Here is a 72,089-nt window from a genome sequence, read left to right on the forward strand (position 1 = left end):
AGCTATCACAAATGTCGTCGGCTAATCCTAAGGATTTCTGATTTTTATCAATTTGTTTCCTTATTTAGGGTAAACTATTTAAAGCTTTGTTTTAGTGTTTTATAGATATGATTATTATTATTATCATTCCTCACAGGGTCAACACTTGGAGTTTTGGACAACATATTTTGATATTTTCTCTCTTTACTTCTTGGCTTTAACATCACAGTAATTTTGAGAGATTATTATCACTATTTTGGGATTTTTCCTTTGTGATCTAATCTGCGATTTACTAGTTATTATTCATCTCTGTAAGTTTTTCTTTAAAATAATGAATACAATTATGTTTTGATTCGTTACATCATGTGTGGCTAAACTCCATTAACCTAAGTTATGAGATCTAGGGTTAGGTCTTGATGAGGTGCTAAGTATTCAAGATTCAAAAGGTGGTAAGATTTCTTTATAATTCTAATGTTTTCATTAACGTCTGTTGGTTGCAAAAAGTAGACACAGCTGCTTTGATTTTCTTGATAAAGAAATCAAATAAAGTAGGAAGTGAATTATCAACAGGGACACAGAAATACTTCATTTAATAATCAACGTTATAACAAGGTTGGTTAACCTGAGGTAAAATCTAGAAAGTAAATAGAAATTCCCTAAGTTCGAGAGGATTAGGGAATTAAACACTTAAGTAGGTCGAGAGACATTTAAACATAACATATATAAAGATATCTTGTTATCCTACCCACCGTGAGAATCTTGAATCCCTTTTAGCATCTGTCATGTACCGGAAGCCCTAGTGACCATAGTTCTGGTTATTTCATAAACTCTTGATTTACTAACACCGAAAGTGAAGTGAAAAACAACAACTTGTTAAAACTAAACCCCCCATTTCAGGAAACATTAAACAATCAGTGGATTAAATCATAAACAACTTTAGTTGACACTATATTCCCTTTGGGATTTGACCCCAACCTAGTTGGGTTTTATATTGACAATGATTTTTATTAGTATTTTGGAATTTTTCTTTTGTGATCTAATCTGCGATTCACTAGTTATTTTTCATCTTTGTAAGTTTATCTTTCAAATCATGAATTCAATTATGTGTTTTCTTCGTTACATCATGTGTGGCTAAACTCCATTAACCTAAGTTATAGGATCTTGGGTTAGGTCTTGATGAGGTTCTAAGTATTCAAGATTCAAAAGGTGGTAAGATTTCTTCATAATTCTAAAGTTTTAATTAACGAATGTTGGTTAGAAATAGTAGACACATATGCTTTGATTTGCTTGAGAAAGCAATCAAATATAGTAGGAAGTGAATTATCAACAGGGACTTGAAAATACTTCATTTAATAATCAGCGCTGTAACATGGTTGGTTAACGTGAGGTAAAATTGAAATAGTAAATAAAAATTTCCTAAGTCCAAGAGGATTAGGGAATTAAATGCTTAAATAGGTCGAGAGACATTTAAGCATAACATCGATAAAGATAGCTTGTTATCCTGCTTAACATGAGAATCTTAGACCGCTTTTAGCATCTGTCATGTACCGGAAGCCCTAGTGAACATAATTCTAGTTATTTCATAAACTCTTGATTTACAAACACCAAAATTAAAGTGAAAAAAAACAACTTGTTAAACCTAAATCCCCCATTTTAGGAAACATTAAACTATCAGTGGATTTAATCGCGAACAACTTGATTTCACACCATATTTCCTGTGGGATTGGACTCCAACCTAGTTGGGTTTTATATTAACAACGATCAGTTACACCTATTCAAGAGTGTAATATGAGCGTTATCAGTCCTTGATAGAGTTAGTTCCCTTCTGACACCCTAATCCTTACTAGATTAAGGCTTTTAGGCCAACTGTCTCAGGTTTAACTATTCTTATGATATTTGAAAGGTTACCTTCGTAATCATTATTATTAAATATACATTTTTCCGTTGTATCATTTTATATATCTCCTGTATATATCTTCCTTCATACTTTTATTGTACATTGGATTTCCCTTCTATCACTATTTTAATGTATATTAAATGGATACTCTTTCTTCATCCTTAGCCAATAGACTTGTGAGATTTGATATATCTAAGCACGAGAGGATTCTTGCTTAGGCGGTGGCTCAGACTATGCTATTGGAGAATGTGAGTTTAAGGAAAAACAAAGGAATCGTCTAATGTCTATTTATAAGTAAAGAATGGAACTGATAACTTGCAAAGTGTTATTTACATTCAATATGGATCAAAAGGAATAAGTGTTAAATTTTCTGGGTCACCACTAATAAAATACTTTTATGGCTAATCTTATGCAAATATTATGTCGGAATGGTATACTTTTGAAATTTCACTGCAGAAAATAACCGACTTCATTTATTGGTAGTATTTGCTTCATTTAATAAATAAAAATTTATTACAACACTCTAAAATTTAAAATTTTCATCTAAAGACACTCTGATGAGCATTTCTTGAGTTGATTATTTTCAAGATCTAATTCCATTTTTTTCTTATGAAATGGAAATGCCTTACAAGCTGAAGTTTTATACTTAAGGGAAAAATGCTTTTGTCGGTGCAGGACTTGGGACGTGAAAGACCATAAAAAGCCAATTTCAATGTCTCCAAGGAGGTGGCATGCATTGAGTATACATCTGGTGGTATACGAGAGTCAACATTAGAAACCAGCAATCAACATACTACTTTTAATGTCCCATGATTTTGCTATTTCACAACAGACACTAAATAATTATGTTTCGTCATAAAAAGAGGTTGACCTAAACCAAAAGTGCCCTTCCATAGAGAATATTACTAACCACTAAAAGTAAATATTTCCATCTGAATAATATCTTATATGCCAATAGTAATGTTTAGATCTCTAATATATGTTTTGCTTTGAAATTTATATTTCCATAACCAACCAAACCTTGAAAAAATATTTTGAATATTATGTTTCCCTTCATATCAAACATACATAATCGAAATTCCAGTCAGCCAATTATTAAGAAGAGCAATTTACTGGCATATAAGACTTGGGAATATTGGGAATAGTGAATAACAAGATCAAATGAAAGAATCTAATCCGAACAATTGATAGGAAAATCAATCTATGGGGCAACAAAAAGGACAGTAAATTATAAGTTTGAAATAAGTTCCTTGAAAAGATTATCAATAAAAGCAATATGTAAAAATGTGCATTGGTTCAAATGAATTAATTAATAGACGGAATGTGCTCATTAAAATAGAAAGAAATGCTCAAGTTAAAGAGTGATTTAAACGTTTGCGGTCTTTGAGAAATCAATGCACGCCTGGCACAACTGCAACTTGAGAAACAACTTATTTCACATCCAAAATAGTCACATGGACTGCAAACTCCACGTGTCAAGGAATACAAACATCCGCCATTCACCCTTCAGTTTTTTCATTCTTTATCATCTCACGAAAATCTATAAAACAAGAAATATAGCAACGAAATGAGAAATACAATGCATTATTCAAAGGAACATTACTTTTACCATTGCAAAGATATTTGTTATTAGGCTCAAATATAATTACTCCTAGAACTACTATAATGGAAAATTGAAAGATTCAATAAGTACAGAAAGAACATTTAACAAAAATGGCATGTTTAGGATCGATCTATGCATTCTACCCACTCGGTCAAAAATAAATTCTCCTATAAACAAATATATGAAACCGAATAATATGAAAGAATATTCATAAACACATATCTGGAGATGATTCTGAAGCGAACAGGCATATTGGAGTGTCAACAAGCTGCATAGTATACCATTTAGCACTTATTTCTCCTACTAGAAAAAATGGAGAGTAATCCAAATATCTGAATGACCTCAAATATATGGTATGCCACCTTCACAGGAGCAAATTATATGCCATTTCAAACGACTTGAATCTTTTGATAGAATAAGAAGCTCACTAAACTCCTTTTCAGTATTTTGGATGCCTCTCCCTCAATTACCTAATTTTCCTTTAAGATATATGCCTGGCTAGCCAATATAGATATATATCTGCCACATGAAAATTCATAGTAAAATGTGTCTTTGTTCTATAATTCAAATTACTAGTGACTTCTTACAAAATAAAATAAAATAAAAAGCGGAGCTCCCAAACTTAATTGTGACCATCATGGACATACTGAACTCATGAAAACTAATGAATGGTTGATTTAAAAAAGAAAAGATTTCATGGTGTTAATTTTTCCAATAGTTTCCTTATTTACAAAGCTCATATGACCGAGAAGGTCTAGTACTAGGGAGATCAACAGTGAAAACCGCGTTTGTCAATGTTGAAAAGTCTTGTCCTAAAATTTAACTGACTGTTGTGTCTGTTTCATGCACTATATTTCTGGGAGGATAATTGACTATTGGTGGCTTTAGCATATTCCTTAGTACATGCGGCTAACATGGACTAGGGCTCTTTCGGCAGGGGAAGCCGGACCCATATAGCCCATGGGTGCCTTTATGTTGGTACGAGCTACACAGTTCAGGATTTAATTTTTGAACGGTTATGCTTCATGTCCCTTGACCCTATCTGGATATCCTATACATGTAAATATAATTGCAATGCATGCAATTTATGACTAACTTTTTTTAAATGAATGTATTTTATTCCGTTCCTATGATTTTATGCCAGTATTCTCCATACTAAATGTCCCCCGATGCTATATCATTTCGTGATGCAGGTTTTGAGGGCTTTTCTTGTGACCTTGTGCATCTTTAGGCTATTCGATATTCTTGTTGGTCAGTTATAACCCCGTACTTTTCTTCCCTTGGTTCAGCTCCTAGTTGCATGCATATAAGGCTTAAAGCCTGAAAATTTCACAAGTGTTGGGGACTTTGTCATATTTTTGGCCACATAACTTGGAGGATTTTTAAATGGGTCTTCCCACCCTGAGACAAAGGTTTTTGAGTTAATTCATGTTTAGGGGTGTAAGGAGCATATCTCAAGAAAGTTTTGGATTTTTCAAATGAGGATTGGGTCGTGTTTGGATTTCGATTCCAGAACCTCATCGTAATAGTAGTGCATCGCAGTTGGTATAGTGATGAGCCCTTCGTATCTTCAGGGTAGGTCTTTCATGTGCATTCTAGTTGTGAATTTAATTCTCTAAGAGGAAATAGAGACTTTTTTCCTCAACCCAATTCATAAAACACAAATTAAAACACAGGTTAGTGAATTATATGCCTATCTCCCCCAATTCGCCTCTCAAAAACAAACCCTAATCATACCCCAAGCTCATCAATTTCATTCCTTTCTCTTTATGAAAACCAAGAAATCAAACTCCCAAATCCAAGAACTTCCAAGAAAAGCATAAATATTGTGTTTCTCTTTCATGTTTAAGGATTTATGGAATGTGGGATGTTCATCCTTGGACCCTTTTCTCCCATTTAGTCCAAGAATCCCCTTTTGATATCAAATTATGAGTTTTTACATGTTTATGATGAATTTTCTCCATGAAGTTGTTGTTGATTTTGATTACAAGTTTTGCTTTAAGTGTTTTTCGATGGAATGAGCCCTTATATGATTGTAGTATTGAAATCCTCATGTTAAATCCCTAATCCAGGATTTTAATATTGTATTTATGATCTTATCAACCAATTCCTATGCTTAAATTCATGACTCCCGTATGTTGATAAAATGTCTGAAGGTTAATTTTTGAGCAATGATCCTTAATTCTGGGTTTTAAAGATTCATATGTCCTTATTTTTATTTTCATTCAATGCTGGAGGGTTATGATTCAGTATGAGCATTGCCATGCAGATAAGTTATTTATGATCAGGTGTTTTTTCTATTAAGTTTTGTTTAGTTTAGAATAAGTTTCTTTTAGTTTGCTGTAAAACTTAGCACTGAGTAAACATAGGGATTGCATCTCCCCCATTAGTTAGGCATGAGGCTTTTGTCTCCCCCTCCAATTAGGCATGTGACTATAACACCTCGCATTTTTGGACAAAAGTTTGAACCGCCTTTTCCAGGTGTATAAACCCAAACCCAATGATTCCTTGTTAGTGATGATCAATTCCATAGGTTGGGAATTCCTTTGAATACGAATTTAGGTCACAAAAATCTCCTAACTCAAAGACGAGTTGAAAACTTTTCTATTGATTGAGTATTAGTGAACACCTCAACTTGGGTCAACTTTTATCAACCATATGATGAGTTACAGGTTCTACTATATATAAGATAAAAGGTGTTTAAGTCTTCTGTCCAACTCCCTTTCTTTTTCCTTAATTCAATATCGAAGTAATATGTTATTCCTGATTTCCAGAGAGGTGTCAGTCTTCCAAGGTGCGACGGCCAGACTGATGGACCGTCAAGCCAGTGATGGCCTGTTAAGCTAGGCTGTCAACTTGAAACAGCAAACTGGAAAACTGGTTTTTTATGATGGTTTGAGTGATAGACAATCACAGGAGTGACAGTCTGTCACTCAGGCCGTCGGTAAGGGCTGACCTATGCTAAAGTGTCATTTTAAAGGGATATATTGGTATTTTTCCCATCCCAAACTCCTTCCCCAAAAATTTAAATCATACCCTAAGAATTATAACCCGTCTTTTATTAGTTTTAAATATATCTCATTCCTCTCTACTCTCAAGAAAAAAAGAAATTAGAGTTTTTTTCAAGGGAAGAATCCAAGCCCTTCAATCAAAGATTTCCAAGAAACGAGTAATGATTCGGGTCCTAATATTCACAATAAGTAATCTAAGGTATGTACAGTTTTCATAAACTCCATGGGCTTATTGAAAACTTTTTGAACAATGCTTAAAGTTAGGGAAATTGTGTATTTATAAAAGGGTTTTGAATTTACATTACAAGTACGCATTGTGAACCCTTTTTTGGTGATGATGTTTTGGTCTTGAGGTCTCACCCCTTTCAATTCAATTTTTTTCGTATTTATGTATATATGTTTTTTAAGTTTTGGAACTTGAATTGAGAGCATGAATATTTATATTCCCTCTCTTGTTATGAACTATTGATATCATATTGAGAAGCATGTTAGAAATGTCCTTACTATTGTTTATTGACTCGCTATTTATGATGACATGAAATGACGGAATTTTTTTCCTAATTACACAAACAAAAGATATGATTTAATGATTTGCTTGATTTTCAACAAGATACTTGACCACCACGTGTTTGTGAATTGAACTTGAGGATCTTTGCCTGATTTTTCATGAATTTCACTATACGCATTCTCTTGTATTACTTAAAATATTTGGTGGTCTAAACATTGTGTTACTTGAAAAGAGTTGTAACTTGATAATCTATGGCTGAGAAGTATGACATGCAAGTCTTTGAATGACGATACCAAAACAGATAATGTCATGATGACAAAGAATAGAACAAAATGCAGATTTTATCTTAGATTTTTAGATTTTGAAGTTTAGAATGATTCATGTTTAGAAAGAGATAAAAATATTATTAAGAGAGTTAGGTAGTTACCCGAAGAAGGCATGATCTCAAAAAACTAATTGCCTGAAATCGTGTTTTTCCGTTATGGGTTATATTATCTCGAAAGAGGGATTATACGCTAGACTAGTGCCCTGTGGTGTATTAGAATTAGAAACTCCAACTCTTGCAGAAAATTGGGTTGGGGGCTTGGCCGCCGAGTTAAGGGCGGAGTCCATATAGCCCATGGGATTGTAGAATTATAAGGTGTACCACCTAACTCATAAGTAAAACAAAGAGTCAGTCTTTGTTTCAAAGAATTGTTTCAAATTTTTTGAAGCTTACCATGTGTTTTTGTATATCTTATGTAACATGTTTTATAAATTGCTCTCACTTATGTTGTATAAAAGTACATTATTTTTTATTTCTCTGCATACAAGTACATCTGTATTGACCCCCTATATTACAGGATCTGAGGCACAGTCCTAGGGTCTCTCTAAGTAGTAGATTGGGTTGTCCGAAGATTGCAGTTGGTGAGCCTCTCTTATTTTAGAAGCCTTATGGATTTGACATTGATATTCATGTTGGTTTATGGTTCGACTGGGGGCCTTGTCCCAGTATATAGATTTAAGACCCTGTAAAATACTTAAGCTTAATTCAGTCCTTTAAGCTTTTCAAAGGGGTCACAGACTTAGAAAATTCTAGCTAGGTGCCCACACTTAGCTTAATTTTGTCCTCCAAAAGTTGGAAAATTCATTTCACCACCTTAACATCCATTAATGGTCTATATTCTTATTAATTCATGATCAGGAAGGTCAATAATTGTTCCCAGACAAATTTTATATTTTTTAGAACTCATTTCAAGAAAGTTTGAAAGTCTAAAACAATGAAACAATACATTCTTGGTGCGCCGCATCGCCAATTGTGTTGGTCAAAAGTTATGCAGACTGCCAGAGCCAAAATAACTGAGGCTCAATGCGTTTACAGTGCACCGCATCAGGTATAGCATCAAAACCCTCGACGCACCGCATCGCCCATAGAATTAGTCCCCAGTTATTTAGTCATTAAATATTCGCATTTTTAAGGGCAAAGGGGTAATTCTCCCACACCTATATAAGTCCAAAACACAGGATTAAGCCCCATTTACACCAAAATATAGCCATTTCCCTTAAGATCCTATCAAGAACACATTAGGGTTTTCAATTGGGGATCCCAGTCCAAGTAAATTTCTTCATAAATCATTAAGAATCTTCCATCTAAGGTATGCATAGTGTTCATTCATGGACTACTTTCGTCCATAAAGCACAAGTATCAAGTTTTAAATTACTAAATGTGATATTCATTTTATGAACTAAATTATGTTCACGTGTTGTTGTTGTATGAATTCCAAGATGTAACCTTTATTATGTCTTTATGAAATTATGCTAATATGTGGACTGAAATCATGAAATTAGGTGGATTTTCGAAGTAAGGTTGTATTAAATTCATGCTCATGCCTAATCCCTAAATCATGAAATCTAAGTGTTTGATAAAATTCCTAGGAGAATAGAAATTATGCTTGATAGTTAAATTGTAACCCAAGTTATGAATGTATGTGTTCCCCTATATTTAAAATGATTTCCATGAGGATTGTTCTAAAATACAATTGTATGATGATATATGATATTAAAATGATGAAGTTAAGACATGATCATGTGCATTGTAAGCTATATACAAGATTATGATAATCATATGCTTCATGAAATATCTCCTACTGTTGTAGTATGAATTATTGATGTTGGCCATATATTCAAGAAAGTCATGTTTTGTCAGTTTCCTTCAATCGAGTCCTGGGGGTACTTGTACTCAAAAAATATAGCTGTGTACCTAGAGCTAGTGTTATGGTTAATGATATCCTAATTCAAGCCATGATTTAAAGAACTCATTTAGTCATGTGACTCAAGAAATCTAAGTAAATTCAAAAATCTCCGTAGTATTCCGTCAGTCAACGGAACTCCATGAAATCAGTCTAGTACAGTTCAGTTAATTATGTTCAATGTCTATTCAGATGGGAGTAGGAATTAGAACCGAGCGAACCCAAGGATTGGAACTCACCTGTTATATGAGGGTGTGATTCTTAGAACCAATCCTTGTGTTACTGAACTACGTAGCCAGCATAGGTTGAGATACATAGCCTATTATATAAGGGTAGATGAGGTGGCTTAACCTTTCATATGAGGGTTCCCACCATTCTCACTAGAGTTACCTATTATATGAGGGTTACTCACAGATTATCCTCAGCAGTGGCACGGTATTCACACCCTTCCAATTAAGGTAAGAGATTGAACCCCGACTCAACTATATTATGATTATTTGGGGCATGTCGGTTAGATAAATTCTTACCATAGTTTTAGTCACACAATCAGGACTGTCAAATACAGTCATACAGTTTCAGTAAAAGAACTCAGATAGTTGTTTAGAATTCAGGACTTTCAAATACAGTTAACTCAGAATAGTACAAAACTCAGCAAGTTCCATCTAAAACTAGACTATCAGATATAGGCACTCAGTATCAGTTTTTTCAGATATATAGCTACCAGTATCTCATATTATCAGCACTTAGGCTCAATAATCATGTCGTCATGATCTCAGTAAAGTTATTACGTATTCATGCATGCATTCTTACGTTCATATTATCATACATGTGAATTTGAAACATACTATTACCAATTATTTTATAGTAGTAATAACAAGACTCCATACATAGAAAAATACTATCACAAGCTACCCGGATATTGGGTTAGCTATTTTAGAGAAGAATATGTGAAAAAAGATCAAATGCATAACTCTCTAGGAAGAAGGATTTTCTTCCTTAATCAAAGACTTAGCCAACTTTGCATGTTACATAATATGCAAAGAAAAGCTTAAAGAATTGGTACTCTTTACTGTGAAGACACAAAAGTAGCATCTTAATGGGGATATCATAAAAGAAATTCTTTAAAAAGAAAAATAAAAACCAAAGGATTAGTTAAAAAGAAAAATATTTCCAAGAAAAATTATGTACCGAGAAAAAGGTACTTTTAAAAGCTAAGCAATTTCAAGAAGAAATCAACTGATAAATGCAAATGCTATAATTGTGGAGAAGAAGGCAACAAAAGTTATGAATGTAACAAGAATTGAGTAAAAATATCTAAAATAGATAGAAAAGAAATGAGTCAAACTTAAAGTTAGTTTCGTCCATTAAAAGTGAACACTTTTATATAGAACTTTATGAGGAATTCTCAGAATCTAGTACTAATTAAAAAGAATGAATCAAGAAATTAAAAACATTGAAGAAACCACTTAGGTTGTAGAAGCTGAAGAAGATCAGCGAGAATATGCATTAAAAGCAACATTCGATGGAGAATTGCTTAGAAAAATCCAAGGATTAATATTCAATCTTCGAGCAGAAGATAGTATGTTTAATAGATTACAAAGAACTTTCTCAAGAAATAAAATCTCTTATCATGAATGTCAAGAGATTGAAAAGGCAATTGAAATCACTCAAACTATTGGAAGACATAAGCTTAACTTATTAAAAAAGCCTATGATTGACCAAATTTTAAGAAAAATTCCAGAAAGAAATAGAAAAAATATGAATTATGTTCATCTCGAAGTAATCCAAATAATGGTGAAATCCAATTTTAAAGAAGGAATAGATTACCTAATAGTAATTAACCTTTCAGATGAAATATTTATTAATACCAGAGAAGGGAACTTAGGTATCGTAGAAGGAAATTTTGCTTATACCAAATTACTATTCACCTATTATCCTAGGTATTGTATATCATTAAAAGATGCAAATTTTAACGAAGCTTTAAGTTTGCACTTTCAGGTAAAAAGAAAGGATTTATTTAAACCAGGTAATCATACTATGAGCATATATTATCAAGCTCTATATACGGTTACCAATTCAAATTATGAAAATATCTATAAAAATAAAAGCTTAGTCAAAATTAACCAAGAATGCACAAGAATAGCCAGAATAGTTGAAGCGGAAATTCAACAACCAAATATTCCTACAAAATATGAAATTCATGTGGGAAAGGCTATCGAAATAGGAAGCTCCACAGCTTCAAACACAAGACTCTCAATAGAATTAGAGAAAAGTTTCATACGAAAAACTCTATCAATGTTACAGAAGTTTCAGGAAGATTCTTTAACGGAAGTGACTGGAATAAGAAAACAATCCTAATACAGCCAGGATCATCAGCAAAACATGTCAAGAAAAGTATCCTAGATGGATTAGTGAGCTTTAAAGGTAAACCTTATATTTACAAACGTTTGAAGGAAATAGTTATGAATGTTTGAAAATGGTAGAATTACCAATACATCTTGGAACTATTAGAATGAGAGTTTCTTGCTATATTAGTAGTCATGAAAATGATTACAATAGAATTTTAGGAGGAACATTTTTTAATAGCTTGGATCAATACAATATCCAAAAAGAAGGAATCCATATAACCTTAGGAAATGAAACTTGTTTTATTCTTAAAATCTAATGCCCAAAGAAACCTCTTTTAGAATATTGATATTCGTAGAATTTACAAACTACAAAAAAAAAAAAACCTAATTTCATGTTGTCAAATAGATAATGGCTCCAAAGGCAGTTTAGCAAAATCTTTTTTAGTAAAAAAATTGGGATATTAATAATACTAATACCTCTGTTATTGGTATTACAGGCAATAAAGAAAAATTAACAAATGAAAAAGAAAATTTAGAGATAATTTTGGGATCTAAAATTGTTTCTATAAAACGTGCTTTTGCATACGATAAGCTTGAAACTGATTTGTTGTTAGGAAATGATTTTATACAACAGTTTCAAAATTATCACCAAACAATATATATGGTCAATTTAAAAACCCCGTGTAATCAATTTATAAAAATCTGAAGGAAACATAACCCTTATTTTTTGATAAAAGAAAAGGGAATCCTTAAAAGAAAATTTTTACATACCCCTAAAAACTATTCTTGTAAATTTCTTAATCTAGAGAAAATAAAACAAGACTTACAAGTGTTTTATGGAGAAAACATCTTAGAAAAATGGAATAATAACCATAGAAAAAATAGTTTTAACTCTTAAAAACCCTAATATTATTATAAGAGCTAAACCAATGCTCTATAACAAATAAGATAAAACTGAATTTAAAATTCAGATACAAGAACTCCTTAATCTTAAATTAATAAGAGCGAGTAGGAGTCCACACAGTAGTCCTACATTTATGGTAAGAAACCATGCAGAACAAAAAAGAGGAAGTGTTCGAATGGTTATAAACTACAAAGAGCTAAATAAAAATTATGTTTTTGATGGATATTTTATCCCAAATAAAAATAATTTAATTAACGTTGCTAAGGTAAAAAACTACTTTTCAAAATTCGATTGCAAAAGTGGATTTTGCTAAATCAAACTTTCAGAGGAATCAATCCCAATAACAGCATTTATCACTCCTAATAGGCATTATGAATGGTTAGTAATGTCATTTGGACTATCGAATACACCACAAAATTTTAAAGAAAAATGGATAGAATATTTTCGTAAAAGAATTTCCTAATCGTCTACATGGATGATATTTTAGTCTGTTCAGAAAGCTATCAAGAACACTTAACACATTTGAAAGAATTTTCAAATATTTGTGTTAAAAATGGAATTATTTTGAGTCAAAAGAAAGTAGAAATTAGCAAAAAAGAAATAGAATTCTTAGGAATGATAATTTCAAAGAATGGAATAGAATTACAATCCCATATTTCGAAGAAAATAATAGAATTTCTTGATAAACTAACAATAAAACAAGAAATACAAAAATTTCTTGGATGTTTGAATTATGCAGGAGAGTTTATTTCGTATCTTGCAAAAAGAGAGAAATCCTTTGCAACAACTAATTCGAAAGTCAAATCGACTTGGATGGACTAATGAACACACTCTTTGTGTTCAAAATTTAAAGGAAGAATGTGCTAGGCTACCAAAGCTTAGATTACCAGAACCAGAAGATCATTTAATTTTATAAACTGATGCTTCCGACTATCATTGGAGAGCATTATTACAAAAAGATTAAATGAAATTTGTAGATATACTAGTGGAACATTTAACAAAGCTGAAGTTAAGTATTCCACAAATGAAAAAGAATTATTAGCCGTAATAAAAGGAATACAAAATTTTTCTACATTTTTATTACCAAAACCATTTGTCGCTAAAATAGACAATACACAAATATTAGGACTAATATTCAATAAACTAACTTTTGAGCCACAATACAGAAGATTACACCGATAGCAGGTATTATTGTCATTTATACTTTCAAAATAGAAAATATTAAAGGATCTGACAATGTTTTTGAAGATTTTCTTTTAAGAAACGTCCAACATATATGATAGAACTCAAGTACTGGTCAAAAGAATATGGCAGAAAATAAATAACATTGACGATGCCATAAATGAAAAAATCAACATGTTGTTCAAAATTCGAGACAAACTTGTAACTTTGTCTGAAAAAGTAAAGAATTTACAATTTGAATTGAGTCGGCTTAACACTGATCAAGCAGAAAACATGGTAGAATTCCAACTACCATGTGAGTACCTAGAAACTAGACCAAAGGGACAACAAGTCATCCCTAACAAAGTGGTAAGAGATGTCCCACTTGCACCTAGTGCCAAAAATATCTCGATGGTAAGCAGCCCGGATATGTCGATGACCGAGTCTTTGGAAAAAGTCAAAAGTCAAGCTAATAAAGTGGCAGGAGATGTCCCACTAGCACCTAGTATCAAAAATATCTTAACGGTATGCATAGATATACCGATGGCCAAGTCTACAGACAAAGCTAAAAGTCGTGCACAAACACAGAGAAATTTCTCTGCAGTAGTAAAATCAGTAAAAACTGAAACAATATCTGAGAAATCAGAAAAAGGACCAATTTTTCCTTAGGAAAATAGTTTATTTCCTTTCAGGTAGGAAAAATTCATCTGAAGGAAGAAGAATAAATAACTTTCAAAGAAGAATATATAATCTCCCAGATACCTTTGGAGAAACTTTTGGAGTTATCAAAATAAAGAGTTTATATCCAAGGATTTCTATATTTCCAAGAGGGTTGGCTGATTTCACAGCCAAATTGTTTGAATTTATCTATTTAGACTGTGTTAATTAAAAATCAAATCTATCTGAACTGGAACGACTACCAATACATATGACTAGTTCAATAAGAAATTATGCCGAAGATGAAGCAATCTATTGCAGATTCTAGAGCATAGCTATGGAATCTCAAGATGATCAATTATATTTTTCCACTTTTAATTATAACAGTGGAGAAATTAAGAGACTTTAATATCAGCATCACAGGAGTTGACAAAAAGGTTTCATATTTTAATAAAAAATGTATCCAAACAAGGAGAGCTTTAGGGATGAAGGCCGTCTATCACATCCTTAAAAATAAATATGAGGAAAATTACAAGGTCATGTAGAAGGATACACACTGGATCCTTATGACCAAAGAAAATCAAAATCAGTAGTCCTAAGGGATAGAATTGTTGAATTCAAAACACACCAATTTTCAGCTACTCCAGCAACATGGAATATGGCATGTAAATTTTTGGAACATGAACATCTCAAGAAGAATGATGGCGAAAGCTCATCAATGTCCGAAGAAATGTAATCCACAGATGAAAGAAGAATCTTATCTCTTATCTTTCAGAAATGATAAGGGACCAAAAGATAAATAGAAATTTCTGAAAGATAACCCGAAGAAAAATAAAAATTATAATTCAACCCCTCCTTGTATCTATAAAAGGAGAGATAGAAACTCATAGAAGACAGACTACATTTCTCTAAATATCTCTTTCTTAGAAAATGCTAGGTATCTTCTACATGAGTGAGTGAGAGACACTTCTCCTACAAGGAAAAAGTAACAAATAGTTTGTGTAAACGTATAAGGAAGATCTAATTAAAGATTTTTCTTAACTTGTAGTATCTTTATGAAATAATAAATTTTGTTTTATATCTTTTGTCATTCTTGTATGTTGATGATAAATGAAGGTTGCGATCTTTAGCCTCGACGGAGGAAGGACGGCACAGTAGCCTAAGATAGTGAGTCGCAATAGGCTAAATAGTTCTTTATATCCGAAAGGAGAAAAACTGAGGTGTTGATACAACAAATATAAAAGAAATTCAAAAGGTATATATCTAAACTCTATCATTTCAAGAAGTTATTAACATAAGAAAAATCTATCTTCATGTCTACTTTATACATTCATACATATTATATGTTACTAAGTACCTATAGGGAACATAAAATCATAAATTGTGCATATTTATCATCATGAAAGTAGTACAACCACAATTATAGAAACTTAGAAGAAAGATTTGAGATACCATAATAATTATAACAAGGATTAATAAGGCTTTAGTGAATTTATGAAACTATGGTAGAGAAATTTATAGTTTAAGGAGAAATACTTCGAATAAAGTTATCATTTCTAAAATTAACAAATTCGAAAAGCTACTACTTAGAGCACAAGATAGAGACCATGCTTTAAAAAAACACAGGTTATTTTGTTAAAAAGATACAAGGCTACTATAATGAAATACGTTCTTTATACTGCCTAATGAGTCATTATACTATTTTCATAGATGAAAATACATTAATCACTATTTTAAAAGTTATAGAACTAAATAAAGATTTACAAGAAAAAATTCTTGGAAAAATTATAGATCATCTTGTCCAAGAACAATTGTCTATTCATGACTATTCATATGTGGATAGTGATGATGATCCATACTATTGATATGATGATGGTTATTTCACTAATTAAGTGAATAAAAATTATGCATGCATACCCTGTTTGTAAAACGTTTCATTTTATTTGGTGTCAGTTTTTTCAATAAAATTATTTATTTTAGCCGGTGAGCTATCTTTAAGGATTTTAATTTCTTCTCCTATCATTTTTATTTTAAGGACTATATGTCTTTGAATATCTAGGAGATCATCTAGTTTTTCTAAGATTTCTTTATTACTCATTTAAACAAATTGTATTCTAATTTATACTTTAGAAGTCAGATTTCTTGTTCTAGTTCAAATATATTTGTCTTTTAAAAAAATAATAATTTTTTGCAAACTCCTTCAAATGAGTTGTAAGCATAACATTCCTTTATATATATATTTATATATATATATATATAATAGAGGAAAAGGGAACCTGGTTTAGCATGTTATTAAAACCTTTACCTGGGTTGTATATCTTCACCATCATACACCACCCACGGGCTATATGGGTTCAACTCCCCCTGCTGAAATGGCCCAGTGCTTGAAGCTGCACGATCAGAGAAAAGAACCTGGGATGACTAGTACATTACCCAAAATATAAAGTGTGACAACATGCATACGGTCACTAGGACCAACCTCATGTTGACAAACATGAGTTTCCAGTTTAGGTCCCCAACGGGACCTCCACCTTCCACGGCTTTGCTATGCATCCCTCTTTAAGACCAATTAAAACTATTTTCCAACCAAACCATTATTCCATTACTATTAACCAAGGACTTTAGTAGTGGTATTGTCATAGAAACTATAACTTGGAAGTATTGTCCTTAGCCAAACCCTTTTGAGATCAAGGAATTCCAATGTACCCATAGATCATATTATCCAATTAACTTGGGGGATTCCCATGTACCCCACAAGTATGTTTATTAATCCAAAACATTTAAACCATTCATATCATTTAGGGTTCTATTACCAAATTTAAATCATGCATAAGTTCCACTAAAAACTAGAATCATAATAAAAGCACTGTAATAGGCATTTTATCAAACACATTAAGGGCATAGTATTTCCAAAACCAAAGTCCATTACCACATAACCATTCCCACACAACCAATTATCCAAAACCACCATTAAATCATATAAAATAATGACTAAAACATAGGAAAAACCATAACCAAGCATTTATAAATATAACCCCCAAATCATATTTGAAAACCCAAAATCATACAACATTCAAATTATGAAAACATTGTATAAAATTCATGCCTTTGGTTGAAACTAACAATGATGAATCAGAACATGTCTTAAACCAAGATAATGATGGAGAGAAATCATCAAGACAAGCCGTAAACCAATTTTTGAGATGAAACCCTAGTTTCCCTTGCCCAAGAACTCTAGAGAGGATTTAAGAGTGTTTTAAAGTGTTTTTAGAATAGAATAATAGGGCAAATAATCTCTCAAGTGTAATATAAGTCGTACGACCTTATTAGGATAAATGGTAAAATGTCAAGATTACCCTCAGTTAAACTACATTAAATTCCCGTCATAGGGTATTGCAACACTCTATATTTCCCTAGCATAATCTAAGTCCCAATACATCAGTATTCATATATGAAATTTTTGAAACACTCATTATTTTTTAGTTTAGAGCTTGACATTGCATAGAAATTCAATTAGCTTTCCAAAAATATAAAATTCACCCAAATCGGATAACCGGGTAAGAAGTTAGGGCGATTTTAAGTTTTTGTCATTAAACACCGTCATTTTAACCTTTAGCGTATCGTGGTGTAGGACAATCTCCCATTTGGAAAATTCCAGTGAAGGTCTGCAATCCTAGCATGTCGCGTCATAAGCCAACTTGACAATTTTTCATCTCTAGTGTCGAAGTGTGATACCACCGCATCGTGGTGAACATCCAGGTCCCAATTAGTGAAAGACTGCAATTTCCTCGCATCGTACCAGATATTAGTTTCCCAGTTGTTCGATTCTAGTGACAGCGCGATAGTGTCGCATTGCACCAGCCCAGAAAATTAGGATTTTCAGTCAGTTTTTAGTTTTAATTCCAAGGGCTTTTAAGTACTTTTCCCTTGTCCCAGTCAGCCCCAAACATGGAATTAAGTCCCTAATAACCTAATTGGGCATTATTATAATTAATTTTTTTTCAAAATCAAGAACATTCTCTCAAGTAGCAACACCCTAACCTTCAAGAATCAAGGTCAAAACGCAAGAACTCTCCATCAATCCTTCCAAATTCATTATCCCAGGTATGTTAGATGTTCATCCATACATTCCTTTCATCCATGGAGTTCAAGCAACCCTTTTTAAACAATAAAATTTTTATCTTTTCAAGTTAATTGGTTTTAAAGTAAGTTCTCATCCATCAATCTCCATGAACTAGTGATTCCATACCATGTTACGATGAGATTATTGTTATTATTAAATTCCCCCTGTTTTAATATTATTATTTATTGAACAAAGATAGGGTTTAGCTCTATTATGATGGATTCATGCTATTTTTATTTGTTTTAGGACATTTCTATGATTGTTTTGAACCGTGAACTACAAGGATTGAGTTAATAAAAACCTTCATGCTTTGTCCCCTAAGATTTAGTGTCTTTTCTGTATTGTTTCTTTGAGGCTTGGGTGTATTGAATACTCAAAATGAATAGCGGTTTATTTAAGTCTAGTCTCAGTATATTATAGAATAACTTCAAATTATACTATAAGCACTTTTAGAATAGTCATATACCAGTCAGTTAAACTCAGAACAGTCTCGTATGTCAGTGTCTTTTAGTTGGGAGTAAGATTTAGCACCGAGAGAATGTAGGGATGGAAGCTTCCTCGTCAGATAGGTAGATTTGTTATTAGCAGTCCCTATACTCCAAAACTACGCAGCCAGCATAGGATATAAGTAGTCACCCATCAGGTTAAGCTTGACTATCTCGCAGGGGTCACCCATCAATTCAATCTTGACGCCCTTAGTTCTTTGGACATTATATCTGTTAAGTAGATCCACACAGCTATTATTAGTACCCATGGCATGGTATTAGCACCCTTCCAACTGGGGTTACAGGTTAGACCCCAATTAACTCAATTTGGGAAATGTCGGTTAGATAATACCTCCCACAGTCTCAGATGTAATCTTAGTTAAAACTCCAGTCAGTCATTCAGTTTTAGTGTTGTTTGACCTAACCATATAGATACTAGTTATTTTAGTACTTCAGTTTACCAATCTTACTCAGTCCATGTTATATCCTTGGTCATGCATCCCTAGTATTCATGAATTTTCACATATCTTCAATATTTACAGACTGTCATTTATACTCAGTATTTATATATTCTCCATATTTTCAGTAACTATGGATTCCATGTCCTATACTTAGTACTCCATGCTTCACATGTGTATTCAGATTGTTTTTTACTCTTATTCATTAAACCTTGCATGTCAGCCTACCTCATTTATCATATTAGTACATTCAAAGAACTGATCGTATACTTTTCTTTTGCACTATGATGCCTTATATCATAGGTATTGATGCTCAGTTCTCAAATTACACCTAGATTCTCAGATTATCATTAGTATAGTAGCAATGGTGAGTCCTTATCATCTGAGAAAAGATTGTATTACTTTATGTCTTTATCTCAGTAGTAAGTCGAGTTAGATGGGGGCATATCCCATCAAATCATAGTATTCAGTTTAGAGGATTTTAAGATACTATAGCTACCTATTTAGTCTATTCAAATTTTAGTATTTCTATCATATTCATAATTCAGTAGCAATTTTAATATTAAAACCTTATGGCATTTTAGTTATTCTTCCACATTCATTATTATATTACTTAGTGCTTACACAAGGTACCATCTCATGGGTTAGCTTGTGGTCCCTCGAGACTATAAGCACCGTGTAACAATAGGGGGTAGTCTTGGGTCGTTACAAATTTGGTATCAGAGCCTAAGATTTTAAAGTGTCCTAGGAAGTTTGAAAGTCGCATCGAGTTGAGTTTTATGCATGGGTGTGTAGCACGCCACACTTATGGGCGAGAGGCTATAAGGAATTTAGGAAAAGTTTCCCTACTTTCAGTATTTATGTCGTGCGATTGAGAATGAGCTCAAGTTAAACTCTCAATCTAATTCATTTTCTCCTTGAGTTTATCGAACATGCCTCCCAAGAAGAACAGAAGAAGAATAGAAACTTAGCCAGTCCCTCAGCCCGTCCAAGCAGATCTTCTGGATCGGCATGTCTATCACACAGAATTTAGGGTTGTGTTCACTAATCTAGCAAACTCCGTAGCAGCGAAGAATAAATGGCCAGCTGCTATGCCGGCCAACCTAGTGTCTAATACTGCTGGAACCAGAATTTGATACTTCACCCAAATGAATCCTCCTTCCTTCACAAGGTCCAAGCCTAAAGAGGATCCACCGTAATTCTAGTCAGAGTGTCAAGTTTGACGCATATCAATTGTAGGATGTAGCCCATACTTGGTTTAAGCAGTGGAAACTGGATAGAGGTGTTGATGCAGGGCCTATAGAATGGGAAGAGTTTGCAACGACTTTTTTGGATGAATTATTTCTATTAGAGTTGGGGGAGGCCAAGGTGTTATAGTTTATTAATTTGAGTCAATGCAACAAGAGTATGAGGGAGTATTCTCTCAAGTTCACTCAGTTAGCTAGATATGCTCTTTATGTGGTAGCTGACAATAGGTCAAAGATGATAAGTTTTTGCCTAGCGTATTTGATAGTGTGGTCAAGGAGTGTAATACCACAATGATGATTAGTGAGATGGACTTATCTAGACTGATGGTCCATGCTCAATAGATATAGGAGCAGAAGATTAAGGATTAGGAGAGAGGAAATAAGAGAGCTCAGACGAGTAGTCTTAATTTCAGTTAGCCAAAGTCAAAAGGTGGTAACAATCCTCAGCTTTATCTAAGGTCTTCAAGCGTAGTTCCCTCTTTAACCAGTGCCTCAATACCCAAATTTAGAAACAATAATGGGGATAGGGCACCAGGCTCTAAGTCCCAGGTTAGTGTTAGCAGTTCTCGTATGAATCCTCTATGTTAGAAATATGGTAGACACCATTAGGGTGAGTGTAGAGAGGGTAGTGTTGTGTGTTTTGGGTGTGGTAAGCCAGGATATCATATTTGGTAGTGTCGGGTAGTTGCTCATTAAGGTAGGGATACACGCCAATAAGGCCAGTCCCATCAATCGTCAATTCCATCCAACCGCCCAATTTAGCAGGATGTCACTTCCAGTTCTACCAGTGGTCTGTGTCTGAATAGATTATATGCTCTTCAATCCCGCCAAGATCAGTAAAATTCTCTTGAAGTAGTTACTACTATGTTGCAGGTCTTTCACTTATATGTTTATGCTTTACTAGAACCAGGAGCTTCTCTTTCTTTTGTAACTCCATATATAGCTATCAATTTAAAAGTTAGTCCCAAAAATCTAGTAGATCCTTTTTAAGTGTCTACCCCAGTAGGTGTTTTCGTTGTAGCCAGGTAGGTGTACAGGAATTTTCAGGTCACAATATCTCAAAAAGTTACCTCAGTTGATCTTGTGGAGTTAGAAATGATGAATTTTAATGTCATTCTCAGCATGAATTCACTCCACTCATGCTATGCCTCCGTTGATTGTAGAAGCAAAATAGTTTATTTTTAGTTCTCAAATGGACCAGTCTTTGAATAGGGGGTAGTACTACAGCTCTTAGGGCTTATTTTATCTCGTACCTTAGATCCAGAAAGATAATATCAAAGGGGTGTATTTACCATCTAGTTCAAGTCAAAGACTCTAACTCAGAAATTCCTACTCTTGAGTCAGTCCCAATAGTAAATAAATTCTCAGATGTATTTCCTAAAGATCTCCCCAGAGTTCCTATCGAAAGGGAGATCAACTTCAGAATAGACCATCTCCCAAATACTCAGCCTATATCTATTCTGCCATACAGAATAGCTTCAGCTGAACTCAAATGTAATACCCTGCATGTTTCTAAGCTAGGAAGTGAATAAGTATTCCTATATATGAAATCTCCTATCCTGTGATTCATACTTGAGGACATGACTTAAAATGAATATCCTAGTGATAGGATAGCTTATGATGCCTTAAGCATGTTCATATGAGTCACTTAAGGTAATACAAGCTAAGAGTTTTTGAATCCATCAAGTTTTAGTCTTCAATTTTGTAAGGGTCATTTTTGAACAAGTATAACTCGATGTTAATGTGATATTTTGGCTGATTTAGACGCACCAAATTGTAGAGAATCAAATTAGCTTTTGAACTATACCAATTTCGTCTTAATACAATACCCGAGCAAAAATTTATGCCCATTTTTATGAGAGATAGTAAGCATAGGCGATTGGTTAGGTGCCGCCCAACTAAGGCATAGGATATCACTTGGTCGCCGCCTAACTAAATTCCAGGTGTCAAAAACGCTCCGTCTTGAGTTATTTTAAAGGTAATTAAGTCTTTAAATACTCCTTACACGTCCCTAAACTTAACCCTATGAAATATATAGCTTGTAAACATATTACAACCCTACTTTCATCTCAAAGCTCTTCATCCAAGAGGACTAAAGGAGAAAAACAACTAGGGTTGCATAATTAAGCTTAAAGGTCCAATTTTAAGTAAATTCTTCTGTAGATCATCAAGAATCTTCTTTCTAAGGTATGCGTAGTGTTCATTTATAGATTCAATTCGTTCATAGAGTTCAAGAATCAATCTTTAAAATGCAAAAGCTTGGTTGATTGTGGTGATATGATCATACCCATGTTTATGCTTGATTGTTTTCCTCTTTTTCATTATAAAGTATGATTTCTATATTGTTGGGTGTTGATGATCATGTTGTTCATATTGGTTGATTCCCAAGATGGAATCTTTACATGTTTTTATGAATTAATGATATCATATTAGTTGGAAATATCTAAACTTGGTTGTTTATGATGTAAATTTTGATGAATTCACCTATGCTTAAGATCTGCATGTAAGGTGTTTGATAATATGCCTAAAGAACTAGAAAGCATGCAATATGGCTAAATTGTGACTAAGTGAAGAATTCATGATATGCCCTTACGGTCCAATGACTTCTATATTGCTAATGTGCCTTGTAAATGTTGTTGGAATACCCATGAACTATTCTTATGAGATTATGCTATGTTTACTTGCAAATCCTACTTATGAACAAGATGTACGATAACCATGCAATCCACATGAGTTTGCGGCCTTCACTATCTTGACTATGATTCAACATTTTACGACTTATTGGGACTTCTTACGAGTCATTTAGGGGACTCACAGTCTGAAGCTGGGTTTATGGATTCCAACTAGTAAGGCTACTATCCACTATACGAATCGTAAAGTCTAACTAAGAGTTACATGCTCGACTCGTATCTACTGGAGGGAGTCTTGAGTAGCACACTATTGTGACTACGAGTCCCCTATACAACTCATATCCACTTATTATGTATCACATGAAGGAGTCATATTCAATGGATACAGCTGAGGATCCTTAACTGAAGTGACTTTATCCCACACACAGATTAATCCTCACAAGTGGATAAGACTCATAACTTAAGTCGTAGTCACTAAAGTGTATGTCAGGCCTTTAAGGAAATTATCCATAACTTTTTTTTGCCTTGATTCCCGATTAATACGAGACTTGAAGCATTGGAATGCTAACTCCATGGCCTATCTTTTAAGAGGTCTTGAGTTTAAAAATTTAAGGTATTACAATATATCCACCTTGGGATCATTCATCCTTGAATAAAACAAATTGAGATGCAGTACTAGGAACACTGAGGTCATGCATTGAAGACTTTTGAGTCGAGTCATGATTAAATATCTAAATCCGAAAAACATGATGCATAGATTGAACTGAATTCATAAATGTATATTATGACATGAGGATGCTAAGGTAGTTAAGATAGAAAATAATAGCGTTGATCTAAGGAACAATTACCTCAAGTTGAATCTGAATTCATAGAGAAGAGACAGTGATACTTGGGTCGCATATCAGCTTTATCTTCCCAAGTAGCTCCCTTAACGGACTGGTTTCTCCATAGAACCTTAACTAAGGAAAATTCTTTATTCCTTAACCTACGATCTAGAAGTCAAGGATTTCAAATAGGACATCCTCATAGAAAAGGATATTATCAAAACACACACTCTCTAATGGAACGATTGAAGCTAGATCACCAATACATTCCTTTAGTAAAGAGACATAGAACAACGAATGCACTGATTCTAACTCTACAGACAACTCTAAAACATAGTCTACATTCCCAAAATGGCTCAAAATCATACAGGGTCCAATATAACTGGGACTAAGCTTTTTATTCTTATCGAATCTCTTCACCTATTTCATGGGAAAAATTTTCAAATACACAAAATCACAAACTTGAAATTTGAGTTCTCTTCTCCTCACATCTGAATAGGATTTTTAATTACTTTGGGCTATCTTTAGACTTTATTGAATCAAATAAACTTTTTTCATTGCCTCAAATACTTAATCTAGTCCAAAAAAAAGCAGCCTCACTTACATCAAACAAACTAATAGGAGATCTACTCATCGTACCATAGAGAGCCTCAAATTGAGCCATCTAAATACTAGAGTGAGCCATATAAATATTGTAGTAATATTTGTTATTGTATACAAACTCAATCATAGATAAATAATCATCCCAACTACTATTAAAATCGATAACACAAATCCTTAACATGTCCTATATTGTATGAATTGTTGTGTCTGCCTGACCCTCTATCTATGGGTGAAAAGTTGTATTGAGATGAGCTTGGGTACCAAGACCCTTCTAAAAAGACTTCCAAAAATGTGAGGTAAACTTGGTGCCCCTAGCTCATATAATGGTAAATGGAACCCATATAACTTTACCAACTCCCTGCGATAGAGTCTAGCATAATTCTTAGCTGAATATTAAGTACGGATTGGTGAAAAAAGGGTTAACTTGGTCATTATATCCATAATGACCCAAATAGAATCATGACGATGATGTATACGAAGTAACCATGTACCAAAATCCATATTCACCACTTCATACTTCCAAGTGGGAATGCTGAACTCCAGAAGCATATCACTCAGTCCCTGGTGCTAAACCTTTACCTGCTGACAATTTGGACACTAAGCCACGAATTCTGCGATATCCTTCTTGATACTACTCAACCAATATACTTTTCGCAAATCACTATACATATTTATGGCTCCTCGATGAATTGAATATTGTAAACCATGCACTTCTAAAAACATCTATTATCTCAAATCATCCATAATCAGAACAGATAACCTATCTTGAAATTGAAGCACACCATCTCTTCTTTAGAAGAAAATCTCAACTTTCTGATATAGAACTATCTCTTTCAACTTAACTAAGATAGGATCTATGTCTTTCTTTTCCTTTATCTAGAAAATAAAAGAAGATTTCGAGCCATTCTAAACCCATACACTGCTTTTGGCTGAATCAACCTACCAAACACCCAATCTATATAGTTGATGAACCTCCTGAACGAACTCTTTCTTATCACCCTCAACATGGGCAACACTTCCCAAAAATAGTCTACTAATAGAATCAACCACAAGAATTGCCTTACCTAGGTGATACAACACACTCATATCATAGTGTTTTAACAATTCAAGTCGCTTTCTCTGACAAAGAATTAGGTCATTCTTTGTGGACACATGTTATAAACTCATGTGATCAATAAAAACATTAACATGAACACCATAGATATAATGCCTCTAAATTATTATGTCAAGGACTACCGCTACCAACTTGAGATCATTATCCAAGTAATTCTTCTCATGAGGTGTAAGCTTCTTAGAGGTGGCTATGACCTTAGCTCGTTGCATCAACACACACCCGAGGCCAACCCTGGAAGAATCATAATAAACTACGAACCCATCTAAACCCTTAGGTAGAGTTATTACTTGAGCAGAAGTGAGTCGACTCTTCAACTCTTGAAAACTCTTTTCTTAGTAATTTAAACATTGAAACTTAACTTTCTTCTGAGTCAGTCTAGACATGGGATAAGCAATATAATAAGATCCCTCAACATACCATTAGTAATAACTGGATAAGCCTAATAAACACCTAATATCTAATAGAGAGATGGGTCTGGGAAAGTTTCTCACTACCTCGATCTTTTGAGGATCAACTCTAATCATCACCAAAAATAATGTTATGGATAAAAGATATTGCTTTTAACTAGAATTTGTATTTACTGAACTTAGCATATAGTTGATGATTCTTAAGGGTCTACAATATAATCGTCAAATGGTCTGCATACTTAACTTCACTACGGGAATAGACAAGGATGACATCTATAAGGACTATCATTAACATGTCCAAGTAATGCTTTAACACTTAATTCATCAAATCCATAAAAGCTGCAGGAGGATTTGTTAGTACAAAATACATAACTACAACTTTAATATGACCATACCAAGTTCTAAAGGTTGTCTTTGGAATGTTACATTATTTGAGTCTAAGTTGATGATAGCCGAATCTAAGGTATACCTTAGAGAAACAATTTACACCTTGAAGTTTATTGAACAAGTCATTAATCGAAGGGACATGATACTTATTTTTTATAGTGACTTTGTTAAACTGACGATAGTCGATACAAATACTAATAGAATCACCATTCTTGAACATGAGGAGGATTGGGGTGCACTATAGAGATACACTACGCCTAATTAAATCCTTATCTAAAAGGTCTTTCAGATATTCTTTCAATTCCTTAAGTGCAGTTGACGCTATTCTATAAGGTGGAATTGAAATAGGGTGGGTATATAAGAAGAGATCTATTCCAAATTTGATTTCTCTTTTCAGAGGAACTCTGGGCAGATCTTTAGGAAATATATTTGGTAACTCATTTACTACTAGAAGTAATTCAAGTCTTGGGGTTTCAGAATGTGAGTCCTAGACTCGGACAAGATGATGGATAAAACCCTTAAAGATCATTTTCCTTGCCTTAAGGTAATAGACAAATAAACCTATAGGCGTTGAGATACTACCCCTCCATTCTATTACTAGATCATTGGAGAACTAGAACTATACTATTATAATTGTATAATCAACTTTGGTATTGAAAGAGTGGAGCCAATCCATCTTTAGAACGATATCAAAATCAATCTTCTCTAACTCTACAAAATCTACTGAAATAACCTTCTAGGACACTGTGACTGGGAAATTTTTTAATACCCGCCTAGTGATAATGGAACTACCCACTTGAGTAGACACTAAGAAGGGTTCTGCTAATATTTAAGGACTAGTGCTTAAATCTATGACTATATAAAGAGTCACGAAGTAAAGTAAAGCTCTAAGGTATGATAACACATATACATGATGCTAAAATACTTGTAATATACTAGTGACCATATTAGGAGAACCTAACTAATGCTTTTGATTTTAAAGGGCATAAAGTTTATTCTGACACTACGCACTAGTGGTATCTGAGAAGGTGGCCTACTGAGCTAGGCAACCTGATAAAGCTGAAGAGAAATTGGCCTGGCCCTTTTGACGAATATCCTTACCCCTTTTAGGAAACTGCTGTACAATCCCTGATCACGTGACCTGATTTTACATACCCAAATCATGCATCATTATTGGCCATACACTCACCCTTGTGGTTCTTACCATATCTCCTACAAGCTGGGTTGGTACGACCACTATTCATGCTACCCTAAGACTTAGATCATGGTGGTCTATCTCGATTGTCCTATCTGAACTTAGGCACTAGAGAACTAACATAGCATTGGGCTAAGGATGATCATTTTTGGAAGAACTAAGAATGATTCCCACTATCTGACCTATACTAAGGGCTGTTGAATCAACCAGTTTGGGCACTCTTATTCTCCCTTTTCTTTTCCATAAAGTTTTTCTCCTCTATCTGTTGAGTATGCACCATCAATCTTGAAAGGTCTATCTCCTTAATCAGTGTAGCTATTCTACACTCCTTGAAAACATCTTCGAAAAGTCTAGACATAAATTAACTCATTTTTGCCTTAGTATCGACCACCACAGTCAGAGCATATATTTCTAACCGGGTGAATTTGAGTGAATACTTCTTTATAGTCTTGTTACCCTACTTTAGATTAATAAACTCTTGAACTTTGGACATCCTCAATTGTAAGATTCCGTAAAGTCCTAGTCTCTTTCAGTCCAATATAGCAGGACAAAAGAGGTCCCAGACTTAGAAAATTTCACCCAAGTGTTAAGACTTAGTCTCATTTTTGGCCTTGATATTTAAATGAGCTTATTTTTTATGTTTTCAACCTTCGATTATCGATTTTTAAATTGATTCATGATCTGGGTTACCTATAGGTCATCTCGGGTGAGTTTTGGAATATTTGGACATCATTTTAGATATGTTTGGATGACCAAAACAGTGAGCCAATGTGATTAGGATGCATCATATTGGCTTTCGTGTCATCAGCATTGGCGCAACACGTCGGTAATAGTGTCAATACCATCTATAGGGCACGTTTCCTATTGCATCACAAGGAGTATTTTTGCCTATTAAATTATGCTTTTCCAAGGGCATTTATGCCCTGTTCCTCTCACCCAATTTAGCCAAAACACGGGATTTAAGTCCCAAGAGAGCATTATTTGATCATTATGTCACAATTCTCTCAAAGTAAAGTAGCCCTCTTCCAAGAAAAACCCGTAACTCATCCAACACTCAAGATCAAGGTTCAAGAATTCATCAAGAACTTTCTCAATTTCACCAACTAAGGTATGTTAAATGCTCATCCAAGGGTCCCTTCCACCCATGGAGTCCAAGACTCTAATTTTAAATTTAAAGTTGTGATTTTTATAAGTTATTGTTACCATGAATATGTATGAATCTAAATTCTATATCATGATAACATAAAATTGCTGCTTTGATTAAATCCCACACTGTTTAGTAATGTTGTTCGCTGATTTAAATCATAATTAGTGTTGTTGATGTTGAAAACATGTCATTACTATGAGCTTTAAACTATTCCTATGCTTAGCTTAAATAATGAATATCAAGTGTTCGATGAAATTCCTACAAGAATAAATTTTGAATAAATGCTTACACATACTATTCCCAAAGTTTTAGTTCTATTTTGCTATTATTGTTATCAAGTCCTGGGGGCTATAAATACCTAAAAACATAATTGTTTAATTTGTCTCAGTATCGATAGATATTTTCAGATATGTTATGAGCATTATCAGTTACGTCAGTTATCATAATCAGAAAAACATAGAACAGTTTAGTATCTCGAGTCAGTATAGTTGGGAGAAGGATTTAACATCGACCGAGTACAAGGATGGTTGCTTCCCCATTAGTTAGATAGAGTCATTAGTAGCACTCCCTGTGCTCTAAAACTCCATAGCTAGAGTAGGATATAAGGAGTTCAAACTTGACTACCTCTCAGGGGTCACCCATTAGTTTAGGCTTGATTAGTCCTTTGGGATAGCATATTAGTGGATCCACGTAGCCAATGTTAGTACCTAAGGCAAGGTAATTACACCCTTCCAACTGGGGTCACAGGTTAGATGCCAATTTGCTAATTAGGGCATGTTAGTTAAATAATAGATCCCACAGTCTCAGTCCAGTAATCAGCTCAGTAATTTAGTTTCAATTTTTCTTGACTATAGCATACAAATATAAGTAAGTCATTATCAGTATTCAGTATCTTAGTTTATAGATTATACTCAAAACATGTTTTATGCATTGTCATGCATTCTTAGTATTTATAGATTTCATACATACTAGTCAGTACTTCTTGCTATACATTCAGTCAAATATTACTCCTGTACATGAAACAATGCATATAAGCCTACCTTATTTAGTATACCAGTACATTCAAAGTACTGATCGCATACTCATTTCTTGCACTATGATTTTTAATATCATAGGTTTGTATGCTTAGTTCCTATATCGTGCATAGATATACCAGATTATCGTTTTACCAATAGTGAGTCCTTATATTTCAAGGACATGGTTTTTTATCTCAGTTATTTTATCAGTTTTAGTACTATTCCATTTAGATAGAGTTAGTTGGGGGTTTGTCCAATTAGCTCCACAGTTAGTCAATATAGGTTTTTCATACTAGTACAGATAGTTAGTCAGTCTTTAGTGTTCAGTTGTTATTGTCAGATGTTTTATTAGTATTATTAGTTTTGTCTTACAAACTTTATTTAAAATATGATTTGAAACCTTATGGCATTCCTCTATTAAATTACACATATGATCTTTTGTTATCATTTTTATTCAGTGCTCGCAGCAAGAACCCGCTCATGGGATAGCTTGTGATCCCTAAGGAATGTAAGCATGGTGTGGCACCCAAGGTGTACTCTCAGGGCATTACAAACTTGGTATCATAGCCTAAGGTTTTAAAGTGTCCTATAAATTCTGAAAGCTACATTAAGTAAAGTCTTGTACATGGGCGTGAAGTATGCCACACTTATAGATAAGATGCTATGAGGCATTTTGAGAAAAGTTTCCCTTCTTTTAGTATTCATATCATGAGAGTGAGTATGAGCTCAAGTTAAACTCTTTGTCTAATCCTACCTTTCCTTCCTTTCAAAGAACATGCCTCCTAGAAAGACAAGTGTAAGAAGAAATGTAAACTAGCCAGCACCTCCGCCCATTAAAAAAGATCCCCTGGATGAGCATGTTTCTCATGCAGAGTTTAGAACTACATTAACTACTCTATCTCACTCTGTAGTAGCCTAAAATTAGCGGCTAACTGGTGTTCCAGCCAACATAGTGGCCAACACTACCGCAGCTATGATTCAGGACTATCATAGAATGAATCCTCCTCTATTTTTGAGATCCAAATCTGAAGAGGATCTACAGGAATTTCTAGACATAGTGTAGAAGGTAATAGACATTATGGGGGTGACTTCTAGTTAGAGTGCTGAATTTGTTACTTACCAGCTGTAGGATATAGGCTATACCTGGTTTAACTAGTGGAAAGGGAATAGAGGCACACACGCAAGGCCTATTGAGTGGGAGGTGTTTTCTACAACCTTTTATATAGATTCTTCCTATTGGAGCTAAGGGAAGCAAAAGTGTTAGAGTTTATCAACTTGAGGTAGGGCAACATGAGTGTGAAGGAGTATTCCCTCAAATTTACTCAACTAGCTAAGTATGCTCCTTGTATGGTGGCTGATAGTAGGTCTAGGATAAGAAAGTTAAGGTCTGGGGTATCTGATAGTGTGGTCAAGGAGTGTAGGACTGCAATGTTGATCAATGAGATAGACATATCTAGGCTTATGGTCAATGCTCAACAGATTGAAGAGCAAACCTTTTAGATAGATTCTTCCTATTGGAGCTAAGGGAAGAAAAAGTGTTAGAGTTTATCAACTTGAGGTAGGGCAACATGAGTGTGAAGGAGTATTCCCTCAAATTTACTCAACTAGCTAAGTATAGGATAAGAAAGTTAAGGTCTGGGGTATCTGATAGTGTGGTCAAGGAGTGTAGGACTGCAATGTTGATCAATGAGATAGACATATCTAGGCTTATAGTCAATGCTCAACAGATTGAAGAGCGAAAGAGAAAATAAGAGGGATAGAACAGGTAACTTTAATTTCACTCACCTAAAGTCAGAGGGTGGGAACTATACTTAATTTTTTTAGAAATCTTTAGCTCCTACCCCATCTTTAGCTAGTTCCCTAGTGCCAAATATTAGAAATAACAATCGAGATAGGGAGCCAGGCTTTAAGTCCCAAGGCTATGTAAATTATGGTCGCACAAATCTTCTATGCAAGAAATATGGAAGAAACCATTAGGGTGAGTGTAGAGTGGGCATTTATGTATTACTTGGGCATAACAAGCCAAGCCATCCAACCTAGGAGTGTTAAGTAGTTGCTTAGAAAGAATGGATTTGTGCCATCAAGGCCAGTCCCATCAGTCAACGTCTCCAGCCAGCCGCCTGACTCAGTAGGGTGCAAATTCCAGTGCTACTAGTGGCCAGCATAAGAATAGACTTTATTCACTTCAGTACCGATAAGATCAAGAAAGTTCTTATGACTTAGTTACTGGTATGTTGCAAGTCTTTCATTTACATATTTATTATTTACTAGATCCTGGAGAATCTCTTTCTTTTGTAATCCTAATATGGCTTTCAACTTCGAAGTCAATGGTAAAATCATAGTAGAGCCTTTCTCAGTGTCTACCCCAGCGGGTAAGTATATCGTAGCCGACGGGTATACAGGAACTTCCCAGTTACAGTGTCTTAGAAAGTTACTTCAGTAGACCTTGTACAGTTAGAGATGATGGATTTTGACATCATTCTCAGCATGGATTAGCTCCATTCATGCTATGCATCAGTAGATAACAGAAATAGAGTAGATCATTTTAAGTTTCCAAATAAATAAGTCCTTAATAGAGGGGTAGTACTACAGTGCTTAGGGATAAGCTTGTTTTTTCCGTTAGAGCTAGCAAAATGATATTCCCAAGGGGTTAATTTATCATCTGGTTTGAGTCAAAGACTCTAATTCTGAGACTCCAAATCTTTAGTCAGTTTCAATAGTGAGGGAATTTCTAGATGTGTTCCTTGAATATTTCCCTGGAGTTTCTCCTGAAAGGGAAATTGACTTCGAACTAGTCCTTTATATAGATACCCAACCTATCACTATTACACCATGCAAAATGGCTCTAGCTGAACTTAAAGAACTAAAATAATAGTCGAAAGATCTCTTAGGTAAGGGATTCATCAGGCCCAATGTTTCCCCATGGTGTGCTCCTATCTTTTTCGTATGAAAGAAAGGTGGTTCTCTTACAATGTGTAATGACTACCATCAGTCAAACAAAGTCACAATCACAAAGAAATACACACTTCCCAGAATCGATGACTTGTTCGACCAACATCAGGATACTAGTTATTTTTCTAAGATAGACCTCATATTCGACTATCATCAACTCAGATTCAGTGAATGTGAAATTCCAAAATATAGCTTTCAAAACTTGTTATGGTCACTTCAAGTTCCTAATCATGTCCTTTGGTCTCACAAATACCCTAGCAGCCGTTATGGACTTAATGAACCGAGTGTTCAAGTAGTACTTGGACATGTGAATCATAGTCTTCATTAACGACATTCTTGTCTACTCCCATAATGAAAATGATCATGCACACCACCTAAGAATGGTATTGTAGACTCATAGAGATTATCAATTGTTCGTTAAATTTAGTAAGCACGAATTTTGGCTAAGATCGGTAGATTTCTTTGGCCATATTATTTTCAGTATAGCATTAGAGCTAATCCTTAAAAGACTAAAGTGGTTAGAAACTAGCCTAGACCCATCTCTCCATCAGATATCAAGATTTTCTTAGGTGTGGCTTACTATTACCAGTGGTTTGCTGAAGGTTTTTTATTGAATACATCCCTCATGTTTAGATTGACTCAAAAGAAAGTTAATTTTTAGTGGTTAGATTTTTGTGAGAAGAGTTTTTAGGAGTTGAAGACTCGACTTACCTCAGCCTTAGTTTTGACGTTACCAGATGGTTTAGATGGGTTTGTTGTGTATTATGATGCTTCCAGAGTTAGTTTGGGGTTTGTATTAATACAGAAGGGTAAGGTTGTGGTCTATACCTCTAGACATCTTAATCCCCATGAAAAGAATTACCCCACCCAGGATCTTGAGCTAGTAGTTATTGTGTTTGCCTTAATGATTTGGAGGTACTATTTTTACCGGGTGCATATAGATATGTTCACAGACAACAAAAGTTTGCAGTATGTGTTTTTACAGAAGGATTTGAATCTGCATTAGAGGAGATGGTTAGAAATATTGAAAGAATATGATATGAGTATTTTGTAACATCTGGGTAAGGCCAGCATACTGGTAGATACCCTAAGTAGATTATATATGAGTACTATTTCTCATGTTGAGCATGATAAGAAGAAGTTAGTTAGGGAAGTTCATCAGCTTGCTAGATTAGGTGTTCCTTTGGTTAATTCAACAAAGGGTAGAAATGGGTTCAAAATACTTTGAAATTTTCGTTATTTGTCGAAGTGAAAGACAAGCAGGATAGGGATCCCAGTTTGGAGAAATTGAAGGAGTCAGTCAGAGACCAGAAAGTAGAGGTTTTCTCCACAAAGGGAGATGGTTTGTTGTGTTGCTAAGGTAGACCATGTGTATCGTGTGTTGATGAGTTGAGACAGTGAATTCTTGTAGAAGCATATGGTTTGCATTACACGATTCATCCAAGGGTCATGAAGATGTACCGGGATCTACAAGAAATCTATTGGTTGAGTGGGATTAAGAGGGATATTATAGAGTTTGTAGCTAAGTGCTCCACTTGTCAACAGGTTAAGATTGAACATCAAAAGCCTAGTGGGTCTGTACAGGAGATCATTATTCGCACATGGAAATGGGAAGAAGTGAAAATGAACTTTGTGATGGGTTTGCCTCGTACTCGTCGTTAGCACAATTTGATTTGGGTCATTGTAGACAGGATGACCAAGTCTGCCCATTTCTTGCCAGCCATACTTTCTATTCAGTTGAGAAATATGGAATGCTCTATATCAGAGAGTTGGATAGGTTGCACCATGTCCCATTGTCCATTATTTCAGATAGAGGTATGCAGTTCACCTTTTATTTTTGTAAAGCCTTCCAAAAGGGTCTTGGTACCCAAGTCTACCTCAGTACTGCCTTCCACCCTCAGACAGATGGTCAAGAAGAAAGGACCATTTAGACTTTAGAGGATATGTTGAGAGTGTGTGTCATTGACTTTAAGGGTCGTTACAATGACCACTTATCTCTAATTGAGTTTTCTTATATTAAAACCTATTATTCCTGTATTCAAATTGCTCTGTTTGAGGCTCTGTATGGGATGAGCTATAGATATCTAATTGATTGATTTGAATTAGGTAAGGCTACGGTAGTGGGGCCTGACTTGGTGTTTAATGCTTTAGAAAAATTATAGTTAATTAGCAAGAGGGTTAAGACAGCTCTGAGCTAACAGAAATCATATGCAGATGTGAGAAGGGAATATCTTGAATTTGAGATTGGCAACTTTGGGTATTTGAAAATCTCTCCCAAAAAGGGAGTGAAGAGGTTTGGTAAATAAGGGAAGCATAGTCCCTGATATGTTGGTCCTTAAAGGATTTTGAGTCATTTCAGAAAGGTAGCCTGTGAACTTAAGTTGCCTGTAGACTTAGCATCAGTGCACCTAGTGTTTCATGTCTCCTTGCTAAATAAATGCAAATGTGATCCAACAGTCTTAGTCCTCGTAGAGAGTGTAGTTGTTTAGAATAGTCTCTCTTTTGTAGAAGTCCCAGTAGAAATCCTAGGTCGTCAGACTCACAGACTAAGGAACAAAGAAGTTCTTTTGGTCAAAGTTCTTTGGTGGAACCAGTCCATTAAAGGAGCCACTTGGGAAGAAGAAGAAGACATGCGAACTAAGTACCCTCAGGTCTTCTCTACAAACTCAGACTCAGCCTAAGGTAAAGGTCTTCCTTAGATTTACTTTGTTCCTTGATTAGTTCTAGCTGCATATTATTCTCATATCATGTTGTCTTAAGATTTAGTCAGTTTCAATCATGTGTGTCAGCATAGTCACAGTACGTCAGTGCTTCTCATCTTAATCAGTGTCATTCGAGGATGAATGTTACCAAGGGGGAGATATTGAAAGACCCAGTAAAATCCTAGTCGATTTCAGTACTATATAGCATGCCAAAAGAGGTCCAGCCTAAGAAAATTTCATCCAAATGTTAAGACTTAATCTCATTTTTGGCCTTGATATTTTGATGGTCTCATTTTTTATCTTTCCGGCCTTAGATTGCCAATTTTTAAATTGATTTATGATCATGGTTATCTATAGGTCATCTCAACTGAATTTTGGAATTTTTGAAAATAGTTTGAGGCATGTTTGGATAACAAAAATAGTGACCCAATGCGATCATGATGCATCACATTAGGCTATCACATCATTACCATCGACGCGCTACATTGATAATCGCATTGATACCTTCTATGCGGCGTGTCGCATATCGCGCCACTAGGCAATTTTTTCCCTATTAAATTACAATTTTCCAAGCGCATTTAGGCCCTTTTCCCCTCACCGAATTCAGACAAAACACGGGAGTTAAGTCCCAACAGGGCATTATTTGGTCATTATGTCACAATTCTCTCAAATAAAAGTATCCCTCTTCCAAGAACAAACACTAACTCATCCAACATTCAAGATTAAGCTTTTAAGAATTCATCAAGAACTTTCTCAATTCCATAAACTAAGGTATATTATATGTTCATCCATGGGTCCTTTCCACCCATTGTGTCCAAGAATCTAATTTTAAATTTAAAAGTTGTGATTTTTACAAGTTATTTCGATTTTAACCATGAATCCTGATTCTATATCATGTTTACATGAAATTTTTTTTGTTATTAAATCCCATACATTTCAGTAATGTTGCTCGCTGATTTAAATCATAATTAGAGTTGTTTTTGTTGAAAACATGCTATTACTACATATTGTAAGCTATTTCTATGCTTAGCTTAAACAACAAATAACAAGTGTTCGATGAAATGCCTACAAGAGGGAATTTAGAATTAATGCTTACACATTATGTCCTCAAAGTTTTAGTACTATTTTGCTATTATTGCTATCAAGTCATGGGGGTTATGAATACACAAAAATAGCTTTTTACTTAGTCTCAATATCATCAAAATAGTTTTAGATATGTTATGAGCATTTTCAGTTCACTCACTTATCATAATAAGTTAAACATAGAATAATTCAGTATCTCGAGTGAGTTTAGTTAGGAGTAGGATTTAGCATCGAGCGAGTGTAGGGATGGTGGCTTCCCCGTTAGTTAGGAAGAGTCATTATTAGCAGTCCCTGTACTCTAGAACTACGTAGCTAGCATAGGATATGATGATTCACCCATCAGTTTAGGCTTGACTACCACTCACGACTCACCCATCAGTTTAGGCTTGACATCCTTAGTTCTTTGGGATAGCATATTAGTGGTTCCACACAGTCAATGTTAATAATCATGGCACGGTAGTGACACCCTTCCAACTAGGGTTAAAGGTTGGACTCTAATTTGCTCAGTAGGGCATGTCTGTTAAATGATAGCTCTCACAGTTTCAGTCTAGTAAATAGCTCAGTAATTTAGATTCAGTTTTGATTGACCATAACATACAAATTTAAGTTAGTCATTATCAGTATTCAGTATCTCAGTTTAGAGATTGTACTTAGAACATGTTTTATGCTTGGTTATGCATTCTCAGTATTTACAAATTTTATGCATTCTCTTCAGTACTTCATGTTATTCATTCAGTCAGTTATTACTCATGTATATGAAATCATGTGAATCAGCCTACCTCATTTAGAATACAAATATATTCAAAGTACAAATTGCATACTCGTTTCTTGTATTATGATGCTTAATATCATTAGTTCGGACGCTCAATTCCTAAATCGCGCATAGATATACCAGATTATTAGCTATAGCAGTGGTGAGTTCTATATTTTGAGGACATAGTTTATTTATCTCAGTTATTTCACCAATTTCACTATTTTCCTATTAAGTCAGAGTTAGTTGGGGGTTTGTCCCATCACCTCAATAGTCAGTTAGTTGAGGCTTTTCAGACTAACACAAATAGGTATTCAACCATCAGTTTTCAATTTTCATTGTCAGATATTTTATGAGTATTATAAATTTTGTCTTACATACTTTATCATAAATATGATTTCAAATCGTATTGCATTCATCAGTTAAATTTTGCATATGATCTTTTGTTATTAGTTTTATTCAATGCTCACAGCTGGTACCAACTCATGGATTAGCTTGTGGTCCCTCAAGACTATAAGCACCGTGTGGCACCTATGGTGTACTCTTGAGGTGCTACAAACTTGGTATCAGAGCCTAAGGTTTCAAAATGTCTTAGGAAGTCTAAAAGCTATGTTAAGTAGAGTCTTGTGCATTGGTGTGAAGCACGCCACACTTATGGACAAGAGGTTACGAGGTATTTTAAGAAAAGTTTCCCTTCTTTCAGTGTTCATGTCGTGCGAGTGTACATGAGCTCAATTTAAACTCTTTATCTAATCCTACTTTTCCTTCCTTTTACAGAACATGCCTCTTCGAAAGACAAACGGAAGAAGAAATATAAACCAGCCAGTACCTCTGCCTGTTAAGAAAGATCCCTAAATGAGCATGTTTATCGTGAAGTGTTTGGAGTTGCATCAACTACTCTAGCTGACTATGCTTCATCTTAAAATGACCATCCAACTACTGTTCCACCCAACCTAGTGGCCATTACTGTCGCAGCCAGGATTCGGGAATTTACCCGAATAAATCATCCTATGTTTTTGAGATCTAAATCTCAAGAAGATCTTTAGGAATTTCTAGACATGGTGCAAAAGGTAACAGACATTATGGTGGTGACGTATCATAAGAATGCTGAATTGGTGTCTTACCAGCTATAGGATGTAGACCATACCTAGTTTAATTAGTGGAAAGGAGATAGAGGGACAGACACAGGGCCTGTAGAGTGGGAGAAGTTTACTATAGCCATCTTAAATAGATTTTTCCTGCTGGATCTAAGCGAAACCAAAGTGTTAGAGTTTATCAACTTAAGGGAGGGAAACATGAGTGTGAAGGAGTATTCCCTCAAGTTTACTAAGCTAGCTAGGTATGCTCCTTATGTAGTAGCTGATAGCAAGTCTAGGACAAAAAAGTTTATGTTTCGGGTATCTGATAGTATTGTCAAGAAGTGTAGGACTATGATGTTGAGTAAGGAGATAGACATATCTAGGCTTATGGTCCATACTCAATAGATTGAAGAGCAGAAGCTTAAAGAGAAGGAAAGAGAAAACAAAGGGGTAGAACAGGTAGATTTAATTTCACTCATCCGAAGTCAAAGGGTTGGAACCATCCTCAGTTTTATAAGAAATCTTTAGCTCCTACCCCATATTCATCTTGTATCCTTGTGCCAAACTTGTGAAATGGAAATTCAGATAAGGTACCAGGCTCTAAGTCCCAAGGCATAGAATAGTAGTCGCACAAATCCTCTTTAATAAAAATATGGTAGAAACCATCAGGGTGAGTGTAGAGTGGGCAGTGATATATGCTTTGGGTATGGTAAGCCAGGCCATCTATCCTGGGAGTGTCGGCCAGTTTCTCAAAAAGGAAGGGATTTGTCCAACCAGAGCTAGTCCAATCAGTCATCCGCTCTAGTCAGCTGCCCAACTAAGTTAGGCTCTAATTCCCATTCTACTAGTGGTTAGCATCATAATAGAATTTATAGACTTCATTCTCGAAAAGATCATAAAAGTTCTTATCAAGTGGTTACTATTTTGTTGCAAGTCTTTTATTTACATGTTTATGCTTTACTAGATCCTGGAGCATCTCTTTCTTTTGTAACCCCTTATAAAGTTGTCAAATTCTAAGTCAGTCCCGAAATATTAAAAGATCTTTCTCAATGTCTACCCTAGTTGGTAAGTCTATCGTAGCCCAGCGAGCAGGAATTTCTTGGTTATAGTGTCTCAGAAAGTTTTTTCAGTAGGCCTTGTAGAATTTGAGATGGTGTATTTTAACATCATTCTCACCATCATTTGGCTCCATTCATGCTATGCTTTTATGGATTGCAGAAATAGAGTTGTTCATTTTTAATTTCCAAATGAACAAGTCCTTGAATGGAGAGGTAATACTACAGCACTAAGGGGTCAACTTGTTTTGTACCTTAGAGCGAGTAAAATGATATCCATGTGGCGTATTTATTATCTGGTTTGAGTGAAAGACTCTAATTGTTCGACTACAAATCTTGAGCCAGTTTTATTAGTGAGGGAATTTCTAGATGTATTCCTTGAAGATCTCCCTGGAGTTTCTCCCAAAAGGTAAATTGACTTTGGAATAGACCTCTTTCCACATACCTAACCTATCTATATTGTGCCATAAAAAATAGATCCAGCTGAACTCGGAGAACTAAAAAAATAGTTGAAAGATTTCCTAGATAAAGGATTCATCAGGCCCACCTGTCCTTTTCGTGTGAAAGAAAGACTGTTCTCTTAGAATGTGTATTAACTATCTTCAGTTGAACAAAGTCACAATCAAGAATAAATACCCATATCCCATAATTGATGACTTGTTCAACCAACTTCTGGGTGCCAGTTATTTTTCTAACATAGACCTTAGATCCAGCTATCATCAACTCAGAGTCAGAGAATATGACATTTTTAATTTATCTTTAAAAACAAGGTATGGTCCCTTCGAGTTCCTAGTCAGGTCTTTTGGTCTCACAAATTCCCTAGAAGCCTTTATGGACTTGATAAACCAAGCGTTCAAGCAGTACTTGGACATGTTCATCATAGCCTTCCGTAAAGACATTCTTTTCTACTCTCTTAATGAAAATGATAATGCATACCACCTTAGAATTGTATTATAGACTCTTACATCAAATCAGTTGTTTGCTAAATTTAATAAGTGAAAATTTTTGCTAAGATCATTATCTTTTCTTAGAAATATTATTTTCGATGATTGCATTAGAGTTGATCCTTAAAAAAACAAAGCAGTCAGAAACTAGCCTAGACCTATCTCTCCTTTAGATATCAGGAGCTTCTTGTTATTAGTTGGTTATTATCCAGTTGGTTCATTAGACTAGGATCCCTATCCTTATTTTCTTTGGTTGACGAAGTGAAACAAAATCAGGATAGGGATCCTAGTTTAGTGAAGCTGAAGGAGTCAGTCGGGGACCAAAAAGTAGAGGTTTTCTCACAAGAGGGAGATGGTGTGTTACGTTGCCAGGGTAGATTTTGTGTGCCATGTGTTGATGAGTTAAGATAACAAATTCTTGCAGAAGTACATAGTGCGCATTTCTCAATTCATCTAGGGGCCATAAAGATGTAATACGATCTGCAAGAAATCTATGGGTGGAGTAGGATGAAGAGGGATATTATAGTGTTTGTAGCTAAGTGCTCTACTTGTCAACACGTTAATATTGGACATCAAAATCCTAGTGGGTCTTCGCGGGAGTTTAGTATTCCCAAATGAAAGTGGCAAGAAGTGAACATGGACTTCGTGATGGGTTTACCTCGTACTCATCCTTAGCATAATTTGATTTGGTTCATTGTTGATAGGATGACCAATTTTTCCCATTACTTGCCAGTCCATACTTCCTATTCAGTCGAGGTTTATGCCAAGCTCTATATCAGAGAGTTGGTTAGGTTATACCATGTCCCATTGTCCATTATTTCTGATGGAGGTACGTAGTTTACCTCTTACTTTTTAAAAGCCTTCGAAAATTATCTTGGTACCCAAGTCCTCATCTGTATTGCCTTCCACCCTCAGAAAGATGGTCAAGTAGATAGGATCATTCAGTCTTTAGAGGATATGTTAAGAGCGTGTGTATTTGACTTTAAGGGCTATTGGGATGACCAATTACCTCTAATCGAGTTTCCTTATTTTGTAAACTATCATTCTGGTATTTAGATGGCTCCGTTTGAGGCTTTTTATAGGAGGAGATATAGATCTCTGATTGGTTAGTTTGAAGTAGGTGAGGTTGTGGTGGTGGGGCCTGACTTGGTGTTTGATGCTTTAGAAAAAGTACAACTAATTAGGGAGAGGACTAAGACAACCTAGAGGTGACAGAAATTATATAGAGAAGTGAGAAGAAAATATCTTCAATTTGAGATTGACGATTTTGTGTATTTGAAAATCTCTCCTGTAAAGGAAGTGAAGAGGTTGGGTAAGAAGCAGAAGCTTAGTCCCTGATATGTTGGACCTCACTGGATTCTAAGTCATTTCAGAAAGGTAGCCTATGAACTTGAGTTTCCTGCAGACTTAGCATCAGTGCACCTAGTGTTTTATGTCTCCTTGCTAAATAAGTGCATAGATGACCCAACATTTGTAGTCCCCATAGATAGTGTAGATTTTTAGAATTTTCTTCTTACAAATAAGACCTAATCGAAGTCCTCAATTGTTAGAATAATAGACTAAGAAACAAAGAAGTTCCCTTGATCAAAGTTGTTTGGCGGAACCAGTCCGTTTAGGGAGCCACTTGGTAAGCAGAAGTAGACATCCAAACCAAGTACACGCATATCTTATCTGCAAACTCAGACTCAGCCTAAGGTAATAGTCTTTCTTAAATTTACTCTATTCTATGATTAGTTCTAGCTACATATCATTCTCGTATCATTCGTGCATTCTGAATGAGTTCAGTCATGTGTCATGTCTCAAGATGCAGTTACAGTACCTCAGTGCCTCATAGGCTAATCAGTGTAATTTGAGGACGAATGTTCCCAAGTGGGAGATATTATTGGACCCAGTAAATTCCTAGTCGATTTCAGTCCTATATAGCATGCCGAATGAGATCCTAGTCTTAGAAAATTTCAACCAAGTGTTAACATTTTATCTCAGTTTTTGTCTCAATATTTTGATGGTCTCATTTTCAATCTTTCTGGCCTTAGATTGTTGATTTTTAAAATGATTCATGATCAGGGTTATGTATAGGTCATCTCGAGTGAGTTTTGGAATTTTCAAACATCATTTGAGATATGTTTGGATGACCAAAATAGTGATCAAATGCGATCAGGATGCGTCTTATTGGCTATCACATCGTCACTGTGCAGGTTTTTGCCTATTAAATTATGATTTTCCAAGGGCATTTAGACTTTTTTCCCCTAACCCAATTCTGCCAAAACTCGTGATAAGTCCCAACAAAGCAATATTGGCTCATTATGTCACAATTCACTCAAATTAAAGTAGCCCTCTTCCAAGAATAAACACTAACTCATCAACATTTAAGATCAAGCTTCAAGAATTCATCAAGAACATTCTCAATTTCACCAACTAAGGTATGTTAAATGTTCATCCATGGGTCCCTTCCACCCATGGTGTCCAAGAATTTAATTTTAAATATAAAGTTGTGAATTTTATAAGATTTTGTGATTTTATCTATGAATGCCCATGAATCCTCGTTCTATATCATGTTTATATGAAATTGGTGTTGTTATTATATCCCACACGTTTGAGTAATGTTGTTCTCTGATTTATATCATAATTAGTGTTGTTGATATTGAAAACAGTCTATTTCTACATGCTTTAAACTATTCCCGTGCTAACCTTAAACAAAGAATATCAAGTGTTCGATGAAATGCCTACAAGATTGAATTTCGAATAAATGCTTGCGCATTATGTCCTCAAAGTTTTAGTAATATTTTGCAATTATTGCTATCGAGTCATGGGGTTTATGAATACCGAAAAACATTGTCCTATACTTATCCTTATTATCATCATAATATTTTTATATATGTTCTGAGCATTATCAGTTTAGTCAGTTATCATGATCAGTTGAAGATAGAATAGTTTAGTATCCCTAATCCGTTTAGTTGGGAGTAAAAGTTAGCACCAAGCGAGTACAGAGAAGGTGGCATCCACGTCAGTTAGGCAGAGTCCTTAGTAGTAATTCCTGTACTCCAAAACTACGTAGCCAGTGTAGGATATGAGAAGTCACCCATCAGTTTAGACTTGACTACCTCTCAAACGTCACCTATCAGTTTAAGCTAGACACCCTTAGTCCTTTGGAACATCATATTAGTGAATCCATACAGCCAGTGTTAATACCCATGACATGGCAGTGACACCTTTCCAACTGGGGTCACAGGTTGGACCCTAATTTTCTCATTAGGGCATATCGGTTAAATGATAGCACCCACAATCTCAGTCCAGTAAATAGCTCAGTAATTGAGTTTCAGTTTTGATTGACCATAGCATACAAATATAAGTCAGTCATTATCAGTATTCAGTATCTCAGTTTAGAGATTATATTCAGAAGATATTTGATTCTTGGTCATGCATTCACATTATTTACATATTTCATACATTCTATTAGTACTTCACGTTATTCATTCAGTCAATTATTACTCCTGTACACGAAACCCTACATATCAGCCTACCTTATTTAGCATACAAGTACATTGAAAGTATTGATCGCACACTCGTTTCTTGTGTTATGATGTTTAATATCATAGGTTCGTATGCTCAATTTCGAAATCACGTATAGATGTACCAAATTATTAGCTGCAGTAGTGATGAGTCCTCATATTTTGATGACATGGTTTATTTATCTAAGTGATATCATCATTCTTAGTGTTTTTCCATTTAGTCAAAGTTAATCGGGGGTTTATCCCATCAGCTCCATAGTCATTTAGTTGAGGCTTTTTAGGCTAATACCAATAGTTTGTCAGCCTTCCATTTCAGTAGTAATTGACAGATGTTTTATCAGTATTATCAATTTTATCTTACATACTTTATCAGAACTATGATTTGAAATCTTATGGCATTTCTTAGTTAAATTTTACATATGATCTTTCGCTATCAGTTTTATTCAGTGCTCACAGCTGGTACCGGCTCATGGGTTAGCTTGTGGTCTCTCAGGACTATAAGCAACGTATGGAGCCCAAGGTGTACTCTTGGGGCATTAAAAAATTGGTATCAGAGCCTAAGGTTTTAAAATATCCTAAGAAGTCTGAAAGCCACGTCAATTAGAGTGTTATGCATGGGTGTGAAGCACGCCACACTTATAGACCAGAGGCTCCGATGTATTTTAAGAAAAGTTTTCCTTTTTTCAGTATTCATATAAGGCAGGTGAGCATGAGCTCAAGTTAAACTCTTTATCTAATCCTACTTTTCCTTCCTTTTATAGGACATACCTTGTTGAAAAATAAATAGAAGGAGAAATGTAAACTGGCTAGCACCTTCGCCCATTAAGAAAAACCCCTTGGATGAGCATGTTTCTCATGTAGAATTTAGAGATGCATTAACTACTATATCTCACTCTGTAGTAGCCCAAAATATGAAACGAACTACTTTTGTAGCTAACCTAATTGCCTATACTACCACAGTTAGGATTCAGGACTTTATCTGAATGAATCCTTCTCTATTTTTGAGATCCAAATCTGAAGAGGATCCTCAAGAATTCCTAGATAATGTGCAGAAGGTAACAGATATATTGGGGGTGACTTCTAGAGTGAGTGGTAAATTGGTTGCTTACCAGTTGTAGGATGTATCCCATACCAGGTTTAAGTAATGGAAAGGGGATAGAGGTGCAGATGCAGAGCCAGTGAATAGAAGGAGTTTGCTACTGCCTTATTATATAGATTCTTCCTATTAGAGCTAAGAGAAGCTAAAGTGTTAGAGTTTATCAACTCGAGGTAGGGCAACGTGAGTGTGAATGAGTATTCCCTTACGTTTACTCAGCTAGCTAGGTATGCTCTGCATGTGGTGGCTGATAGCAGTTCTAGGATAAACAAGTTTGTGTCTGTGGTATATGATAGTGTGGTCAACGAGTGTAGGACTGCGATGTTGATTAATGAGTTGGACATATCTAGGCTTATGGTTAATTCTCAACAAATTTAAGACAAGAAGCTTAAAGAGTAGGAGAGAGAAAACAAGAGGGCTAGAACTAGTATCTTTAATTGAACTCAACCAAAACTCAGGAGGTGGGAACAGTCCTTAGTTTTGTCAGAAATCTTTAGCTCCTACCCCATCTTCAGGTAATGCCCCTATGCCAAAGTTCAAAAATGACAATTGAGATAGGGCTCTAGTCTCCAAGTCCCAAAGTAGTGTAAATAGTGGTCGCACAAACCCTTTTTTCAAGAAATATGGTAGAAACCATCAGGGTGAGTGTAGAGTGGGCAGTGAGATATGCTTTGGATTTATCAAGCCAGGACATCAGACCCGGAAGTGCTAGGTAGTTTCTTAGAAAGGAATGGATTTGTGCCAACAAGGCCAGTCCCATCAGTCATCGGTTCTAGTTGACCACTTGACTCAGCAGGGCCCCGCTCCAGTACTACTAGTGGTAGCATCAAAATAGACTTTATGCACTTCAGTCCTAACAAGATCAAGAAAGTTCTTATGATATGGTTATTGTTACATTGCAAGTCTTTCAATACATATTTATGCTTTACTAGATCCTGGAGCATCTATTTCTTTTGCAACCCCTTATATAGATGTCAACTTTGGAATCAATCTTGAAATCTTAGAATAGCCATTCTCAATGTCTGCCCTAGTGCATAAATATATTATATCCCAGTGGGTATACAGGAACTTCCCAGTTATAGTGTGTCAAAAAGTTATTTCAGTAGACCTTGTAGAGTTAGATATGATGGATTTTGACATAAATCTCAGTATGGATTGTCTCCATTCATTCTATGCTTCAGTGGATTGCAGAAATAGAGTAGTTTATTTTAAGATTCCAAATTAACAAGTCCTTGAATGGAGCGGTAGTACTACAGCGCTTAGGGATCAACTTGTTTTATACCTTAGAGCGAGTAAATTGAAATCCAACGGGTGTATTTATCATCTGGCCTAGACCTATCTCTCCATCAGATATCAGGAGTTTCTTGGTATTAACTGGCTATTACCGGTGGTTTACTGAAGGATTTTCACCTATTACATCCCCCATGTCTAGATTAACTCAAAAGAAAGTTCAGTTTCAGTGGTCAGATTCTTATGAGAAGAGTTTTCAGGAGTTGAAGACTTGACTTACCTCATCCCCAGTTTTAACATTACCAGATGATTATGATGGGTTTGTTGTGTACTGTGATGCTAACAGAGTTTGTTTGGGGTGTGTTTTAATACAGAAGGGTTAGGTGGTGGCCTATTCCTATAGACAACTTAAGCCCCATGAAAAGAATTACCCCACCCATGATCTTGAGCTAGCAACTGTTGTGTTTGCCTTAAACATTTGGAGGTACTATTTGAATCGGGTGTAAATACATATGTTCATAGACCACAAAAAGCTTGTTGTATGTGTTTTCACAGAAGGATTTGAATCTGCGCCAGTAGAGATAGTTAGAATCATTGAAAGATTATAATATGAGTATTTTGTATCATCCATAAAGGCCAATGTAGTGGCAGATGCCCTAAGTAGATTGTCTACGGGTAGTATTACTCATATTGAGGATGATAAGAAGAAATTAGTTAGGGAAGTTCATCAGCTTGCCAGATTAGGTGTTCATTTGGTTGATTCAGCTGAGGTTAGCAATGGGTTCAAAATAGCTTGGAATTTTCTTTTATTGCCGAAGTAAAAGAAAAGCAGGATAGGGATCCCAATATGGTGAAGCTGAAGGAGTCAGTCAGAGACCATAAAGTAGACTATGTGTGCCATGTGTCAAGGAGTTGAAACAGCGAGTTCTTAGATAAATGCATGTTGCGAATTACTTGATTCATCCAGGGGCCACGAATATTTACTGCGATCTGCGAGAAATCTATTGGTGGTGTGGGATGAAGAGGGATATTGATGATTTTAAAGCTAAGTGATCCACTTGTCAACAGGTTAAGATTGAACATCAAAATCCTAATCTGTCTATGTGGAAGTTTTGTATTCCCACATGGAAGTGGGAAGAAGAAAACATAGACTTCGTGTTGGGTTTGCATTGTACTCGTTGTCGGGACAATATCATTTGGGTCATTGTAGACAGGATAACTAAGCTCACCCATTTCTTGCCATTCCATACTTCCTATTCAGTCAAGGAATATGCCAAGCTCTATATCATAGAGTTGGTTAGGTTACACCATGTCTTGTTAACCATCATTTCAGATAGAGGTACACAATTTACCTCTCACTTTTGTAAAGCCTTTCAAAAGGGTCTGGTACACAAGTCCACCTCAGTACTGCCTTTCACCCTGAATAAGATGGTCCATCATAAACGACCATTTAAACTTTAGAGGATATGTTGAGAGCTTGTGTCACTGACTTTAAGGGCCATTAGGATGACCACAAGAAGTTGCACCCTTTGTAGCTAGGAAAGAAGAAGTAGAAGCTCGGGATTTATAGACCCTAAATGCTCCATTTACCTTTGGGTAGTCTGTATTAATATAACCAGGCCCCCCAACTATAACGTACATCCTTACCCATAGGCATCTACCATGAAACTTTACCATAAGTATGACAAAAATGGTTGGATGGATATGATTGCCTAACACTACCTGCAACTAGATACCCCATCATTTAGGACCTTGACTAGATATTTTTGGTTTCTTAAAGGTGCAGATGCAGGTATACTAGGTGATATGTAAGCATTCCCCTAAGATTTTCTCCTAAAAAACTATCTTTCACTCTTACCACTATGTTAGTGGCTTGCTACTTGATCGGCTGGACTAGCCCTCTTATTTTATCATACTTCAGCTTCTTCTTGCTTGTTTTTTTCCTCTTCTACTTACTAAGCAAAAACCATCAATATAGATATATCCTCATCATTGTTTAATATTACCCCCTTTATTCCAATACCATATAATCAGAAATACAAAATACAAACTTCTTTACTCTAGCTTTCTTATTAGATACCAATTCTAGGGCATATCGAGATAGTTGGGTAGACTTCCAACTACATTCCGTACCACTCATTTTTTGATGCTTGAGTTTCAAAAATACCTAAACCTTAGCTTGCCTTAATTCATAAGGGAAGGAGTGATCAAGAAAGGCCTTAGAAAAAGCCTCTGAAATAGTAGGTTAAACATTTTTCACCCCTAATACCCTTCCACTAATTATACAATTGATAAAACACACCGTTCAACTGATGAAACATCAACTCAACTTCCTTTGTATCACTATAATGCATTAATTTTAAAATTTTCTCCATCTCATTGACAAAATCCTAGGAATCCTCCTTAGATTTGGACCCAATAAAAACCAGAAGGTTTAATCGCATGAACTAAGTGACCTTAGTAATTTGTGAGGGATCAAGAGCTGAAATAGAATTACCTAACCAATGTGATTGAGATGACATAATTTGAGCAATCATCTGTATAGAATATTTGAGCTCAACATTTGTAACATTACCATGAGAAGGCTGAGTCTTAGTTAGGCCTCTTTTGGGAGCCTTTTGAGGACTAAACGGGGTAGGTGAGACCCATCTAGCAGTAGCCTTAACAAAGACAAACACCATTTTGTGTCTACATTACACATGTAGGGCTAACCTATTTAGCATTTTCCCTAACGAAGTAGAGGTTCCAACAAACCTCCTTTGACCACTAGTTCTTTTTGAAAAAATGATTTGAAATAGGGTAAATTGAGTAAGGAGGAATTTCTTACAACTTGACTGCATAACACGAAGTAAATATTCCCAAATGACTTGTAGCCTCCCGTTTATAAGTATGCCATACTACACAATTATATAAATGATTCTACTTGACACGACTTCATATATAGCCAAGGACACGAAATTTGTACTCTAATACTAATTTTTTCATGGACCAAGAGTAAGACCTAGATGTAAAAGCACCAAAAACCAATGAAGGCCCAAGAAATCTCTTAGCATTCAATAAGAGCATTCTATTTATGTTCGCAGAACTAATGTACTTAAAAACCGCTACATGAAGTTGTTTGAAAGCTCAGAAAACATTGATAATTTTTCAATGATAAGGGAATAATACACATTAGTCCAATAAAATTATCTATCTATGAAATCTTTAATCAATGAAGAAAAAAACATCTAATCCTAGACAAGACATCAATGATACCATAAAATAAATACTATAATGATTGCAATAAAGATGTCTTCCAGAGAATGAAGGGCTCACAAAAGATGAAGTTGTCCTAATTAAGACCACAAGAATGTGTCCCCAATCCTTCATTATAAAATAATTTAAATCTCAGGGACGGTCAATACCTTAAATATATTGATATATCGATCAAATAAAGGGATTAGGTATGCATCATATAAAATATCCATAAGATTAAAATCAAAACATAATGAAAATATATCAGTATTGAATCCAAAGTAAAAAAAATAGACTTTCTATAATCTAGTTTTGAACTAAATGGTATCATCAACTACTATTTAAGCACCCCAGACTATATGGGGTTGATCAATGCTCCGCCAGCTATGCATTAATCCATATTTTCCATATGGATAAATATTAAAATATAATGTCCAACATAATCCTCCTTGTTAAGTAAATCATAAGGTCATCCAATTAAGGATCGAACCATCCCTATGACAGAAAAATATAGGTTTTAGGTGTTGAGCCATTTGTACTCACACCTTTTTGATAAATTTAATTGAGCACTACATAATTTACTGAAATAAATGCACAAAACTAGAGGAAACTTTCCATAAAATTCAAAATATCTAAAATAATCAATACTGAAAATTGAACACTAAAACATCTATCCAAATAGCCTCTAACTGTCTGAACTATGGATTTGATGGGATATTTCCTCAACTAACTCCGTCTACTATAAATAAACTAAATCTCATGCCATAATAAAATAAATATCATCCTCGAATGAGGAGAATTCACTGCTACGTCTACTACTGCTGATTGAGTCTGGACTGCTAAGGGAACTCTGGATCTCGTGCTTCTAAATCTATGGTATAACACACCATAGCATAAGAGAAAAGTATGTGTCAGAACTTTGAATGTACTGGTATGCAAAATGAGGTAAGGATAAATACAAAGGCTTATGCAGGAACATAACTCAACTGAATAATCATAAGAGTACTAAATAAGAACATATGCATGAATGCATAACCATAACTAAAATCATCGTGACTCTGAATACTGAGACTTGAATACTACTTTATTGACGTTTGAACTCAATACTAATACTGAGAAACTATATAACTAAATCTTTTAATATTGATAACTGAGTACTGAAGTTAAGATCAGTCCTATCTAGCGAGTGAATATACTAAAGCTGATTAACTGAATCTACTCATATCAATGATTGAGTTCTGAGCTTGCTACTATCAACTGACTAAATATGTGATCAAACCTTTCTAGCGGATGATCTCTAAATCTACTAATAATGATAAAGAATGATTGTATCTGAGATAAGACCTATCTAGAGGAAGATCTCTAAATCATTTAATAATAGAAATGATTGAATGAGTTTGAGATCAGGCCTATCTGACGGGTGATCTCTGGATCTATTAGTACTGATATTGATTAAATTTATGTAAGACTAGGCCTATCTAGCAGGTGTTCTATGAATCTATGAAACTACCTAAGTTCCTTACTAAGATGGGTGACTGTATCTGACAATCCTGAATTCTGAGTTCTACTCTGAAGACTGATACTGAAACTACAAATATAGCAGTTCTTAATTAACCGACAAGCCTCAAACATGATCTAGAGGGGTCCAACCTATAACCCCAGCTAGAAAGGTGTCAATACAGTGCCACAGGTAAAGACCTCTGTTATGGTCAAGCCTCTCTAGCGGGTGACCCTGAATAGGAAGTCAAGCCTAAGGCAATATGATAGACATGCCTTAATCTAACGAGTGACTCCTAGTCCAGTGCTAGCTACGCAGTTCTTGAGATCAGGGACTGTTACTAACGACTCTACCTCTCTAACGGGGAAACATCATCCCTGCACTCGCTCGGTGCTTGTTACTACTCCCAACTAAAGGAGTCTTAATTGATTCTTAACTGAACTTAAACTGAGCTGAATTTATTACTGATCAACTGGGTAACTGAGTTAAGCTGAGTTCACTTCATTCTGAAGACTGACGGAATACTACTGAATCTCGTTATTTGACTGAATACTACTGAGTTCTGTAACTTACTGAGCTTTACTAAAATCTAAACTAGATATTGAATACTACTGAGGTCTAAACTGAGTACTGTGCTGGATTAGGCTGAATACTGAGATTACTGAGTTTTCTTAACTTTTGTCACTAACTGAAATCTACTGATCATAGTATGATTCAGTTTTATCTTGAGACTAACTTGGCTCTAGACAAGAACTTAAGTTTTTCAGTATAAATACCCCCAGGACTCGATAGCATAAATTAAATAAGACAACAGACTTTCATTCACAACACTTGAATATCATGACAATAGACTTTCATTCACAACACAATCAATTTGATATCTTGTCAACAACTTGAATATAATAAACATGTAAATGTATAGGGAATACATACTAATATCACATAGTTGTCCAATAAGGAATACATATGAATAAGAATGCATGAAGCTTATCATAATACATTTACTAAGGCATTTCAACAAACGTTTGGCATACACTAGTTATCACATTATTGGGGATTTCATGCTTAACACACTAAAAAGGCACTATTCTCTTTGCTTAAGCATTCTATCAAACATATGGGAGCATGCTTTGGTTATACCACGGATTCCATACTTAATTATCATGAATACATCAATATCATCCAACTTAAAGAGGGTTTATCATGAACATCATACTATTCATCAAATACTAGAATCAACTCTAGAAATAGGTAGGCTAAATCATGAATTAAAACTCAACAATACAAAATCATGTACTCTAATACACATACATTATGACTTCTCATAAATACGTAAACCTTAAAATTTTGAAAAGGGTTCTTGAACTTCTTGGGTAGAAGGAACCCAAAACTCAACACCTAAAATACCTCAAAAGCTTGAATCTTAAAAGATAACCAACTTTTCTTGAACATTATTGGATTGGGAAACACGGATCTTGATATTTTATTGATGGTTCTTGAACTTGAAGAACTTAAATTTCTTAGTTTCTTGAAGAAGGGTTTGGATCTTGTTCTTGGGTTTATATCTTGAAAGAAACCCTAATTTTGATGTTATGGATGAATGAGGAGTTATGTGCTTTGATTTGACATGATTGGGTGTTAAACAGGGTGGAAAAAGACCCAAAAATCCCTTTAAAATTGTTCTTCAGCGCTGTTTCGAACAAAACTGACGGTCTAAGTGACGGACCGTCTCTCTGGTGACTGATCGTCACTCCGACTGCTATTTTTGGGCCACAAATCGGCCTTACTACTTTAGTTGCGAAATCCAAAGCGATGGTCTGTCGCTGACTTGACGGTCCGTCAGCTTGCCCTTCGTTCCTTGGCAGCTTAGACAACTCTCAGTAAAACGGACATAGCTTTTTACTCGGATGCTGGAGTTTAGCGAAATTGGTATCGTTGGAAAGAAAATTAAATTATCTATCTGTTGGTGGGTTATGAGCTCAAAAATTCATTGTATAACAAAAGAAATGCTTGTTTGAAGTTGACTAGACCAAAATCCTTCTCAAGAATTCAATCAGTAAGGGATGTTTTGATTCATCTAATAGCTAGGATGTATTTAAGGCATTAATATACATCAAACTACCAAATCACTAAGATTAATTTCTCATGGTCTTGTAGCATGGTTCTATAATAACGCTCAACTTACACGTCAATATAGTGCAAGGTGGCCATTGTCAATATATTTACCCAACTTTGGAGTCAGGGTCGAATCCACAGGGTACAATGTGAGTGGAGATTAAACTAGTTTGAACCTAAAGCTACAAGTTAAATTAAAACAAATGATAAGAAAAGATAAAATGGGGGTTTTTGATGATCAGCAAATAATTGTTGCTCACTATAGTTTCAGCATTTTTAAATCAAGAGTTTATGAAATAACCAGAATTATGTTCACTAGGGCTTCTGGTACATCACAGATGCTAAAAGTGGTTCAAGATTCTCATGGAGGGTAGGATAACAAGTTATATTTATTGATGTTATTCTTAAATATCTCTCGACCTACTTAAGCGTTTAAGTCCCAAATCCTTTTGGACTTAGGGAATTTCTATCTACTGCCTAGATTTTACCTTAGGTTAACCAACCTTGTTACAGCGCTGATTATTAACAAACTATTTTTGATTCCCTGTTGATAATTCACTTCCTACTATATTTGATTTCTTTCTCAAGTAAATCAAAGCAGGTGTGTCTACTGCTTGCAACCAACAGACGATAATTTAAGCCTCAGAATTATCAAGAAATCCTACCACCTTTTGAAACTTAAACACTTAGCACCTTATCAATAACTAACCTTAGATCTCATAACTCATGTTAATGGAGTTTAGCCACTCATGATGTAATGAACGAAACACATAATTGAATTCATAATTTGAAAGAAAAACTTACAGAGAAATGAAAAGAAATAATTGTTTCTTTGATTCAATCACTGAATAACTCTGCAAAAAGCAATAGTAATCTCTCACAAATTAATGGTGACAATGTATCCAAACCTGGAGAGAGAAATACTGAATTTCATAAAGTTTAAGATATCTTAAATTTGTCTCCATCTATAATGAAACCCTAAAAGCTGTTATTTATAGTTGGAACTTAAAGAAAATTTGGAATTAAAATTTCTGAAATTCGTCCCTTAGATGAATCAAACTCTTAAGGAAAATCTAGACTTGTCCTTTAATACTTAGCCTAATTATGGAAACAAAATCACAGGTTATAGCTTTTTCTCAGAATAGAAGATGACATGTGTGACACCTTATCAGAGTTCTGACGACTTATTAGGAATGTCGTCAGATCCTCTTCAATTTTGATATTCTCTACTTTAGGCTGATGATGAAACCTGATGGCTTATCAAAACTTTGATGGCTTATCACCAATGTCATCATGGATTCCAACTGAAGTTCATTCTCTGTCTAAGGCTGAGGACTCTCTTGATAGCTTGTCAAATTTGTGACGACATATAATGGGATATTGCCACACTTCTGCTCCAACTTCATCATACTGCCTCCAGCTGATGATGGACCTGATAACTTATCACCAAGTTGATGACTTATCACAAAATTCATCAACTACTCTTCTGCAATTTCTTGGCTATTTGTTCCATATTCACCTCTTTTTGTCATTGTTGTCTTACGTTCTCTTGCGTCTTTCCTTTCACTACAATATCAAAGAAATATCATCAAAAACAATGACAGTTACTTAAGAACTTACAATTATTCCAAGTTAAATGTCTTAAATGCTCTAACAAAATTCTAGCACATCATTCTACTATCGATTGGGAATCTTGGGGTATTACAATATTTCCCCCTTGGGAACATTCGTCCTCTAATAGCGCTTCTTAGGCTAAGATTACTAATTGGCAGAGATTACTTAAGGGATGAGAACATCTAAAACATGACTGTGAAATTGGAACTACTGATATTCTGAGTTCTTATTTTGAACATGCATATCTGATGCATGGGATACATGGCTTAAACTATCGATAAGCTGAATTCTCATAATGAACTTGTATATCTGATGCTTGGATACTTCATTAAGTTGCTCTCATGAATGCATGACTTAATACACTAATGAACTAAACTTTTCTACTGAACATAGATATCTAATGCATAAATATTTGACTGAACTAACTCTCGAAAGCATGACTGACTATGCAATGATAACTGATGCAAAGCTTGTAATGAGAATCTAAGCATAAAACTGAATGGGTTTTAGGAATTGAAAACTTTGGGGACTTATAGGGTATCTCCCCCTTGGGACACTATGTCCCTCTAAGAACACTTACTTCACCGAAGTACTTGAGAAAACTGAGGTGATGCACAAGGCACCTATGAACTAGTTCATAACTAAACGTCTGGGATCTGAATCAAATGCATAACATATGAACTGAGTTATACTTACAACTACTAGAATGCTCTATCTTGGTATAGTTACATTCCTAAAGTTTCTGATAGCATAATTAGATGAAAAGGTGAGAAAACAAACTATATGAATCTGACTGTCTGACTGCTGAACTGACTGTTGGTTCTACTGAATAACTCATTCTGAAACTTAAGCTCAAATAGGAGAAAAGAACCTGACAATACATATCATGAAGATAAAAGACTCATTACATACCCGAATTTATGTTAGGAAAACTTTCTTGATCATGGTGAGCCTGAAGTGCATAAAGTCTGTTCTGACACTAACCACTATTGGTACAAGAAGTGACACCCTACTGACGTAAATTTCTACCCCTATAAGCTTTCACTTTACACTCCTATATCCTGTGGCCTGGCTTACCACATCCAAAGAATACCTGACTATTTTCTCTACACACACCTAGGTCATTCTTGCCACACTCTCTACAAAGCGAATCGGTACGAACACTGTTGGAACTACCCTAGGTTTGGAGCCTGGCACCCCATCATGACTGACAACCCCGAACTTTGGTGTCAGTATACTAGCTAAGGATAGAGATGGGACTGAAAACTTATGGCTATGCTCAGAACGGTTACCACCTTGTGACCTTGCCTGAAAAAAGTTATAACTGCCTGTTCTGGATGTCTTATAAGATCTCTCTCTCCTTAAATTTATCTATCTCTATCTTCTGAGCATGCATTATTAACTTAGCAAGATCCATGTCTCTATTGAGCATAGCAGTTCTACACTCCTTCAATACCAACTCGGATACACCAATCACAAACTTACTCATACTCGGTCTAGGGTTAGCTATCAAATCGGGAGCATACTTAGCTAACTGGTTGAACTCAAGACAATGCTCTTTCACTGTCATGGAGCCTTGACTTAGGTTCATAAATTCTTCTACCTTAGCTTCTCTCATCTCTAGCAAAAAAAACTTATCTAGAAAGGCATCATGAAACTCCTGCCAAGTCATGAGAGTTGCATCCTCCCCTGTACTCTTCTTCCAAAGAAACTAGCTAATTATGAGCAATATTCTTTAGCCTATAGGATGATAACTCTACACTCTCCTCCTTAGTAAAATGCCTAATCTGGGTGATCTTCTTCACCTCCTAAAGACAAAGTTGTGGGTCCTCACCTGCTACTGACCCAAAGAATTCTGGCAGGTTCATTCTCATGAAATTTCTAATCCTAGCTATGGCTGCATCCCTATCTTGCTGAGGTGAGGCTACATCTTGATGATTCAACTAAACATTAGTCATCACATCTTAGGTTAGCACCTGAAAAACTTCCCATAACTATGTGTGTGACAAATTCTCACTTGGAGGATCTATGGGCTGAGGTGGCGGGTTACCATCCCTACGGGCAGTGGCTTTGCGAGGAGGTATAGTCTATAAATGGAAGAAAGGGATGGATTAGATTGAGGATTAAGTTGATCTCATACTTACTCACACGACATGAATACCGAAAGAAGTTAGACTATTCCTAGAAACATCTTATAGCATCGTATACATAAATGTAGGGCGCAATACACCCATGCACAAGACTCTACTAGATGTGGCTTTTTAGACTTTCTAGGACACTATTGAAACTTACACTCTGATACCAAGTTTGTAACGCCCTGATTTTTTGGAACCAGAATACAACACGGTGCTCATGACCCTAAGAGACCATATGCTAACCTTTTTTTATATCTGTAACTGAGCACTGCATAATATACTGAAATAAATATAGAAAACTGGCAAAACCTTTCCATAAGGTTCAAAACATCTAAAATAATCAATAATAAAAACTAAATACTAATATATCTATCCGAAAAGCCTCTAACTGTCTTAACTATAGAGTTAATGCGATATGTCCCCACTAACTCCGTCTACTGTAAATAAACTAAAACTAATGCGATAATAAATTAAAGATCATCCTCGAATGAAGAGGACTCACTGCTACGTCAACTGCTACTGACTGAGTCTAGACTACTAAGGGTACACTGGATCTCGTGCTTCTAAACCTATGGTATAAGACACCATAGCACAAGAAAAAAGTATGTGTCAGTACTTTGAATGTACTGGTATGCTAGATAAGGTAAGGCTAAATACAAGGGTTTATGCATGAACATAAGTCAGCCGACTAATCACGAGAGTACTGAATAAGGCCATATGTATGAATTCACAACCATAACTAAAATCATCGTGACACTAAATACTGAGACTCGAATACTGCTTTGCTGACATCTGAAATCACTACTAATAATGAGAAATTGAATAACTAAAGCTTCAGCTATTGATAACTGACTACTGAATTTGAGATCAGTCCTATCTAGTTAGTGATCTATGAATTTGATGATACTGAAGTTGATTAACTAAATCTACTCATATCAATGACTGAGTTCTAAGCTTGCTACTATCGATTAACTAAATCTGTGATCAAACCTTTCTAACAGATGATCTCTGAATATACTAATAATGATAAAGAATGATTGTATCTTAGATCAGACCTATTTAGCAAAAGATCTCAAAATCTTTTAGTAATAGAAATGATAGACTGACTTTGAGATCAGGCCTATCTGACGTGTGATATCTGGATCTATTAGTACTAATTCTAATTAACTTTATGTGAGACTTGGCCTATTTAGAGGTTGTTCTATGCATCTATGGAACTATCTAAGTTCCTTATTGAGATGGCTGACTATATCAGACAGTCCTTATTTCTGTGTTCTACTCTGAAGACTGATACTGAACTGCAACTGTAGGAGTTCTTACTTAATCGACATGCCTCAAATATAATCTAGTGGGTTCCAACCTGTAACCCCAGCTAGAAGGGTGTTAATACAATGCCAGAGGTAAAGACCTCTGCTATGGTCAAGACTCTCTAACGGGTGACCCTGAATAGGAAGTCAAGCCTAAGGCAATATAATTGTCAATCTTTAATCTAACGGGTGACTCCTGTCCTACGCTGACTACGTAGTTCTCAAATTTGGGGACTATCCATAACGACTCTGGTTCTCTAATGGGGAAGCTTTTATCCCTGCACTAACTCGGTGCAAGTTACTACTCCTAACTGACGGACTCTGAACTGATTCTTAATTGAACATAGACTGAGTTGAATTTGTTATTAATCATACTATTTAAATGAGTTATGCAGAGTTCACTTAATTCTAAAGACTAATGGAAAACTACTGAATCTCATTATCTGACGAAATACTACTGAGTTCTGTAACTTACTGAGCTTTACTAAAATTTGAACTGAATTCTGAATACTACTGAGGTCTAAACTTAGTAATAAGATGGATTTGGCTGAATACTAAGATTACTGAGTTTTCTTAACTTCTGTCACTAACTAAAATCTACTGATAATAGCATGACTAAGTTTTATCTTGAGACTAACTCAGCTCTAGAAAAGTAGCTAAGTTTTCGGGTATAAATACCCGTAGGACTCAATAGCATAAAGTAAATAAGATAGGACCACACCTGAATATCATGACAATAGAATTTCATTCACAATATAATCAATACGATATCTCATCAACCACTTGTATGTCATAAACATGTAAATGAATTGGGAATTCATACTAATATCTCATAGTTGTCCAATAAGGAATAAACATGGATAATAATGCATGTAGCTTATCATAATACATTCATAAAGGCATTTCAACAAATGTTTGGTGTGCACTAGTTATCACATAATTGGGGATTTCATGTTTAACATACTAAAAATGCACTATTCTCTTTACTTAAGCATTCAATCAAACATATGGGGAGCATATTTTGGTTATACCACAAATTCTACACTTCATTATCATGAATACATCAATATCATGAAACTTGAAGAGAGTTTATCATGAACATCATACGATTCATCACATACTAGAATCAACTCTTGAAATTGGAAGTTTAAATCATGAATTGAAGCTCAACAATAAAACTCATGAACTTTAATACACATAAATCATGACATCTCATAAATATGTAAACCTTACAATTTTGAAAAAGGCTCTTGAACTTCTTGGGTGGATGGAACCCAATAATCAACACCTAGCATACCTCAAAAGCTTGAATCCCTAAAGAAAACTAACGTTTCTTGAGGAAACCCTAATTTTGATGTTCTGGATGAATGAGGAGTTATGTGCTTTGATTTGACGTGATTGGGTGATAAACAGGGTGGAAAAAGACCCAAAAGTTCCTTTAAAATGATTTTTCAGCACTGTTTTGGACAAAACTAACGGTCTAAGTGACTGACCATCACTCTGGTGACTGACCATCACTCCAACCATCATTTTTAGACTATAAAATGACCTTGCTTATTCAGTATCAACAGCAAAAGTGACGGTCCTTCGTTTACATGATAGTCCGTCAACTTGCCCGCCGTTCTTGGGCAGCTCGAACAGCTCTATGTAAAACAGCCATAACTTTTTACTCCGATGCCGAATTTTGGTGAAATTTGTATCGTTGGAAAGATAATTCAATTATATATTTTGTGGGGGATCATGAGCTTAAAAATTTGTAGTATGACAAATGATATGCTTATTTGAAGTTGACTATACCAAAATCCTTCTCAAGAATTCAATTGGTAAGGGATGTTTTGATTCGTCTAATAGCTAGGATGTATTTAAGGCATTAATATACACCAAAATTGATCATAAAACTACCAAATCACTAAGATTTATTTCTCATGAGCTTGAATCATGTTTCTACTAGCGGTTGGGAATCTCGGGGTATTATATTCTCATATTTTAGCAGTTTCCTATAATCAATCATCATAATAAAACCTTTCCATTTCAATTAAGCTCATATACCATAGTTGGTATGATCATTCCAAGACTTGCAAGACATTTATTTAGTTTTTCATATGAACATAAGGTCTATCATCAATTCAATATGCCCATTATATAAAAACTATGTATAAAATAATCACTTAATATCATGTCCATTTATAAAATACTTTAACCCTTTAGAATCCACAATTTCTCAGAATGATGTGTAAAATGATTTAGCATATGTCAACCCTTTCATATTTCCTAGTAACATTTACATAGCATAATCTTATTCATGTATTAGGGACTCATTGGCCTAAAAATTTTCATTAAACTCATGAGGAGGTAAAGAAAACATTTCAATTGACTTCCCTTAATTTAATTCACCAAATACTCAAAGTATACTTTATGAAAAGAATTTCGTCACATGTTCATGCTCATCAAAATTAACTTACAACTCTATCATCAATATTTGATATATGTAAACGTACATACGAATTAAAATATCATAGATTCAAAAGTATAATTCAAAAAGAGTTGCTCTACATAACTTTTTGATGAAGGATTTAGTATTAAATTATGATGGAACATCAAGCTTTGAACCCTAGCATTTATTAAATCACGGCGCTTCAGGGGACAAGTGAAATTTGTTATAACTAATAAGTTCATGATGAAGGTATGTACAAATTTTTTCTATAGGTTGGTAATGGTTTTGAGTAAGGAAACGGCCAAAAATCCCTTAAAATGCGTACAAAATTAAAGGAGACTAAACTGGGCAACATCTCCATGCATGCCGCTATCACAGAGTCTAAACTACATGGCACGTGGCTATCATGGATGCTCATCCCCTTGTCACAATGATATTTCAGGCCTTTCTTCTTAAAATCAATTTTTCACTTATCCCCTTGCTCAATCGCACGAGATTTATGCAGTAGTACATTGTTTTGGCTCTAAAATAATTTTTTCTCATGTTCTTTACTCTCTAAAATCCCCCAGTTTAATCTAACAACTTTCCCAAGGGTTCTATACTCTAAATATATCATTTTTATTATCTATGTAAGTCAAAATAAGCAACATTTACAGCATAGGGTATTATAGATAACTATTAGAATATGAAGATTTTTATGCCCCAAGTTACTTTAAGTGAAAGGTCTTGGGAGTCTTCTTGACAATTCTAATGATCACTCATTAATTGGATTTTAGATATTACCATTTTCCGAAAGGAAGCAATCATACCATAAACTCAAACCAGTAGCTAGAGGCATGAATTAAGCACTCAAAAAAAAGCTTCTTCAATCAACACAAATAAATAACCAAACTACAGCTATCAAACCCATAAGCATCACCAAAAATTTTTCATATAAATTCCAAACATCGACGAATCTCAACATAACAACAACAATACCAGTTTCCACATTATAACATCCAATTGTGAAGAAGAAAAATGTAAGAAGATATTTTTAACTTTATCGGGGAAGGAATTTGGGGCAATAATCATAGCACAACGTAACTTCCACCACTACAGTTTTACTTGATTTCATCAGAATTCTAATTAACTTCATCAGAATTTGAGTTATTTCACCGATATTATGTGTTTTCCACCATGAATATCTGCTGACTTGAGATAAGAGAAATGCTCCTCAAACATTTCCAATTTCCCTCAATAAAATTTCACTTCCTAAACCTTATCCCACACTACTCATTTATCGAAAAGATGGAGTTGAAAATGATGAAAACTAGGGATAACACAGGGATTTTGAAGAGGTTTTTTTTTAAATTCAAATTTGTGGTTAATAATTGGGTTTCTCAACATTGAAATTAGATGAAATTAGACCAGAGGGTAAAATTCATAGTGAAATACTCTGGGGGATGAATTCCCCCATTGCCAATAGAAATTGTACAACACAAATGCATTGGTAATGAATTCTCCCTGTTTTTCTGGGATTCAAATGTTGTCTTAAGGTGAGTTGTGACTTATAAAAAAATTTAATAGAAACAAGAGGGTAACATCATTTTAAGATCTATTTAGGTATGTTTTGCATGAGTTTTGACAGAGGGTTATATTGGTGAGATAGGCGGAGGTCGATTGGTTGTTGCAGTACTTTGTAAGTTGAAAAGTCAAGGAGTTGGAAACTACTGGTGTTGTTGTTAAGTGAAAAAGAGGAATATTTTGTGTAGAGGTGGACTGGGTTAATAGAAATATGAGTTGGGCCTGAGTTTTACTGATTATGTGAAGTGAATTGGAAGACTTAATACAAAGGGGCCCAAATTCAATTAACAAATTATCTAAATTAACTTAATAATTTAGCCAATTTAATTGATCCAAATTTAATTAGAGGCAAGCTAAAATCCAAAATAATGAACGAGCCTCTAATTTAAGAAGTTGAATTACTTATTGTATTCAAAGTATAATCAGTTTGACTAAAATCAAGAAGATAATTATACAATCAACTTCCTATTTAAATCAATCTCAAGAAAAAAGAGAAGTATATTTCAATTAAAACCAATTTTCACTCAAAATAAATTTTAAAAATTTATCTTTAAGTAAAAATTATAGATTCTACATAAATAAACATGGAATGTATTAATTTCGCCTAAAGTTCAAAACTAGGCCTGAAATCATTTTCAAAATAACTTATTTTAAATAAATAATTACTTTAATTTTTTTTTTGGAGTATAAATGGTCATAAGCTAATTAGGCATCGGGAGAAAAAAAATTATGTTTCAACAATTAACCCATCCCTTTGGGTAGAGTGAATGCAAGTAAACATTGGCAAAAGAATTTTTCGTTCATAATTTTGTCTGACCAGAAACACATCCCTCGATAGAGCTTAATTTTCATACAAATTTCAAGGAATTTGGCCGAACTCCAATATTAAGTTTCCCATATATCTAAGTTTACATGAGAATTATCTACTTGAAGTTCAAGATGCTTAATTTGTAAGTACAATTTATAGAGAATTAACAATCTACCACAGTTTAGAACTTTAGTCAAACTAGAACACTTGGGAATAAGAGGATATTAGGGGAAGGTGGAACGCAATCGAGTTAAATAGAGTCCAACCTACGTATCCCCATGTAATACCCCAACTTTTCATGCTCTAGAACCATCAAAATATAGACCATTTATTTTGCCACCAAATGCCACTAGTCTTTCTTTAATTAGATATCGTGCCAAAAAGTAATGAAAATTCCCTAAGAGACTGTCAAGTGCCAGTGACAACGATGCATTACTAGAAATAATGACTGGTTATGTGGAGTCATTTTCTCAATATTGAAGTATCCTAAAATTTAGCCCAATGGTGACTAGTCCAACATACACTCATTACTTATCCTAAAGAGCCATTAGGTGGACCCATTATCACAATAAAAAGAAATTCGAAGTGACTACACCTCCTTGACACTATGCTAACCTCTTGGGATTTCACTTCTTAACCATTTCCTCTTCCTCCCTTTCATTGATCACACATGCTCAAGGTAGGGGCTATCTTTTCAAAAACCCAATTATCTTTTTCTAATCTTTTTTACAGCTTTTTGTTTTCTTATTCTTTTTGCACTACACCCGGATTTTTATTTTTTTCTCTTATTCTACCTCCCTTCATACTCATTTTGAATCACATACCTCTATGATAGCCACCCTCAAGTTACGCTATTTGCCTAAGTCAAGGTGCACAGTGTCCAAGGAGGACCAGGGCCAAAATAGTTTCATTGTGAAATAATTGGGAAGGTGATAGGTGTCATGAAAGAAATAGAATATTCAGGCTCAAAATAGGGATCAAGGGATATTATGTATACAGAAAAGGTCATTGAGGCTAAAAGTGGGCTAATATCAAAATGGCCTATGATTCTCTGCTAACCCCTATCCTACAACCAAGGCAAGACTAAGCGGGCAAGTTCTGGATTTACACACAAAGAAAAATAAGTAAGACCTCACACACACATGCCACACAAATATATCGTACATTACTACTTATCTGGTATATCCAATTATTTAGCACTGATTATCAAGTTGCCAGAACTAATACCACACAAAGATGCACTATGGTCATAATTAGATGCAATTCACATAGTATTACAACTAGACAGTTGGAGAGGTGCTCAAAAATCACAACAAATAACTGCCTCATTACTTATATTTCTCCTAGTTAACCACAACACATTACAAAACAAAACACAATATGCCTAAGCATGTTGGCTCTACTAGGAATAAGACTTTGGGGAAAAGAGGCATGGCAACAAAAACCCACGGAGGACATCAACACCTACAAGTACCCCCACCCTCAACTTAAAATCATTCAATATCCCCAATGCATCAAACCAAAACAAGAGAGTTAGAAACATACTTGTGGCACCACGGGTGTGAATATATGATGTCAATCAAATAATACGAATACAAATAAATAAATACCTTGGGTTGCCTCCTAAGAAGCGCCTAATTTAGTGTCGCGGCATGACTCAGTTATCTTGACTACTCAGACTTTATTAAGATACCTTTTTGATAATTATTTATGTCTCCACATGGAGGATTTAAAAGGTCGACCCAACTTTTGATCAATACATTTTCAAGGCACATTGGGTAAACGTATGGATACAATGACACTTCCTTTATCTCACCACTTTAATGAATTGAATATCTTACCCAACTTCATATAAAATTTCCGGATAGGCTCATTGAGTATTGATGAGATTACCAATAATCCACTTGATGCACATTGAATTTTTCCTTTACTGACCTTCAAGTGAGGGGTTTCATTTTTCTCTTTTTGAATGCCAAACTCCAAAATATAAAGATTATGTTCCTCATCCTCAAAATACCTCAGTTTCTTGGGTAGGAGGACTTCCATCTCATTCACCAAGCACAATGTTGAAAAATGGTTCAAATGAGGTCTTCTCCTTAATTTTGGAGTTGCATCCTTCTGGAAAAGTGCTCTGAATGCTTGACCTCTATATCCATATCCTCTATCATTATTCTTTCCTCGTTATTTTCCCTTATGTCTTGATGTATATCACGTATGATATCATTTATTATGCCCACAAAATCCAACACTAGTTGAAGCATAGCTTCAATGCCACTCTTTTTGGTACTTCATTCTTCCTGCTCTTGACCTTAAGACCTATCAAAATCATACGAAGAACTAGAATTTGGGTTAGCATACCGCGGGGGAGGGGGGAATTTGGGCAATCACTCCAATGTTCGTCTTGACCACTACATAACGAACAATCATACTCCTGGTAGGATGGAGATGGTACACACATCTCTCTCCGGGAAGTATATATATAGTCTTGCCAAAAGTGAGGTCCACACAATATGGACGTGGATCATCAAGATGAGATTTCCAACCACCAAGCTTATGTTCATTCCACGATGCCATAGTAATAAGTAAACTAAAATAAAAATCTACCTAACACAAGAAATAAAAGAAAATGAAAGACAAATATTTACAAGTTTGAATTCAAGCAAGTGGGCTAAAATTCCAAACCAACTCAAAACGCAAAATTGTTCCCCGGAAACGGTGCCATTTTTGATAACTTTCAACTTACACGTCAATTTAGTGCAAGTCGGTCATCATCAATATATTTACCCAACTTTAAAGTCGGTGTGGAATCCACGGGGAACAATGTGAGCGGCGATTAAACTAGTTTGAGACCAAAGCTAAAGTAAAATTCAAACAAATGATACGAAAAGATAAAATGGGGGTTTTTGATGATCAACAAATAATTGTTGGTCACTTTAGTTTCAGTGTTTGTAAATCAAGATTTTATGAAATAATCAGAATTATGTTCACTAGGGCTTTCGATACATAAAAAATGCTAAAAGTGGTTCAAGATTCTCATGGTGGGTAGGATAACAAGCTATCTTTATCAATGTTATGCTTAAATGTCTCTCAACCTATTTAAGCATTTAATTCCCTAATCCTCTCGAACTTACAAAATTTCTATTTACTGCCCACATTTTATCTCAGGTTAACCAATCTTGTTACAACGCTAATTATTAAATGAAGTATTTTTGAGTCCCTATTGATAATTCACTTCCTACTATATTTGATTTTTTTTCAAGAAAATCAAAGCAGGTGTGTCTACTATTTGCAACCAACAGACGTTAATTAAAACCTCTGAATTATCAAGAAATCCTACCACCTTTTGAATCTTGAACACTTAGCACCTTATCAAGACCTAATCCTAGATCCCATAACTCAGTTTAATGGAGTTTAGCCACTCATTATGTAACGAATGAAACACATAACTAAATTCATAATTTGAAAGATAAACTTATAGAGCAATGAAAACCAATAATTATTTCTTCGATTCAATCACTAAATAACTCCATAAAATGAAATAGTAATCTCTCACAAGTTAATGGTGATAGTGTATCCAAAAATAAAAAGAGAAATACTAGAGTTCATGAAGTTCAGGATGTCTAAGATTTATTTCCCTTTTGAATGAAACCCAAAAAGCTGTTGTTTATAACTGTAACTTAAAGGAAATTTGGAATTAAAATTTCTAAAATGCATCCCTTAGATTACACAAACGCTTAAGCAAAATCTAGACTTGTCCTTAAATAATTAGGCTAATTATGGAGATAAAATCATCGGTTACAGCTTTTTCTCATAATAGACGACGACATCCATGATGCCTTATCAAGGTTCTGATGACTTATTAGGAATGTCGTCAGATCTTCGACAATTTTGGCATTCTCTACTTTAGTCTAACGATGAAACCTGATGACTTATCAAAACTTTAATGACTTATCACCAATGTCAACATAGATTCCAATTGAATTTCATTCTCTGTCTAAGGTTGACGATGCTCATGATAGCTTATTATATTTGTGACGACATATCAGGAGATGTCATCACACTTCTGCTCCAACTTAATCACACTGCCTCCAGCTGACGATGGACCTAATAACTTATCACCAAGTTGACGACTTATCACAAAAGTCTTCAACAACTCTTCCATAATTTCTTGGCTATTTGTTCCATATTCACCTCTTTTTGTCCTTATTGTATTAGGTTCTCTTACATCTTGCCTTTCACTATAATATGAAAGAAATACTATCCGAAACAATGATAGTTACTTAAAAACTTATTATTATTCCGAGTTAAAAGTCTTAAATGTGCTAACAAAATGCTAGCACATCATTCTACTATTTGTTGGGAATCTCGGGGTATTACAATATTTCCCCTTGATAACATTCGTCCTCAAATGGCACTTGTTAGGCTAAGAATACTAATCTGCAGAGATTACTTAAGGGACGAGAACATCAAAAACATGACTGTGAAATTGGAACTAATGATATGATGGTTCTTATTCTGAAAATGCATATCTGATGCATGGGATCCACAGCTGAAACTATTGTTATACTGAATTCTCAGAATGAACATGTATATCTAATGCATGGATACTTGACTGATTTGCTCTCATGAATGCATGACATAAAACACAAATGAACTAAACTTTTATATTGAACATGCATATCTTATGCATGAATATTTGACTGAACTGACTCTCGAAAGCATGACTGACTATGCAATGATAACTGATGCAAATATAGTAATGACAATCTGAGCATAAACTTAATGGGTTTTAGGAATTAAAAATATCAGGGAGTTATAGGGTATCTCCCCCTTGGGACACAATAACCCTCTAAGAACACTTACTTTACCAAAGTACTTGAGAAAACTGAGGCGATGCATAAGGCACCTATGAACTGGTTCATAACTAAACGTCTTGGATCTAAATCAAATGTTGCAACTACTAGAATACTCTATCTTGTGATAGTTACATCCTTGAGGTTTCTAATAGCATGACTAGATGAAAAGGTGAGAAAATAAACTATACGAATCTGACTGTCTGACTGTTAAACTAACACTTAGTTCTTCTGACTAACTCATGCTAAAAACTTAAGCTCAAATGGGAGAAAAGGACCTAACAATGTATATCATGAATATAAAATACTCATAATGTACCCGAATCTATGTTAGGGAAACTTTCTTGATAATGGCGAGCCTGAAGTGCATAATGTTTTTTTTAATGCTGACCACAATTGATAGCAGAAGTGTCACCCTGCATACGCAAATCTCTAGCCCACTGAGATAGCACTCTACATTCCCACATCCTGTGGCATGGCTTACCACATCCAAAGAATACCTGATTTTTTGCTCTACATATACCTAGGTGATTCTTGCCATACTCTCTACAAAGTGGATAGGTACGAACATTGTTGGCACTAACCTAGGTTATGGAGCCTGGTTCCGTATCATGACTAACATCCTTGAACTTTGGTGTAGTTATACTATCTAAGGATGAAGCTGGGACTAAAAACTTTTGGCTATGCTGAGAACGGTTACCACCTTCTGACCCTGCTTGAGAAAAGCTGTAACTACCTATTCTGGACCTCTTAGTAGATCTCTTTCTCCTTAGATTTATCTACCTCGATTTTATGAGCATGCATCATTAACCTAGAAAGATCTATGTCTCTATTGAGCATGGCGGTTCTACACTCTTTCAATACTAACTCGGACACACCAGTCAGAAACTTACTCATACTCGGTCTAGTGTCAGCTATCAAATCGGGAACATACTTAGCTAACTAGTTGAACTTAAGACAATACTTCTTCACTGTCATGGAGCCTTGACTTAGGTTCATAAATTCTTCTACCTTTGCTTCTCTTATCTCAAGCAGGAAAAACTTATTTAGAAAGGCATCCTGAAACTCCTGCTAAGTCATGGGAGTTCCATCCTCCCCTCTACTCTTTATCCATATAACTACCCAATCATGAGCAATATCCTTTAGACTATAGGATGCTAACTCTACACTCTTCTCCTCAGTAATATGCATAATCTGGGTGATTTTCTTCACCTCCTCAAGATAAAGCTGTGGGTCCTTACCTGTGTCTGACCCAAATAATTCTGGCGGGTTCATTCTCATGAAATTTCTTATCCAGGCTATGGCTGCATCCCCATCTTACTGAGGTGAGGCTACCTCTTGATGATTCCCCTGCACATTAGTCGTCAAAGCTTGGACTAGCACCTGAAAAGCTGTCCAGAACTCTGTATATGACACATTCTAACTCGAAGGATCTACGAACTGAGGTGGCTGGTTATCATCCCTACGGGCATTGGCTTTGCGAGAAGGCATACTCTGTAAATGAAACAAAGAGATAGATTAGACTGAGGATTAACTTGAGATCATTCTTACTCACATGACGTGGATACAGAAAGAAAGGAGACTGTTCCTAAAAATATCTTATAGCCTCCTATACATAAATATGGCGCGCAACACACCTATGAATAAGACTCTACTAGATATGGCATTTCAAACTTCCCAGGACACTATTGAACCTTAGGATCTGATACCAAGTTTGTAACATCCCAATTTTTTAGAACTAAAATGTCACACGATGCTCATGACCCTAAGGGTCCATAAGTTAACCCTTTCTGATATTTATAACTGAGCACTACTTTATATACTAAAATAAATATAGAAAACTGGCGGAAACTTGCCATAAGCTTCAAAACATCTAAAATAATCAATACTAAAAACTGAATACTAATACATCTATCTGAAAATCCTGTAACAATCTGAATAGTGAAGTTGATAGGGAATGTCCCCTAGTAACTCCGTCTACTATAAATAAACTAAATCTAATACGATAATAAATTAAAGATCATCCTCAAATAAAGAGGACTCACTGCTATTCTACTATTGCTGACTGAGTCTGGACTGTTAAGGGTACTCTGGATCTCGTGGTTCTGAACCTATGGTATAAGAAATCATAGCGCAAGAGAAAAGTATGTGTTAGTACTTTAAATGTACTGTATGATAGATATAGTAAGGCTAAATTCAAGGGCTTATGCATGAACATAACTCAACTAAATAATCATGAGAGTACTAAATGAGGACATATGTATGAATGCACAACCATAATTAAAATCATTGTGACTCTGAATACTGAAACTCGGATACTGCTTTGCAAATGACTGAACTCACTACTAATACTGAGAAACTAAATAACTGAATCTTTTGATATTGATAACTAAGTTAAGATCAGTCCAATCTAGTAAGTGATCTCTGAATTTGATGATACTAAAGCTGATTAACTGAATCTACTCATATCAGTGAATGAGTTCTAAGCTTGCTACTATCAACTATCTAAATCTGTGATCAAACCTTTCTAACGGATGATCTCTAAATCTACTAACAATGATAAAGAATGATTGTATCAGAGATTAGACCTATTTAGCTGAAGATCTATAAATCTTTTAATAATAGAAATGATGGACTGAGTTTGAGATCAGGCCTATCTGACGAGTGACCTCTTGATCTATTAGTACTAATTCTAATTAACTTGATATCATAATATGCCTATCTAGAGGGTGGTCTATGAATCTATGGAACTATCTAAGTTCCTTACTAACATGGGTGACTGTATCAGGCAGTCTTGATTTTTGAATTCTACTCTAAAGACTAATATTGAAACTACAACTGTGGGAGTTCTCACTTGATCGACATACCCCAAATATGATCTAGTAGGGTCTAACATGTAACCCCATCTAGAAAGGTTTTAATGCCATGTCATGGATAAAGACCTCTACTATGGTCAAGACTCTCAATATTTGACCCTAAACAGGAACTCAAGCCTAAGGAAATATGATAGTCAAGCCTTAATCCAATGGGTGGCTCCTGGTCCTACGCAGGCTACGCAGTTCTCAAGTTCAGGGACTATTACTAACGAATCTTTCTCTCTAATAGGGGAGCTATCATCCCTGCACTCGCTCGGTCCTAGTTACTACTCCCAACTGAAAGACCCTGAACTGATTCTTAACTGAACTTAGACTGTGCTGAATCTGTTACTGATCATACTGGGTAACTGAGTTAAGTACAATTCACTTGATTTTAAAGACTGATGGAATACTACTGAATCACTTTATCTGACTGAATACTATTGAGTTCTATAACTTACTGAACTTTACTTAAATCTGAACTGAATGTTGAAAACTAATAAGGTCTGAACTGAGTACTAAGCTGGATTAGGCTGAACACTAAGATTACTGAGTTTTCTTTACTTCTGTCACTAACTAAAATCTACTGATCATAGCATGACTAAGTTTTATATTGAGACTGACTCGGCTCTAGAAAAGCAGCTAAGTTTTCGGGTATAAATACCCCCAGGACTCGATAGCATAAAATAAATAAGACAGGAACACACTTGAATATCATGACAATAGACTTTCATTCACAACATAATCAATACGATATCTCGTTAACCACTTCAATGTCATAAACATTTAAATGTATAGGGAATACATACTAATATATCATAGTTATCCAATAAGGAATACACATGGATAAGAATGGATATATCTTATCATAATGCATTCACTAAGGAATTTCACCAAATGTTTGGCATGCACTAGTTATCACATAATTGGGGACCGTCAGAAAGTTGATGGACCGTCAAGAGGCCCATCAGACCGAGGCAGAATGTCCCATTCCTAGACCCCGAGTGACGGATGATCTAGTGGACGTCGGATTTCTGACAGACCATCACTTCGACCGTCACTCAGAGAAAGAACATCCCAGTTTAGGCACTTGAGTGACGGAGGACTTGGTGGACCGTCAATCCCTTTGACGAACCGTCAGGTCGACCGTCACAGACCCCAATCAAAATTTTCTATACAAATTTTAAAGGGGTATTTTGGTCTTTTTCATATCCTCCCCCAGCTCTATAAATACTGGGCCAAGGGCCTTCAACTTTATTTTTCTCTCCTCCACCCAAAAATTAGGGTTTCCAAAATCAAAATACTCTCTTCTCCTTTAATAAAATTCAAGAGGGATCAAG

Source organism: Capsicum annuum, chromosome 9 (genome assembly GCF_002878395.1).
Source record: "Capsicum annuum cultivar UCD-10X-F1 chromosome 9, UCD10Xv1.1, whole genome shotgun sequence".
Taxonomy (NCBI): domain Eukaryota; kingdom Viridiplantae; phylum Streptophyta; class Magnoliopsida; order Solanales; family Solanaceae; genus Capsicum; species Capsicum annuum.